The sequence below is a fragment of the Theobroma umbraticum genome, unplaced genomic scaffold (assembly GCF_002168275.2).
Source record: "Theobroma umbraticum cultivar Fairchild unplaced genomic scaffold, ASM216827v3 scaffold_95.0, whole genome shotgun sequence".
In the NCBI taxonomy this organism is placed as follows: Eukaryota; Viridiplantae; Streptophyta; class Magnoliopsida; order Malvales; family Malvaceae; genus Theobroma; species Theobroma umbraticum.
The window spans coordinates 7,209,643-7,281,422 of NW_018397257.1; the positions used below are offsets into that span (position 1 = coordinate 7,209,643).

General features: G+C 33.0%; 6 protein-coding genes and 1 pseudogene across 6 annotated transcripts in view; 2 read left to right on the forward strand and 5 right to left on the reverse strand.

Moving 5' to 3' along the window:
* The first annotated feature begins 21,226 nt into the window (after window positions 1–21,226).
* Window positions 21,227–24,965, forward strand: SSL3 (strictosidine synthase-like 3). Its single transcript, XM_021423577.2, has 4 exons — window positions 21,227–21,834; window positions 22,458–22,733; window positions 23,560–23,727; window positions 24,266–24,965. Exons 1-4 carry the CDS (start codon window positions 21,506–21,508, stop codon window positions 24,666–24,668), a joined length of 1,176 nt encoding a protein of 391 aa, XP_021279252.1. The 5' UTR covers window positions 21,227–21,505; the 3' UTR covers window positions 24,669–24,965.
* An 808-nt stretch (window positions 24,966–25,773) lies between these two features.
* On the forward strand, window positions 25,774–28,418 carry SDH6 (succinate dehydrogenase subunit). Its single transcript, XM_021422244.2, has 3 exons — window positions 25,774–26,057; window positions 26,825–26,927; window positions 28,023–28,418. The coding sequence occupies exons 1-3, from the start codon at window positions 25,872–25,874 to the stop codon at window positions 28,175–28,177; spliced, it is 444 nt and encodes a 147-aa protein (XP_021277919.1). The 5' UTR covers window positions 25,774–25,871; the 3' UTR covers window positions 28,178–28,418.
* Window positions 28,419–29,027: 609 nt separating this feature from the next.
* On the reverse strand, window positions 29,028–34,744 carry RHF2A (RING-H2 group F2A). The gene is made up of 9 exons (XM_021422243.2): window positions 34,517–34,744; window positions 33,930–34,061; window positions 33,800–33,846; window positions 31,124–31,186; window positions 30,905–31,013; window positions 30,406–30,797; window positions 30,157–30,264; window positions 29,685–30,041; window positions 29,028–29,334 (listed from the first exon to the last, which is right to left on the reverse strand). The coding sequence occupies exons 1-8, from the start codon at window positions 34,520–34,522 to the stop codon at window positions 29,732–29,734; spliced, it is 1,167 nt and encodes a 388-aa protein (XP_021277918.1). The 5' UTR covers window positions 34,523–34,744; the 3' UTR covers window positions 29,028–29,334; window positions 29,685–29,731.
* Window positions 34,745–35,846: 1,102 nt separating this feature from the next.
* LOC110412582 (uncharacterized) lies at window positions 35,847–37,467 on the reverse strand. Its single transcript, XM_021423148.1, has one exon. The coding sequence runs from the start codon at window positions 36,452–36,454 to the stop codon at window positions 36,002–36,004; it is 453 nt and encodes a 150-aa protein (XP_021278823.1). The 5' UTR covers window positions 36,455–37,467; the 3' UTR covers window positions 35,847–36,001.
* Window positions 37,468–39,869: 2,402 nt separating this feature from the next.
* TPR7 (Tetratricopeptide repeat (TPR)-like superfamily protein) lies at window positions 39,870–46,529 on the reverse strand. Its single transcript, XM_021422802.2, has 11 exons — window positions 46,184–46,529; window positions 45,289–45,519; window positions 44,504–44,560; window positions 44,220–44,348; window positions 43,914–43,991; window positions 43,719–43,789; window positions 43,374–43,423; window positions 43,089–43,263; window positions 41,994–42,561; window positions 41,491–41,634; window positions 39,870–40,546 (listed from the first exon to the last, which is right to left on the reverse strand). The coding sequence occupies exons 1-11, from the start codon at window positions 46,277–46,279 to the stop codon at window positions 40,400–40,402; spliced, it is 1,746 nt and encodes a 581-aa protein (XP_021278477.1). The 5' UTR covers window positions 46,280–46,529; the 3' UTR covers window positions 39,870–40,399.
* Window positions 46,530–48,823: 2,294 nt separating this feature from the next.
* Window positions 48,824–51,097, reverse strand: LOC110412537 (putative carotenoid cleavage dioxygenase 4, chloroplastic pseudogene; annotated as a pseudogene).
* Window positions 51,098–62,935: 11,838 nt separating this feature from the next.
* LOC110412706 (P-loop containing nucleoside triphosphate hydrolases superfamily protein) overlaps window positions 62,936–71,780 on the reverse strand; it is a 9,709-nt gene continuing 864 nt past the window's right edge. The window contains exons 2-22 of the mRNA XM_021423318.2: window positions 71,615–71,770; window positions 71,427–71,510; window positions 71,144–71,263; window positions 70,425–70,538; window positions 70,180–70,272; window positions 69,810–69,899; window positions 69,610–69,680; window positions 69,446–69,520; window positions 69,170–69,257; window positions 68,950–69,008; window positions 68,658–68,721; window positions 68,360–68,425; window positions 67,765–67,926; window positions 67,565–67,669; window positions 67,043–67,278; window positions 66,379–66,448; window positions 66,243–66,299; window positions 66,087–66,149; window positions 65,319–65,378; window positions 65,146–65,225; window positions 62,936–65,038 (exon numbers count right to left, since the gene is read on the reverse strand). Of these exons, the coding sequence (XP_021278993.1) occupies window positions 63,091–65,038; window positions 65,146–65,225; window positions 65,319–65,378; window positions 66,087–66,149; window positions 66,243–66,299; window positions 66,379–66,448; window positions 67,043–67,278; window positions 67,565–67,669; window positions 67,765–67,926; window positions 68,360–68,425; window positions 68,658–68,721; window positions 68,950–69,008; window positions 69,170–69,257; window positions 69,446–69,520; window positions 69,610–69,680; window positions 69,810–69,899; window positions 70,180–70,272; window positions 70,425–70,538; window positions 71,144–71,263; window positions 71,427–71,510; window positions 71,615–71,770 (3,861 nt within the window). The 3' untranslated portion in view covers window positions 62,936–63,090. The remainder of the gene's footprint in view (window positions 65,039–65,145; window positions 65,226–65,318; window positions 65,379–66,086; window positions 66,150–66,242; window positions 66,300–66,378; window positions 66,449–67,042; window positions 67,279–67,564; window positions 67,670–67,764; window positions 67,927–68,359; window positions 68,426–68,657; window positions 68,722–68,949; window positions 69,009–69,169; window positions 69,258–69,445; window positions 69,521–69,609; window positions 69,681–69,809; window positions 69,900–70,179; window positions 70,273–70,424; window positions 70,539–71,143; window positions 71,264–71,426; window positions 71,511–71,614; window positions 71,771–71,780) is intronic.

The window sequence follows — 71,780 nt, forward strand, 5'->3', positions numbered from 1 at the left end:
CTTTCTGCTATGTAGTTTGAGCATGCCATCCATAGCCAAATCCATTATAGGCTAGGTTGAAAAACCCTATAATAATGTTGCCAAGCCAAACTAATAAGCTCAAAAAACCTTCAACTCAAGGCCTAAAAAGCAAAGGTGACCTAGACCCAAATAGCCATGCCTTTAATACTCTACTCCTAAAGTCGACTGCAATGGAAGCAAGCTTCAAGCTTTTTGTGATATGCATGGATTTGTAGATAATAGCCAAAGACCTTTTTTGGGCCACACATAGCCCAACAGTAGTGCCTAACTTTTCTCAACCCATACCATGTTTTCCTTATCTAATCATGCTTGATGATTCATAGCCAAATCCATTATGGGCTAGGTTGAAAACCCTATAATAATGTTGCCAAGCCAAACTAATAAGCTCAAAAAACCTTCAACTCAAGGCCTAAAAAGCAAAGGTGACCTAGACCCAAATAGCCATGCCTTTATACTCTACTCCTAAAGTCGACTGCAATGGAAGCAAGCTTCAAGCTTTTTGTGATATACATGGATTGTAGATAATAGCCAAAGACCTTTTTTGGGCCACACATAGCCCAACAGTAATGCCTAACTTTTCTCAACCCATATCATGTTTTCCTTATCTAATCATGCTTGATGATTCACAATAAATCAAACATTCAAAAAACCATCATCACCATTGAGTCATTCAGGAATGATGAGCCGCCTTGACCCAAAAATTGGAGCATTGTTGAGGAGGTTGTGAAAAAAGCCAAATTAAAAGATAGAAAAAAAGGAAAAAGCAACCTAAGAGAAAAAAAAATGGTAGCAAACAGTTGGTGGAGGAATCTCCAGTTGCAAATATCTTTATTTCTAATAGGGATATCATGAATCGAAACACAATAATAATGTGTATAGTAGAGGATATAGAATTTTGGAATGAGGCTTGGTCTTTGTCCTTAAGGAGCGAAACATCATGTGCTTAAGAAAATTATGCAAATGGAGGTTGATGATGCTAAGTAAGTTAGGAGGTTATTTCATGTCCTACAATAATTTTTTGATTTGGTTAATTTGGGTGCAATAATAATCATGACCCACTTTTTAAGATTTCATTTGTTTAGGCAAAATTTATTTTTTTGATGCATTTATCTTTAACCTATATTTTAAGACCATTGTCGTTCTTTACTTGGCGATTTTGGCAATTTTTAGGTAATGCTATCTTTTTGTGTATTTGATATTTTAGCAATTTTGATATTTTGAGTATTATCTCATTGATTTATATGGGTGAATTCTTCTGGTTTTTTCTCCTTTAGAGGCTATTATTTTTATTTCTAGTATTCTGGCAACCATGGAATTTTGGTAGCTTCGAGTATTACTTTGTAGAATTTTTGAGAGAATTACTTTTGGTATCTTCTATTTGTTCAAGCACAGGTGGATTATTCTTTTTAGCTCCATTTTTTAATTTTATTCTTTAGTGGGTTTGGTTATCTTTTTGGCAACAATGCAAATATTTTCATGGTATACTCGTGGTCTTGGGAATTGCCTTAAGACTAAGATGATCTTCAATTCCACTGGTAGCTCTTGAAAGGCTATTGGTGAAGTAAATTCTTCTCACACATTAAAGCAAGGTAATTCTTTTACTGATTCCCTTGCTAAACATAGTGTTCATAGGACAGAAATGTTTTCAACATGGCGGTGACCCTTGTTTGCTCTATTTTTTTTATTGTGAGTGGTTTCTTTCTTATGCCTTATTTGCTTTCCTATTGATTAGGAAATGCTTAATGCGATGCAAGCTTTTTTTTTGGGGGAGGGGGTGTGGATAGTTATGGATTCATGTAATTATGTTTGGTGCTAAGTTGGATGCAATTGTTGTTCCATACTTTCTTGTCACTCCTTGACTATGCGGTTATGTTTTGATATATTTGCGCAATATGGTAGATTTCCCATGCTATTATTAGAGTCTTCAGTATAAGTTCTACTATATGTGATATTGTAATCTAGTGGTTTTCTATGCTATTAGGGGTTTTGTTTGCATATGATTTGCTAAGCTATTGGTGTCTCCTATTGTTGGGTTTTAGTTGCTCTTTATTGGACTGAATGGTGTAGCTATGTGTGGAAAGGCATTGGTTGATAAATGTACCTATCTAGATTAATTTTTTGATTAACATAATACAGTTGTGTCCTCATGCTTGTTAGGGATTAATATGTTTGTACTAAGATGCTTCTCATTTTCATGTTTCCTTGTTAATGGGTGTATGGTTTGCATTTTTAAATGTTTAGTTCATCTGTTGTAAAGTATGTTTAGGTGTTTATGTTGGAAGGATCAATGGTGGCTTTACTTTTTTTGCTATGATCCTTTGTAATGTGGTTATTTGGATTTATGTGGTGTGTTCATTAAGCATATTGTAAGAAGATAGACCCGTGTTGAGGTTTTGTCTTCCTTGTTACTTGGCTATGCAAGATATTGTATTAGTTTCATGATACACAATAAAACTATATCTTTGATTGACGAAAACAAATAGTCAAAACAGATGTTTAAGGCCATGAAACATGCTGATGGTGCTGCAATAGAACAAAACTGATGGTAATGATATTTCTAGGAATGGTTATGTACAGAATGAGTTAATAGGTTGGTGTGAAACCTTAACATTTATAAGAGGTTATTTAAATAAATCCTTTAGTAAGCATATAAATTTACACTTTCGAACTAATATTTTGAACTTTTTTTTTCAAAAAATCTTATATTTTAAGCTATTAAGTTTATTTAAAGTATTATAGAGAGAGATAGATCAAAATGAGTGTATTTTGAAGTAAAATTTACATTCTTGAGCTGAAGTATTGATACTCATGAATAAGGTATTAATACTTGTTGCCCAAAATACTTTAGAAAATGATTTTGAAGAATAAGTATTGGTACCTCATTCATAAGTGTTGACACTTGAAACCCAACATTGAAGTTATCGATACTTGAAACTGTTAGCTTTATTAGCTTTAAAATGATTATAGTTTCGAAATGACAAAAGTGATCAAAATTTCTTTAATGATCTTAGAACTTGTTTGAGCGATCTTTGAGCTTGTTTGAATGATTTTTAAAGTTGTTTGAATATGTTTTTGAACTCAATTTATTAATGTTAAAAACTTTCATGCACTTACTTTTGAAATGCATAAGTGTTTCCATGTGAAAAATGAACAAAATTACTTGAATGATCTTTGAACTTATTTGAATGATTTTTGAATTTTTTTGAATGAGTATTTGAACTTGTTTGAATGGTTTTTAAACTTGTTTATTAAATTTTGAAGATCCTAAATGTTTTCATGTGAAAAGTTTTAAAAATTACTTGAATGAGTTTTCAAATTACTTGAATGATTTTTGAACTTGTTTGAATAGTTTTCAAACTTGTTTAAATTAGTTTTAAACCTCCTTTACATTTGATTTTGAAATGTCTAAGTATTTAGCATCAAATTGGGTTCAAAAAGATGACTTTTCTATGTTTTAAACTACAAGTTTCGATACTTTGGTCAAAAGTATTGATACAGTTTAAATAGAATTGTTCTACCCAAAAGGTATAGATACATTTCCCAATGTATGGATACAGTGTATCGATACATTTGGTTATTGTATCCATACATTTGGTCTAGAACTAGCCATTACACAAGAAAATCAAACGAAAAACGACTATTTTCTTTACCAAATCTTCTCCAACGACTTCAAAGTTTCTCAAACTGTAAAAAGGACTTTTCCAACACATTTACAAGGTAAGAAGAGTTAAAAAAAATCATTTGAATAAGAATCAAACCTTATGAAGAAAAAGAAGAAAAAGAAAGAGAAACCAAGCTAAAGCAAGCAAATTCAATTCTTTCACTAAGCTTTTAAGCTTTCTTGTCCTATAATTCCTTTGTGTCTTCATTTTTATCTTTTGTAATCATTTTTATACTCATTATACTCTTCCTACATTGTATTTGCTTAGCAAAGTCCACCTTTCAGAGATATCCTGATATTTAAAATTATAAGAGAGAAAAGGTTGGGCCTTAGGTTGTGCTTGATCCATAAGAGGCATTGCATTGAGAGGTTATGCTTGATCCTTGAAAGACATTATAAAAGTTATGCTTGAACCTTAAAAAGTATTTTTCATAATGGATTTGAAATTTCTTGGTAAGCTAAAGGAGAAAACGTAGGCAAGGAGGCTGAACCTTTATAAAAATATTACGTCTTCTCTCTTTATTTTTCACTCCTTAAATTTATGCATTTAAATTAAAGAATTTATCAAATTTGTTTTTAACTTGTTTATTGTTTAATTTACTTTTCAAATTATTATTGACACACTATCAAAATTGTGATTTATGTAAAACCTCTTTCCCTATGTCTGCCCACTGAGTTTTATAACTCACATACGAAAGATGTAATTGTTTTATTTTAGATCAGTAGCTTGCTTGGCTTGCCACTTTGTGGAGGAGTTTCACAACTTGTATGTTGGTAGGTGTGGTAGAACCTTTTTTCAAGCCCCTCGTATTGTTACACTTCGTTGTGGTGTCAAGTCAAGTCTTTATTATTATGTTTATATGAAGTTAAACACTTTTATTTATGTAGCCATGAATTGACATTGTACTTGTTATGGTTTTTTTTTTTTGAAAGTTGAAGATAAATTTCATTAATGAAAGGCTTTACAATAAAACTTCATTAAAGAAAGGCTTTAAAAAAGCTACTTAATAGGGCCAGAAATCTACTTAACCCATAAAATGAAAAGAAGCAAATTTACACAAGCTCAAGAGCCAACCTTAGGTTGCTATGAGATCAACATAAACGACCAACATAAAACAAAGAACAACCAAAAACACTAAAAGGACAGAAACAATAAAAAATCATCCCACCAATCATCACATAACAACTCAAGAGGATCAAAAGGATCACCCTATACATAAAGCAAAAAGCAATCCCAACCAAGAAAAAAGTGATGAACTTGGTTCTACATAATAGCCTTAAACAAAAACACAAGACTAAAAAGAAGGACAACCTGCTTGTACAACCAAGCAATAAGCAAACAACACTAAATGAGTACAAGAAGAATTAGAAGGAATCCATCTTAACGATGAACCAAAAATTTCCAGTAAATCGTTGTCTTTTAAAACCCCTTTCGTAGCAAGCGAATCAACAATCTAATTTCTTTCATGCAATACGTGTTGAACCCTTCATTCACTCACCTAATTTTTCAAACTCTTTATTTTGCCAAGATGGCAATTTAGCTTTTACCAAAATAGCCACTCTAAGTGTTACAAGGTCGAAAAGCTACAAGGCATCCCAACACTTTCCTTGGAAAACTATCTCGTTCCTACATAGCCATAAAGACCACGCGATAATGAAAAAAGCCATTCTCTATATTTTAAAATCTCATTCTTTCATTGTAACAAAATTACATGACAAGAAGGATTGTACTTCATTAGGAGATGTCAAAGAATATCCCCAAAACTTGCACGGCAATGCCCAAAATTCTTCACATTCAACAAAAGAAGCAAGTGTTTAATGCTTTCTTGGTCTTTATTTTTTGTCTTTTTGGCTAAGTTAATATTTTATTACAATGTTAAAAAATGAGCACCTATCCAAGGGAATAAACGAAGCATCTCACACCAACTTGGTTACAAGAATACAATAAAGCAACAAATAAGGCATAAAGCCCTCTCACTCGATAACATGCCTATATTTATGGACATCCAATCTTGTTAACATAACAAGTAACCCATATCTGACTATAACCAACCAAATTAAGAAAAGTAAACAATCTTATTCTAAAAATAGCCATACAACCATATCAAAACATAAAGAATGATAGATCTAAAATTATCAAGCAGATTTCCTTCTCTGTTTCCTACCAAATATCAGCCATTTCATTAGAACACACCTTATTTAACCAACATCCATTGAATCACTACCTCCTTTATTAAGAAAATAAAATTACACGTAAATCGCTTCAACTCTCCAATTCACTTCATTGTCACACTTAAACAAAAACAAAGGTTAATCTTTGAGCAAACTTACATCAAGCCTTCATCAAACATCACAACAAGTCATTAAAAACAATAAACGGTAGAACATAACACCCAAAAACATTGCCATCAACTACCATTAATCTATCAATTCCAACCTAGACATAGCATACTCTTAGAGAAAGAAAAAGACAAAGACAAAACACCAACACAACTCTAAATAGGCACCACCTCACTTAGAATAGAGCAGACAAAAATAATCTCCAATGAAAGAAAAGTTTATAAAGTAGCTTATTTTTATGTACTTAATGAAAACCTACACTCCACATCTCTCATTTAATTCTCTCTATTGGTTGTTTCATGTGTTGAAATCCATTCCTGTTTGGTGAAGGATTAATGCTCTATATTTCCCACAATTCACCTTAGCTCCATTCGACTGGATCTGTAACCCTATCTACATCATCTTTAAAACCAAAGATTTGAAATATAAATTCCCCTCCTAAATTAATGTTTTTTGGATTAGTATCATGTCACCCTTAAATTTCATGACACTATCCTTTAAAACCTTGTCAATCACATTACTACACTTACCTTTAATTTACGGAGACATAATTTTCATACTTACAATTAACAACAAGCCTTCCTCATTCTATTAATCCCTTCACTTCAATAATTAGGTATTGATTGAAAACCCCCATATCAACAACACTTTTGAGCACACATATGATCAAAATAAATCCCAATAAAAAATAATAAAACCAAAATAATTATCATCAACACCTAATCAAAGAATAAATCTTAATCCCCTTAAAACAAGCATTAATTACAACATAAACAACATGCTCAAAGTCAGGCTTATCAACCTACCTTACTACTTCTTATTGGCTAAGGAGATCCCCTCCACCTTCATAAATCTTCACACAATCTCCTTTTCATTGGAGATTGTTTTTAGGCCAAATCTTTTTCCCAACTTCCATATTTCCTTTGCCTCGTCAATAATCAATTTATTTCTATTTCTAATGTCACTATCTAATACTGATTCATTCACCATTACTTTGGTTGCATGATTTTTCCCTATTTTCTTTTTCCATTTGCCTTTCTTGCTTTTACCTTTGAATTTCAACATTTTTCCTTCACTTAAATGATCCTTGACTTCTCTTAGCAGACATGATTTTTGATTTTTGTGTTTACTAGATAGAAGCTATTGAGAAGAGATGAGTAAACTAGAGCGAAGCTTATGCTCTTATTTACACAGCAAACACATAATCGAGCTACTTTTAAGTAACCCTCTTCTTACAAGTTCATCTTCTACTGCAATCTTGCCATGAAGGATTTACCAGCAAAAAGCTTCAACTTTATATGGGGTAAAGCCAACCCAAACCTATTTCCAAATATTGCCTTTATAGCTATCACTAGCTAGAACTCGCCCACACAAGGACTTTACAGTATATTCATCACTTGTTGACCCCTTTCCACATGATGGCATCTTGAAGTTCCTCACTAAATAAGTGTTCTTTAAGCAAACACATCAGCTAGTTCCATTGTTCTTATTTTAAACCGAAGGGTTGTCTTTTCAAGATAACATTCCAATTCCACATCTTACTTTCCCACCAACCATACTTTATTAATTTCCAACTTTTGTTGATGAAATATGTAAAAATTCTCAAAAAGGCAATCTTGAGCATACTTCCCTTGATCCACTTGTTGAACCAAAAGAACAATTTTTTTCATTTCGAATAACAAACCTAATGCTAAAAGATACCTGTATAAAAAGTATGTTAGTCGAGGAAAGGGGATTCATAATATTTCTTTATACGATGGAGCATCTCCAATTGCTAGTTGCATTCGAAAAGAGCTTGGTTAGGTCACCTATAATTTTATCCACAATAACTTTTCTCCATAGACTCATTTGCTCTTTACTATTTCTCTATATCCATTTGTTAAGAAAAGTTCTGTTTTTTAATTCAAAGTCAATAATATCACAATCTCTATAATTCCACACATTACCTCACTCTTTGTGAATTGTCTACTTTAAGGCAGCTTTGCACCATAGAACCATCTTTGTATCTTTTCTAACTCATATGGTTGAACCTGTTAATATAAGCCTTACAAGCCAATTTGCGTTGTGCTTGTAAAATACTACATTAATTGGTCATATTTCATGTTAAATGCATTATGGATGTTTTATATAATATATGAGGTATTTCTTTATCCTTGAGTTTATTTATAAAGAGTCGTGAGAGACTTATGTAGATAAAGTCTTTGGAACATAATGGCCTTACAAAAAAATTATAAAGGTTATAATTATGAGATTCTTATGCATCAAAACCTTATTCCTAAATATATTCTTGGTCATTGTATTGTCAAGAATAAGCGCATTAATACTGTTCAAAGACTAGTATATGCTAAGCCTCCTTACTTTGGAAGTAAGTAACAGATCTTATAGGCTCAAATATGTGAGATACTTGGAGATAGTATATGGGTGCTTGTCAAAAAATAAGTTCACTGAACATGAGTTGTTCCATTTGGTATTCCACTCAAGTATCTATGAAAATGCTTTTATGTGTTAGTAGTGTAAGTAGTCCTTAGACTTGTGACACCAGGTCATCTTGTATGTGAATTGTCATGTTTTGATTTCACCTTTATAAGTCTCGAGAAGCCCAGATGTCTAAATAGGGTGCTTTTAGGTATCACATGAAGCATGAAAAGATGAATGAGTAGTCTAAAGAAGATTCATCACCACAAGTGATTTGAAAAAGACATATCTCATTTGCTCTTGGCTTATATTAACTAAAAATCCTTGGCCAAGGCAATCTTGATGAAAGAATCGAGATTGAGAGGCTATAAGACTAATATGGATAAGTTAGAAAGTAGACATTGAGAGGCTTTTTATTTATCCAAGATATATGATGAAAGAATCGAATTATACTAAAATATTATATAAAACTAATATGGATAAGTTAGAAAGTAGACATTGAGAGGCTTTTTATTTATCCAAGATATATGATGAAAGAATCGAATTATACTAAAATATTATATACTGAAAGGTTAGTCAAACCATATTGACTTTTTTAGCATTTTGGTAGTCATGATGTATTGCTAGATGCTGTTCATAATCTATAAATATAAATATAAATTCTTCATTAAATTGATTGATATTTATTGTCAACATGTTGGAGACCTAATGGCACACAATAAGATGATAGTGTGAAACTAAAATGAGACTAGAATTTAGTTAGAAATTAAGAATTTTCAATATGGATTTAATGAAATTGTTTAATTAAGTGGAAACATTAAAATGTAATAAACCAAAAGTTGGAACAACATATTAACCTAACTATAAATATCTTTTATATGTGTGCCTCACTTTTCAAGAAAGAAGTGAGAAAGAACAACAAAAAAATAAAAGAGAAAAACCTAAGCCCTAGGAGTTATTTTCTTAAGAAAAATTTGCCTCATCTTCTTTTAAAACTAAAGCAAATAATCTTTGAGAGGTGAGATTTTTCAGAAAATCTTGGCTACTAGCATAGCATCACGGCACCACATAATCCCAACCTAGTGTAGGTTTTTCAATTGACATATTTATGGATCACCATTAGAAGTTAGATACATGGACAGCTTTGCTATGCGACAACCAGCCTTGGGTAAACAATCAAGTGGAGAGATTTTAACATGTGATTTTTGGAAATCACTTCTTGAGGTATATGGTTGAACTTATGTTTGTTTATATTTGATTTTAAATGATCAATAGGGCAACATAAGTGATCTAAGGATGGTTTTGATTTTGTATGTTTATATTCTGATGGGCTAGATGAATGTGATTTCTTATCTGAACATGCTCGAAACCCTTCAGAACACTTCAGAAATATGGACCAAACTACATTCTCATTCTTTTTGCAAAAAAACTCCTTAATTAATTCCTTTCAATGACCTGTTATGGGGAGTATAAAGGATGCTTTATGATATAAAGGGAGGTAGGGTTGCAACTTAATGAAGAACATGGAACAAAGAGAAGGCAAAATGGAGGTTGGTTAGACTCTCTAATATTAAATTAATACCTATACTAGATGAGGGAAGTATATATAATGACTTAGGAATGCACGGAAAGCGTGGGAATTGGAAGACATAGGGAAACAAATTAATGGTCAAACTGAATTAACATATGCCACATAATGTCCTCTAAGTTTAAAAGACAGCTGCATTACACCAAAATCATGCATCCTATTAAGCAATATGCATAAAGTCACAAATTCAAAGAAGAAGACAGTTTCTTGTTAGAACAACACTCTTATAATATATATATATATATATATATATATATATGGATATTTGAAAGCACTAAATTAAAGTTCACTAATAATCTACCAAGATTGGTACCTATAAGATAGTTTTTGATGAATATATATTGATATTATTCACTGAAACCATATATAATAGTTTCAAAGGACAGGATTTATGCTTACTCTTGAGATTAAAAATTTCTGGCTCTAAGCCTAACTTAACATGCATTGATTGTAATTGTTTACACTTTTAGAGCAATTTGATTATTCGATGACATGATATCGAACCTAATGGTCCAAAGATTCGAATAAAGAACCTTAACCTCAAGACTGAATGATTAATGAACAACCTCCTATCTTTCCCTCAAACTAACAATATGTTTGCACCAGCAAGTTCAAATGGAAAGATTTGCTTAAGATAACAATAAATTTTGCTTAAGGTACAAATAAAGAGATGTTAATCATTGCATAACGAAATGCAGACTATATCTGGTGGGGTTACCTTATATCTCTCCATTAATATTTAGATACCTACAAAATAATATAGCTTCAACCACAAGCTGACAATAATATGCTAATATTCTTAAAATGGGTACCATATATTGTGTTGTAAAAGCATATATAGATCCGAATTTTTGATCCAGCTGGCTCAGACTTACTTTGCGTTCTTTCTTTAAAGATATGTCTAAATTACGTGTATCAATTGCATATTTTAAAAAGAAAACAAGAAAAAAAATCATTTAATTCATTTTTCAATTGATTGTAATGTTGAAAAGTACTATTTAATCATAATTGTAACGATAAATATTTTTATTTTTACATATAATCGATCTTGTAAAAGAACCATGAATCGAAGGCACCTTTTCTTATCAATGACCCAAACTTTCACTCCGCTCTGGTGTAAAAGCTGAACACTTTTATTTTTTCCCTACATGTGAATGCTATCCTAGAATTTTAATGTACAAGTCTGAAAGTTGGTTTACGTTTTAAAATGAAGAAATGTGAAAATCTAACATGTGAAATGAATTATAATAGGCTGAAAGTCCAAGTTGAGGACCCGCTAACATGCAAAATAATCTCTACTAGTGACCCTACTAAACCAAGAACAAAAAATTCCTGTACAAAAGGGATTTAAAAAAGGGAAAAAGAAAGGCTACCACTTAAGGATCTTGTTCGAAATTTCCAATGTTTCAAATTAAATTCTTGCAATTTCAATTGTAATTGACGAGCTACATATATATTGTATATAACCTCCATAGAATCAGGAAAGAAAATTATAATGATTAAGACTTTTTCAAGATTTCAAAAGCCAAAAGTTAAAAAATAATAATAATTGTTATCTGATAACATTTTATTTTTAACTTTTTAGAGAGCAAATCAATCAAACTCACTTTAGCATTATTATTAGTAAATTTAGTTTTGGTGGGTGGATAGATTACCTACTCAAAGAGCCATATTCAAATCATTTTCTTTATTCCCAAATTGTAATTCTTTTATATTTTTTATTATGGAAATTAAAATAAGAATAGGCAAAATGAAAGTATGAGCTATTATTTTTACTTTAACTTTATAAATAAAAAAGTTAAGCATAAATTAAAGTGTTGGCATTTCTGTAAGGGAAAATATTTTGCTGGCTTAATTAGGTTAATTCTAAGGCAAGCATTCAATTTGATATATATGCAAAAATTGCTGGCTTGCTATAGCTTTCTAGCTACTTGCCTTAGAAAAAGTGTGGGCATTTTATTTAATGGTTTTTCCCTGCCTACAGGATAGAAGCAATTGGATTAACCTTTGAACATATGTTGGCATCTTGCTTAAAGTGAGAATATTAGTTCTTTTTTTTTTTTTTTGCTAAATACAAACCCTTAAATTATACAAGAAAAGTTAATTAAGCCCTTATATTCTTATTGAGTTTAATTAAGTTCTTTTATTTTTATTTTAAGTCAAATAAGTCTTTCTTATTAATTGTTGACTAACTTTTATTAGTCAAGGTAACAATTGTCAATTTAATACTATGTCATCTGTTATATGGCATGTTGATGTGTCATTTTTTAAAATGGCATTGCCATGTAACAAAAAATATGACAAGAAATTTTAAAATAACCTTATTGCTAATTGAATTTTTTAATTGTTGACTTGACTTCTAACCTTTGTTTTAACCATTTGTTTTAAAATCATTGGTTTAACATCCAATCGATTTCTAATATACATTTAGGGCTCTTGACAAAATTTTCTATATCAGACTAAAAATCAATTGAATGACCAACACTTTAAAGATTTGTGAGAACTTCAGAAGGCACAAAATAAGTGAAGAAACTCAGTCCCTCGCCCCACCCCTCCAAATTCTCTTTCCTTTTCTTTCTTTTTCCCTTATCCCCTTTTTTTTCCGTTCCCTCTTTTTTCCTCATTATCAACCGAACAACAATTTTTGGCGTTAAATTCCAACTCTCTTTTCCATCACTTTCCTTTGCAGCTCCTTATTTTAGCATAACCAACTCATCTTTCCTCCTTTCTCTATAACTCACATTCTCTTTCTCTATTTTCAATTGCAAACCATTTCCTTTTGTTTGGAAGCTTCACTTCACATGAATTACTTAAAGAAAACAACCGAAATTCCATGATTTTTCAATTAAACTAGAGACTTAAAGCTACCTGGTTAGGGTTTTAAAGCAATGCTTAGATCGAAAATGGAGACAAAAATGAAGAAATATAGGCAAGTGAGTCCAAAGAAAGCCAAAGTTTGGACTGAGAAATCGTCGAAGTATTATCAGCAAAATCAAAAATTGCTTGGGGTTAGAACAATTGAGAAACCTAACGAGGACAGTGCAAAATCAAATATTAAAGTACCAGTTTGAGGCAAAGGTGCTATTGAGGTTATTGATAAGTTATCATAACAGATGAAAAGGTCTTTCAAAATTGAGGCAATCGGATTGTTGAGTTTATGGTTTTGCTTTGGACTCTTTAGGTTGGTATCTGAAGTGTCTTAACCATGGGGAATCTCTAAACTTTGTCAAATCCAATTAGATTTGATGTTATTTATTGCAAAATGATAAATTTTGCATACTATTTCAATAGTCGTAATCTTTAAGTATAAAGGCTTGAAATATTGAACCTTGTAATATGCTTATTACTCATAGGTTTTTCCATCTACATTAAAGGGTCTTCCACACACATATGGTGCTTTTTTTTTGTTGGTTGTTATTTTTGTTGATTTATATTTCTTTATTTGGCTTGGACAATTATATTGTGGTGATTGCTGGCTTGAGTTCATTGTTTGACTACTGTGGGTTTTATGTTAATTATAACTTGAGACCCAAAATCTGGTATCAAAGTAGGTTACAACTTTAAATCAATTGAAGGTAATTTAGGTACCATGATAAAATTGTTAGCGTCAAACTACTCAATTTTGAAGTCAATGATGGAAGATTACCTATATTATAAGGATCTGTTTTATCCGGTATTGGATGATTTCACTTGACAATTGGCCTTAGTCGTAGGATGTTGACTCTTTCAGCAACAGTTTCTCTTCTTTGTCAGCCATCAATTGCTATGCTTCTTCTTCTAGTGGGATTGACACAACCACCCAACTAGGGTCTTTGCAGAACCATCTTGATGCTAGTCTTTCTTTAGCCCCTATGGGTGATGATCTATCTTTAAACCCAGTGTTGGAAAACTTGTGTGACATTTTTGTCTAAAATGATAATTCTCGTGAGTTGATTGTTTCAAATCCTTTACCAAGCCTTGAGAACAACCCATTGGCTTTGGTAGTTGTTGGCTCACACAACCCCCCAATTCCTAATATTTTTCTATCATCTAATGCAGTACAGGACCTCTCACCTAGTTATTCTCTCCCTAAGTTCTCTTCAAATCCCCATGTTCTTAATAAATCTCATGAATTCCCTAAAATTAAGCTTATTGATGACTTAAATGACAGGTGGTGTCCTCTTGCCCAAATTCAACAAGAACCAACTCATTGTATTTCACTTAAAAAGCAAGCCTCATCTCAAATTGATGTCTTTGCCACACTGTCAACAACCTAATCCCCTTTTACTCAAACAACCAACTATTTTCATAAAGACCCAGCTTTGGAAACTTCTGAAGATGTTTTGCCATCATCAAATGAAGAGTTTCCATTTCTCATTGATGATTTCTCTGTACATCCAAAAAATGGTAAATGTGGCTCTAAGAAGTTAAGTAAATTATGTAAAAAGGGGATTCAAAAATTATCTTGTAGGACTCATTCATCTAGTCCTAATGTTGAAGAGCATCATTCTTTTCCTAAGGCTATGGCTAATGAAGTTGAGGAAACATGGAATCTTGGAAAACAACTAGGTTTGTCTACACAATATTTGGAGCAATGTATGATTGATCATCTGTTGAAAATTGAGAGCTTTCCCTTACAAAAAAAGAGATTGAAAGAAGTGTTTTTTTGTCTTACCCAGTGTTTAGTATTTTGTTTATTCTTTCTATTTACTCTACTCCTTTCTTCCTTATTTTTTACTTTGGTTTTTAAGAACCTCTTTCCCCTTGACTATATGTTGTAGTCTTTTCTAATGTTTTCCATTGATTTTCCTCTCATAGTTTTCTAATTTTCTCAATTTGTAGCTCTTTTTCTAGAATATTTGAGGACCTGAAGGCTCTTTGAAAGCTCAAAAACTGAGTCAGTTTACTAATGCTAACAAAATTGACATGCTACTCTTTCAGGAAACAAAAGTCATTGATGTTAATGAAAGATCAGTTGAATGTCTCTAGAAAGAAAATATTTTGGAGTGGGTTGTTAGTCATGTTGATGGGAGATCAAGGGCTTCTCTAAAATGGTTGCTGAAAATTGGACATCTTTTGTTGTTCATGGTAGTGTTGGGTTTTTCTTTAAGACCAAGGTTTACTAGTTTAAATATGTGTTATGTTCATTGTCTGGTGAAAGTCTTCACAGTCTTCACAAGTTTAAATTGGACATCTTTTGTTGTTTATGGCCATTGTTCTACTTTTGCTACAACTATTCTTCTACTTTTTATTGTTGCTAGGTTGTTCTTCCTTCTTGTCCCTTACGATGTGGTGCTTTTTCCAACTATTACGTCTTTCTTTTTCTTTTTGGTTCAACCATGACAATTGGCTTTTTTGCTTCTAGGTCTTCTCTTGGGGGATTCATTTCCATTGTAATTTTTTTTTATTTTTTAATGAATACTTGATTTGACCAAGCAAAAAAAAAGGATATGTTTGTTGATGATTGGAAAAGGATAGGTAGAAAGACATTGGGCACCATTACAAAATGACTTCATATCAATGATCTTCACCATGTAGCAAAAGAGATAGTTTCCCATAGTGTTTTAAGTAAAGTTAGTTGCATTTTATAAGATGAAAACTACCCAAAAAAAGCTTTTGTGATTAAAAAAGCTTATTAATTTGAAATAAAAAGAAGACCATCAATGGCTAAGCACTTGATTGACTTTCAAGATTTGGTGAATTAGCTTACAAATATGGAAATTGACCTAAATCATGAATTGCAAGTGCCATTTTGTTTTAAGTTCTTTGCCAAATAGCTAGGAAACATTAGTATTTTGGCTCCATATAGCAAGTTGACCTTGGGCATGGTAAAGGATAGTATGTTTAATGAAGAACTAATGTGAAAAGGTATGGAATTTGGGGCTAGTTAATCTCGTCATGGAGAACAAGGGTAGAACTAAGAATAGAGGTCGCACTAGGTCAAAGAACAAGTGTAAGATTAGGGATAAAGTGAAGTGCATGTTGCCACTATGGCAAGCTTGATCACATTAAGAGGAATTGTAATGTCTTGAAGCAAGAGAGAAAACAAATGAAAAAAGCAAAAAGAATTTTCAAATGATAGCAATCTAGCAACAATGAATTCTGATAATGATGCAATTACTTTTGTCTATACATACGGTGATTGCAATCATGTTGGTGATCAAGGCATTGAATGGATTGTTGATATTGGCATGACATATCATTGTGTTTCAAGAAGGAATTGCTTAGGACCTATAGAACAAGAAACTTTGTGGACATATAAAGATGGGAAATAAAAGTGTCACACAAATTGTGGGAATTAGTGATATCATTATGAAATTAAGCACTGACTGCACATTAACTTTGAAGGATGTGAAACACATTCTAGATTTGAGGATCAACTTGTTTGCAATGAATGTCCTTAACAAGAAAGGATATAAAAGTCAATAGAAAAATGGATAGTGGAAACTTTTCAAGGGGCCTATGCTAATTGCAAAGGGAAAACTATGTTGTACCATATACAAGACTTGGTTGAAATTGTGCAATGGCCAAATAAATGTTGTTAAAGACAATGCTTCATCAAACTTGTGGCATAAAAGGTTGGCACACATGAGTTGAGAAAGGTTACAACTTTTGGCAAAACAATCTCTCATTCCTTCAACCAAAGGTATATCTCTAAACTCTTGTGATCATTGTTTATTTGGTAAGTATCATAAAGCTTCTTTATGTACATCTTCTAAAATGAGACAAATAAATTGGAATTAATTCATTCTTATGTATGTGGTCCCATTGTGTTTGAGTCTCTTAGTGGTAATAGATATTTTGTTACTTTTATTGATGATGCTTCATAAATTCTCAGATGTTTCTGTTGAAAAAGAAAAGTCATGTTATTTTTTTCTTTTTGAAAAGCTTTAAAGATTTTATTAATAGGTAAACAGAATACATATGATTACTAATTAAGTCCACTATAATACATATCAACACATGTCATCACTTTTAAACAACCATACAACCACTACTCAACCATAAGTGTGCAAGCAACAACTTGCTACGCTTGTAAGGATCATAACATCGACTAAGAGAAACGCTCTTTGCATATTCAGCAACTTGCAGAATTCATATATAGAACCTAGCAAAAACCAAACACCAAACCCTTTTCAAATTGCACATCAACAAAATAACAACACAATGAACCTTCTTATCTGTCACGACCCAATATTGAGTTCATGACCAGTGCAAAGGTATCGAAGCAATTACTCACAAAGGTATCAAAAGGAATTACCCTCGTAACCCATGCAAGCCTAAATGGTGATTAAATCAAGTACTCATAAATATACCAATCATAAACATGATTAATTATATATAAGAAACTATACTAATCATCGTGCACGTTCACATGCTCGACACTGCAGAAACAAATAAACATGACTCCAGGCATTGGCCATCTTGTGGCAGATACCACCCATAAGCTATCTCGTGGCAAAACATTCAAAGTTTATCCATTATATAGTGTTAATTATTACATTGCATGATCACAGTCAATAAACATAACAGTCTAAAAACATAAAGACAAACTCAACCAGTGATATATGATACCATAAAAGGGCTGATGCCTACTGGATGCCATGATGATCATCTACCAAATCAACTCTGGAAGACAACTCCCCCCAAATGGACAAAGAGCCAAATAATCTACTGATCTGAAAAAGTAATGGGTAATTATGTGTGAGTGACAAAGACTCTATGAACAGATATAGGGAAAGGGAACAAGCAAATAGGGAAGAGTATTTAGAAAATACAGTTTTAGAAACATGCAAATAGATAATAAATCAATATCTACGAAACCTACCTTTTCAGGCACTAATACAAACCAAGTCTCACTTGCCAAGTGTCCTCACCAAGCATCTTTATTTACTGAGCATGTCAATAATCACTGGTTGTTAACCCAACCAATTCCCTAACCTTTGAATTCGTTATTATTCAAACGTCCTCAAGAAGTATATATTTTTACTCACTTAAAAAACTGATATCTTTCAACCAATTCAAGGATGGATAGTTCCTTTTATAAAACATAGTTGTAAAATAATTTATAACCTTTTAAGAAAAATGTTTGCAAAATTTGGAAGTCAATCAAAAGTTCGATTAAAGCATTATTTCAAGAATGTTTGAAACATAATTTGGGTGTTCTCAAGGCTTAGTTTCAAAATAAAATCATTTCTTTTTTAGAAAAGCTTTTCAAAATGTTTAGCTTCAAAACTATGCCTGATTTATCGATACATGATACCTATGTATCGATAGATGATCACATTTATCGATAGATTCCTCAAATTTATCGTTAGATAGAAGACAAAATACAATTTTGAAGGTTATATGTTGAATTTATCAATACTTTAGGAACAAGTATCGATAGATTAGCTACAGAGGGAAAAAATTCAATCTATAACTCATAACTAAGACTTTAACTAAATTTATAAATCAACCATAGACAAGTATGCAACACATATAGAGCAAATTTACAATAGTTATAACACAATGAATGACTTCAATAAGGAATTTAACAATGTCTTAGTCTAAATTAGCATATTAGACAATCACAACTTAATACTTAGTCTAAATCACCACATTAGATATTCATATTGTAATACTTGATCTAATTCACCACATTAGACATTCAACCAAGCAAAATAGAGCTCTAACCAAGGACAATCAAATCACTTAGTGTTGTCACACTAGAACCGAATAGTCCATTATTCTATAGCCAACAACTATTCATAAAAAGGGCAATACTTCATTAACTACCAATCTAGCGAGTCCCTGAAAAATTCTCAACTAGCTCAAGCTAATCTTTTTGTCATATGGCTAGGCAAAAAGGGAAAAAAACCATTCCTATTCAACAACATTTAAAGTCATATTATTTGCCACGTGACAGTAATGTCATCAAAATGACATATCAACCTACTGCGTGGCAAATAACATGGTATAAAAGTATCAACTATATCGTTGATTAACAAAAGTTAGTCAACAGTTAATGAGAGAAACTTATTTATTTCAAACTAAAAATTTAAGAGCTTAATTGAACGTAATAAAAGGATAAAGACTTACTTGACTTTTCTTTATATAATTCAAGAGCTTATTTGAATATTTAGCTTTTTTTATGCAGTCTTAAATTAAAGATTCATGTTATATGTGATTGAGATTTTTATTTCAACCATAATATCTCATAACTCTAATAAATGTATAAATTCGAATGTCTTCAACAATTAAAAAAATATCTTATTCCTCAAAAAAAAACTAGCTAATCCAGTTAGCATATATGTATATAGTAAATTGTCACAACAATGAAAGCACATTAATTAAATATATATATGTTTATGTAAAAATAATTGAAAGGAAAATGTATTTCTACCTCCTAGGATCTACTTCTTTTGACGTCTTATCACATCAGTTTTACCTTTATAACATCTTTCTCGACATTGTGGTTAAAATCAAATATTCTGCCAGCATCTAACAATCTTGAAATTATATTTCGAGAATACTAATTGGAACACAGTCCAAAATCAATATTTATGTCCTACCATTTATGAACGACATGGAATTGACACAGACACGTGCATTTACGCGTTCCATGCCTCTTGCCTGCTTGTTTCCTCTTTTTCTTTATGTTTGTTCCCTCTCTCTCTCTTTATTGTATGAGAATAGAATCAACAGAGGAAGTATTCGAGGGCTGGAAGGAACAGTGAAAAGGTTCCCTAATAGAGCCAAAACATGCGTGCGAAGAGCCCCATCCCCCAAGAGAAAACCATATTACGTATCTAGCCAAAAAGCATTTATTTCTTTCCTTTTTTGAATTCCATCCCGTCATGCCAATGGCTATTGGCTCTTGGGCTCATCAATTCCATGTCATGGGCTTTGGGGCCGACGTTTATATATTCAATGAATATAAAAAAACAGGAAGTACTATATTTTTTCAGGTTCAACTTGATTTGATTTGATTGAAAAGCATAGATTTTAATGAAAAATAAATAAATACAAAGTTATGGAAACTACGACAAGGAAACTGATTAGAAAGGCTGATAAGCAACCAAAGATCACAAAAACTGGTCAACTGCCCATGCGCAAGATTACCCCACTTTGACATCAAATCCTATTATACGCGCAGTATATTGCTTATACCCCCAGTGCACATAACTCTCAATTGTAACTATTTCTCTCTACCCAAGTGCAATGTATATGAACTGCCAGCTAACTCAGTTCAAGAACAAGGCTCCAAAATTTATTTTCCTTTTCGATATATCATTTATGCACACATTTCCCAAACATGGATAAATACAGTTCCTATTTGACATTTTCTTGTATGTTGCTACACCTTATATGGCAAGGACCAGTGGTGATGGTTTCTCACCCATTGAATTATGCCGATTATGTTATATGGGTTATCTTAAGGGCTTAATTTCTTTGTTTTTTCTGCTAGTATCAACATCTATCTAAGAAAAATTTGAGCAACCCTTGATGGTGATCTTGAATAGTTTGAATTATACCCTACAAGATATATAGAAAAATGCTTTATACTCAAGGAATCCGTATAAAGAATCAATGGATGGCTTATATAGTTTTTCTCGATTTCTTTTTCAGGTTTTTCATCCGCTAGGAACAAATATGTTAAGAGCCCATTGGCCCAATTCCCCCAGCCAGCTTGTCCCCTAAAGTGGAAAGTTGGTCTAGAGACACAAGGTCCAAGTACATCGAAGATTATTGGACCCCATCTGTGTATGTAAGTATGTGGATTCTAGAAATAGGAGTATAGGCGGATAAACGGGGTATAGGGCGCCTGAACTCAAACTTAGACTGCGGTATTGAAGGTTAAGATCATGTTGTAAACATCTTGGAGTAGGAAGATTAGAGTTTATGGAATTGGATATGGCTATTTTCCTTGTGATTTTTGAGGATAGAAATTCAATTATATAAACAGAGGGAAGCATCTACCACTTTTATTTTGGTCCAACTAGTTTTATTTTGGATAGCTTAAGCCCAACCACTTCCATAAAAGTTTATTTTGCCCAAAACTTTGGTTCAAGAGTTCAAGCCAACTCATCGTCTAACCAACCTGTAAGTTGTGAATGCCTTTGATTATTTAACCAAAAAACAAGAGAGAGAAAGGATTGAGGAATAGCTTGACTAGTAGTTAACTATTTTTATATGTTTCAACATATTTATTTGATGTTATGAAACATTTATCATATTTGTTTCATGTTTCTGTTCACAACCCACCAAAAAAACAAGTTGTGGTACTCCATAGCGTTAAGTGCCCAACCTTCCCTACCAATAACCAGACAGGCAGCAAAAACGAGCTCTACCTAACCCTGTGTCCATCTTTCAACACAAACAAACAGAAGGGTTGTTTAAAAGCCCGGCTTTTTGGACAGCCGAGTTTTCTAAAGCCTTTTAACTTCAGCTGAAAAAAGTGATCGTTTTTTTGTTCCAAGCTTCGGGGTTTTTCCTTTGTTCCTTCGAAATTTCCGGCGATGACGCCATTGGGAATTCTTGGTATACTGTTTCTGCTGCTTGCTTTGTACTGTGGGATAGACCCTTTTAAGCACAGTGCAATCTCAGGATTTCCTGACTTTGAGGCTTACAAGGTGGATATGCCTTCATGGGAACTGTCTCCGACGGTGAGGGACAAGGATAATTTGCTTCAGAAATCAGAGATTAAGTTCTTGAACCAGATTCAGGGCCCGGAGAGCATCGCGTTTGACCCTCTTGGACGTGGTCCTTACACTGGTGTTGCTGATGGTCGGATTCTCTTCTGGGATGGAGAAAAATGGAAGGATTTTGCTTATACTTCAAGCAATAGGTGAGTTTTCAAGTTCTCGCTGATGGGTTTATGGGTTTTTTTGTCCCTTCTTTTTTTTTTTTCGGTTGCAGAATTAGCTTATGCTACATAGTCGTATTTTAGATACCTGGTAAGTAATCATTATTATGTTCTACTTGGTAGAAATTTCTATTAAAAATTCGAAATGCATCTTCATGAAAATGAAGTTATTTGATGATGAACATAATTTGAAATAACAGCTGGGAATAGTTTTCTTTAGTTAAGGAGTTTTTTGAAAGTGGTTGAACACTGAATTAAAATCCAATGAAATTATTTACACTGCTAAAAATGGTATTCATCAATTGAGATTAGAAAACTTTTCCTATTAATAAAATATTATAAAAAAAAGGCATGTCTTTCTACTTTTCGTCTTTCTCAATCTGTTAGTCAGTAAATTGTAGCTGTAATAAAGTTAAAAGTTGTTGAAGTATGGCAATTATTCTGTCAGATGGCAGTAGAAAGTTGGTCTGGTTTTCTTCTATGCTATGTGTTTTATCTTGTTGCTGATTTCTTGGAAAATCTCTCCAACTGCAAGCAGTGTTTTTGGGCATTTACCGTCAAAATATTACCCTCATAATCATTTAACTTACGTAATTTGGGATCAGGTCAGAACTATGTAACCCAAAGTCATCACCACTGAGTTACCTGCCAAATGAGCATATCTGTGGCAGGCCTTTGGGCCTTCGATTTGATAAGAACACTGGAGATTTGTACATTGCGGATGCATATTTGGGGCTGTTCAAGGTGGGTCCAGAAGGCGGATTAGCAACTTCACTTGTAACTGAGGCAGAAGGGGTGCCACTGAGGTTTACCAACGACCTTGACATTGATGAGGAAGGAAACATATATTTTACTGATAGCAGCAGCATATACCAGAGAAGGTAGGTTTCTGATGATATTTTTCTTTCTAAGATGTGGACAATAATTTTGTTGAAACTGTTACCGCTTTTAGAAAAATCATGAATTGCTGAAGCATTTTATTGAAACACAAGGGCATTGACGTGGCACCTAATCTCTAGGTCATGAACAGGATGCAGAGAGCACTATCATTTTGTTGCAAATTTAGTAATATTAACAAGCTGCTCCATAGAACCGTCTCTAGCTGTGGGGAGGAATGTGCCAAATCTTGTTGAGACTAGAGGATTTTCCATATACACAGTTTTTTTATTTAATTGATACTTCCTATTTGCACTGTGTCCTAATTTGGGTGAAAATCATTTAACTCACCGTGCTTATAAATTGCTTGATTATTTTGTCTGTGTATGCATTCCTGAGCACTTAAGGGTGTAAGGGTACTTCACATGCTATGAGATGCTCGAGAATCATGCATAGTTTTGTGTGTGACGCTTGGATGTGTGCCAGCTTTTAAACTGTTGGAAGTGTTTGTTAAAAAGAAGAAGAAGAACTCTTGGTAAAGGATAGCACTTTTAAATAACCAATTGATTTTCATAGATAAAAATTTATATATTCTAACCATTGATATATTGAAACTTTGCAAATCCCTACTGAAAAACATCTTTGTAAGTTTAGTTATACTTATTTTGATCGAAATGTGAACCTTCCAAGAGCACATTTGCAACTTCTGAGAGTCAAACTGAGCAAATTTTCTGTTTGCTCCAGTAATGTTGCATTGCATATATATGTTCCTCCCATTAAGACCCCGTCATGCAGATTATCAGTTCGTACTAATGCAGTAATAATGTTCAGGAACTTCATGCAGCTGGTTTTTTCTTCTGAGAGTAGTGGGAGGCTTCTGAAGTATAATCCACATACAAAGGAAACCACTGTCCTTGTGAGAAATATCCAATTTCCTAATGGTGTATCCTTAAGCAAGGATGGTTCTTTTCTTGTCTTTTGTGAAGGATGTCTCGGCAGGTGAGCTTGCTTCTGAATTTAGTTGCCTTTGATGTGCCATGGCCAATTCTAAATTTACTCAAAAGCTTTTCATTTAGATTTAAGTCCAATGGTGGCTTTTAACACTGCTAGAACCATTTTGATTCAACTGATGCATTGAAAGCACATAATGCTCAAAAAGAAGGGAAAATAAAAGGAGGTAGATTCTGCTTTGGGAATTTTGAAAAGATCACGTTAGACAATGGAAGTTGCAACAGGTGTTTAGAAGTTTTTTTTTTTTTTCACCGTGTTTTTTTTTTTTGCAAAAGAATTTATCATACTTGAGTGTGTTGCAATATGATTCTGATCAAATTTGGGCAAATAGGCTATGCTATTATGTGGACAAAAGTAAGAAAAGCGGCATTTTTGTTGTAGTTTGCTTTGATCATTCAGTGCTAGGATTTCGGAGGAGATGTAGATTTTAAGAAACTCTCATGAGCATTCAAAACTCAGTTCTTAATAGTTGAAGAAATAACTATTACCTGTTTCTATGTGATGGTTTGATATCTGTTAAATGCAGATTACACAAGTACTGGTTGAAAGGTGAGAAAGTAGGGACTTCAGAGGTCTTTGCCATCTTACCAGGATTTCCCGACAATGTCCGCACGAATAAAGATGGTGAATTTTGGGTAGCAATTCACTGTCGCAGGTCCATTTACGCTCATGTATTGGGATTATACCCAAAACTTAGGAAATTCCTTCTAAAGCTACCCATCTCTTCAAAGATTCAATACCTGCTTCATGTTGGGGGTAAGTTGCATGCAATAGTTGTCAAATACAGCCCAGAGGGAAAGCTGTTACAGATTTTAGAGGATAGTGAGGGAAAGGTTGTCAGAGCAGTTAGTGAAGTTGAAGAGAGGGACGGCAAACTATGGATAGGGAGTGTTCTCATGCCGTTTGTTGCAGTTTATGACTTGGCTTAAGTTGACTCACTTGGCATGCTGAATGTGTCCATCTTCATTTTTGGCTATGTTTCCCCTTGAAAAGTCAGAAATCTTTGAAGATCTGAAGTGTGCTACTGTAGTATACATCTTTTAATTTGATTTCTAGGTGTATACTTGTTATCGGTGTGGCTTTATCAGAGAGAAGTTAGACTTTATTACTGCAATTGCAAGATTTCTTGTTTAAACAACAGTCAAAAACACCCGCCTTCCCTGCCCCGGACATAGTTTATGTCTCCAACAATTTTTGTTATTTAGGCTATGTTAATTCTGCTTGAATTACCTCTTCTTTTTCTTTTTCTTTTTCATTTTTCTCTCTTTACTTGTCTAATGCCTGGGGAAACGCAATGAGAATAGTTCTTCCATGGCAGGACTTCATCCTAGATAATCAAATACAAGTACCAAAATCTAACATCTTACATTCATATTCCAAATAAATCTAAAATCTATGAATGCATTGAATATTTTTAATATCTTAAAGAACCAATCATAATATGAAATTGTTGTTAACAGTATGGGATATTAAATATCTCTTATTTATTTTATTGTTTTAATTAAAATCATAAATAATTTATCTAAAAATTTAATAATTAAAAAATTAGCCTAATATTCAAAAAAATACCTGAATTATTTAAAGAAAAGTCAATTAAACTCTCATTCTTTTATTAGGTGAAATAAATTCTTATGAGTTAATTGTTATTTATTAAAATATTCATTATCATTTAATATTAATGTAACGTTAATTTGATGTTGATATGGGATGTAAAAAATATTGTAAGATTACGTTATATCAACATACTATATTTTCATTCGAAATAACATATTAATATGTTATATTAGAATAACGTTAAGTCACGTAATATAAAATAATAAATAATATTTTAATTAAAAAAATCATTAGTTATTAAAATTCATTTGAATCAAATTAAAATTTAAAATTTATTTAAGTCAAAATAAAAATAAATGTAATAAATACATAAAATTTGTTTAATTTTTTTAAAATATTATGTCAAAAATTTGACACGTGAAAAAATGATTGGTGAGTGCCCTCATTGTACAAGATGCGAACCGCACCCCATCTAAAGGCGAGGGGGCTGAGGAATCCCACTAGGAGAAAGCGAGAGATCAATTAATTCGATAGAAAAGAGGAAAAAAAGGAAAGGAAAAGAAGAAGAGGAGAAAAAAATGGGCGAGTCATCATCAGAGTCATTCTTGAAGAAGTACTGGGAAGGCTACAAAGAATTCTGGGCAGAACGATTTCCATTCACTGAAATCTATTCAAGATTCATCAAGCGTGAAGAGTCTCTTCCTCCTTGGTCTGAATCCGATGTCCATGAGTTCATCGCTTCTGAGCCCGTTCATGGCCCCACCGTAATCATTTCCTTCGTTTCCACTTTTGGGATGTTTTTGCGTATTGCGTTCTTTGATTTAGTTCAAACTTTAGTAGATTTAATCATTTTGACTATACCCTTTTCTTTTGTTCTTGTTTTCTTATGATTTTTGTTCTCAAAAAAATTATCTTTACCTCAGCTTTTTGATATAGTTGGTATATGTTTACTGTTGGGAGATATTCAAGATTAGTCTCGTTTCTTTTTAGCTTCTTCAATAATTTTTTCCAGGTACCCTTTTCGTATTTCTTTTATTCTTCCTGATGTGAAAATAGTTTCTTTTCCTCTTCATGTACGAGCTTTTGTTTTGATTTATTATGGGGTGGAGTTTATGGGTTAGAATTATTGAGTTTTCCTGACTTGCTAAGCTACACTGTAGAGCTTCTGGGTATTTGAGTTAGTTTTAATTGGAGAGAAGTTCATATCAATGCAAATTTCATTATGTTTATATATATGAACATATGTTTATATATATGAACATATGTTTATATATATGAACATATGTCTATCTCCGTGCTCTCCTTGTGATTTTATCTTTAGTCTTTGCAAATGTTAAAGCTTGAAAGTACTAGCAAGAGTGGGATTTTTTTAATTGATTGAAAGTTTATTGGGTAAGTTATTGTTAAAGATTGAATAGTATTTCCATAAGGTAGATATACGCAGATAAAGTTATTGCCACTTCATTATGGTAGTAGCAATACTACAACATACTTTCCTGCAAATGCTTAATTTTGTTGTTTCGTTTTTCAGTTGAAGACTGCTAGGAAGGCAACAAACATTGCCTTAGCAGGAGGTGCTATTGGAGCAATATCAACTGCTGGTTTGGCCTGGAAATATTCAAGGAGTTTACATGGTAATCTACTTCATATTCTCTTTGATCAAACCTTTTATGCTGTAAAGTAGTTGGAAGAAAAGTCAAAATATAGATTGCTATGAATATGAAAATCCCAGTTTCTTTAAGAATTAGGAGAGCATGTGGGAGGATGCCCCTTTTGTGGATTGCATTGTTAAGCTGATATGAATATATAATACTATCAGGAATTCACGAATGATTTCCAATAGGTAGTGAAAGAAGGTTATGAGGCAATGGTAAGTACATAAACCATCTCTCTGTTCTGTATGAGTCGTAATCTCTTTTGTTTTATGTATTCTCCTTGTAAACTGATGTTCTTTAGTTTCTTAGAAGTTTTTTCTGTCTTCTTGGCCTGTCTAGGTCTTACTAGTAGCTTTCTTTACTGTTTTGGGAGCACTATGAGTACTAGGTGATGGTCTAGCTTGTTTCCTTGCTTGTGGTTTTCTTTTTCTTTCATGCTTTCATTCTTTATTTCTGTTTTGTCCAATGAGAAATAATAATCCAATTAAAGTAGATCAGCAGGAGAGACACCAAAAATTGAAGGAGAAAATACAATTTAGCTGAGTATTCCAGATACAAGAACACGAAAAACCTTGAGAAGGATGAAAGTTAGTAGAAATGATAAACCAAGAATATACTCATTTTAAAATGTCTACTTGAGTTAGATGCTGGCTTAAAATGCCTTCCTTTGTCCCGTACTTATTCCCTTACATAAAATCATCTCTGAACTGGAATTTAGTACTCTTCACAGGAATGGAAGGTATTCCAAGGGGCTTGCCCGCTATGCCCTTCCCTACCCACTATAGCATGCAATTACCTTGCGATTATAATTTTGCTTTGTAAGTCCTATATGATGCTCGCCCATATAGTTTCAGTTGGATTTAAATTGATGGACTGCTTAAAAGAGTTAGAACCTTGGCTGGATTGAGTGTGGTGGTCATAGGACTCTTTTCTGCATTAGTCATTCCAAAACTTTGCATTGACAAAAATATTCTTTGTTGCAATTTTTTTCCCATATTATAAATCACGGTTACAACTTGGTTTGTCTGATGTAATGAGACAAAGGGAAGCTTCTCACCCCTATTTTTCTGTTAGGTGCTGGACTGTCTTTCGCAGCAGGAGCTGTCTTTGGTTGGACATTTGGACAAGAAATTGCAAACCACTGGTATCAACTCTACAGGTTGGACACAATGGCTGCACAGGTCAAATTTATGGAGTGGTGGGAAAACAAGTGTCAGAGGCGGTCTTGAACTCAGCGCGATGTTGAAAGCAGCACCAAGACTTGGTTTCCATTTGCTTAATAATGACAACATGTTCAAAATACAATGTTTGGTTCGATGCATGGGCTTTTTGTTAGAAACTTTGCGTTCGAGTTTGACAGATTAGAAGCAAATTGATGGAAGTAGTTGTTTACAATACATGTCCTAATAAATTGCTTCACTTCCACAATGGTTGGTATTATTATAAAATTTTCTTATCCCTTTGGTCAAAGCTATTCGCAAACATGCAAAGCAATTTTCTCGGGCAAGGCATTGACTCTGGAAAGTTAGCTGCTTTTCTAACCGTAGTCGAGCAATATCAAGGTGTAGTTGTAACAAGCAAATTTGGTTGTAAATGGTTCAAACTTGCCCAAGTGGTTGTAGTAGGCCAGCTCATAAAAACTTACCAGTTCCAATACATGTTATGAGAGGCTTCACATCAACTATGGAGTAGGTTGGTTTATGGGTATGGCCATTTGGCATGTAGTGTCAGCGTTCTAGGCAGTTCATCATTGCTCATCACTTTCACCAGAAATTCAGTGTACTTCTTTTACAGGTCAGTTCTATAAAATATCACCGATGGGGTCTTGGTAAGTCTCTAACCGGTGATTTGTTAAACTTCACATGCATGAAAATATAATTGTCACTATCTTGCAATGTAAAACTTATTCTATGACACGGTTACATGTATCTCAAAAAATATCAGGTTAAGCTAAACGACACTATCACCACTCACTAGGGATATATATGTTGGAAATCTGAGCAACTATCTAACAGACTCGTTCCAGAACAAAGTTCCTGAGACGAGTAGAAATATATATAGTAGGGATAAAATGCTGTGTGGTCGTAGTAAAATTTATAATAATCCTCATGAAGCACCTCATCAAGCAAGAATTCGTCACAAGTTCAATACTTGGGCGCCTAGCATACAGGGCTTAGAATTATATTCATAAATTAAGTTTAAAATATAAACTAATTTACATAATCTGATAGTTCCTAGGTCCAAATATAAGAACCTTTCTATTTTGTTTTTCGGCGTCTTTTATTCTGAATCAGTTCTCAATCACCAACTGCTCTCTTCAAATGTCCGAGGATATATAGAATGGCTTGAAAAGGAGGACAAAGCACCCATCAAAAACATAACACATCTGGAAAAGAACATTTGACCCAGTATCAGAGAACACAATGTTTATTACGAATTAAAGATACATCACTAACGTAATGTCACAGCAATAGAACTAAAAGAATTGAAGAATAACTTATTAAAACAGCTGGTATGACTTATTAAAGATTATAAAAACTATATGTAGGAGAAGGAGAAGAAGAAGAAGAACTGAACTGAAGAACATATCATTTAAAAAAGGTGAACGATAACCACATGGGACAAATCATCATAGAAATAGAGTTTTCAATAGCTTTATAAAGGAAGGTATATCAAATAAAAGATCATCCATATGCTGCTACTGAAATCAAGAAATATTTCAACACCTCAGCTTACCTTTGAAGCTAAAAGACTTTCAGTTGATGCAGTTGCTGAAACAATACTTATTTGGAACCAGAACTTGCAGCACATGAAGCTTGTGCACTAGTGTCAGTCAAAGGAGTTTCTCCACTAGCATGTGATATCTGGTGGTTATCTGATTCCGTATTAGACCTATCTTCCAAACTGCTTGATACAGTAGAAGTGCTGGTTCTATTATCTCTGGTTTCCAGACGCTCCATCATGCGAGAGACTGTTGCAATGCCAGCATTAACCTCTCTCCTAACTTCAGAACCAATATCAGCCATGGACGCGTTGCGAGAGAAAAATCTCTCTTTCCACCCCCTTGTACTCTTTGAAATTGACTCTTTGTATCTAAATAAGATCCATAAGTCAAAATAAGAGTGCAAATTTTAAATAAATCATGTAAAAGAAAATATCAAAATATCACCCTACTTTAAAATGTCAAATGTCTCCATATAAGTAATACCTCATTGAAACAGCATTAAATCGTGATTTTAATGATTCTGAAAATGATTGGAATTCTGAAGGTCCTGCTCTATCTTGACTATTAGGAGAACACTGATTAGGAGACCTCCTGCAAGAGAACAATAAAAAATATTATTGTGATCGACATAAAGCAAGGCTGAAAGATGTGTTCTAAAGAAGTTTACCAGACACTTGACAGAACCACCTACTAAGAGAAAGATAAGCAAAATCAAGTTAGAGAACAGAGTACCTATTGTTCAAGGAATTTCCTTGATCATTGACTAAAATAACACTCGAGCCAGAAGCTGACGCAGACTGCTGATCAGCTTGGGCAGAAGGTAGTGGAGTAATTGAAGCTGAAGATTCTTCCCCCACTGTTCTTGCAGGAGAGGATGGAGTTCCAACAGTGATTGATGGGGCTGGTTCACCTTCTCTCTGAGTTGGAGATGAAGATATAGGACCGGTAGAGGGTGCATTAGGATGAGTGGAGAACACTAAGAACTGTGGACGACCTTGAGCTGATGACCTATTCCTCAGACCTTCCCTTCTTGCAATGTGACGTGCTCGGCCCATTGCAGCAGCAGCAGCCAAGTGCTGGATAATGCGCTCCTCAAGCTCCGCATCATTTGCCCCCACAGGCAGCTGCATTAAAAGCAACCCCATGAGTATGGCAGAATTGGGCTTTAGATTCAATTTAATGACAAATATGAGGATGCTAGGCGTCAAACTAGCAGATGAGAAGTACAAACATGTTGTAGTTCAAAATCCCCAAGAGTTGGATGATGAAATATGGTTGCATTTCTAGTGGGATTGAGCCGAAAACTCCTTTCACGTTCAACAGCCTCAAGCAACTCCTGACTGCAAAAGCAAGAAAATTATTAACATGTCATACATGTGGGCAAGAAGATTTTGGAACAGGTTAATAAAAAATAAAGCATGAAAAAAAAAAGCATAGATGCAATAACAACCTGGTTGGATCTTTCAGGCTTATTGGCTGCCAGCACATGGGGCACTGAGAACTCCTCTGACACCTGCAAGATTAAAATAGTAAAATGAAGAGTTAAGATAATTATTAATTGTTGTTTCTTTCCCATTTTGATAAGTAGAATGAACAAGATTCATATCCCATATAATGATATAAACTTCAATACAATATACAACCCATAAAGTTCAGATCAGATTCTTTTAGCAGGTAGAATGATTGAAGCTTAAGAGGGTCAAGGGGTTGAGTAAACTCATTGAACCAGTAGTTACAGACTTCTTGTAGTATGTAATTACTTTATCATCCATAATCTAATCATAATTGAAGTTGTCGATGATTTTCTTTGACAAATTCTTCTACAGCATCCAAGCTATTGAGCTCCAGAATTCAATCAAATGTGACTCCTCTCTTTTTTAAAATCTATGTTAGAATTATAGATCACTATTCTGGACTAGTTCTGAAATTGAATGGCAATAGATAGAAGAAAAGCTAGGGTTTTAAACTGGGGATTTCACTTGTTCATAACATGCAAAACTAATACTCTCTAATGCTCTCTTACATCCCAATAATCCATATTTTCCTTAGGTATTAGAATAACCAAAATTCAGAAGCTACAAGCCAAAACAACCTTAGATAGTGGTAGGGAGAGAGATGAGGGAAGCAGTTTTAACAAATAATGAAATTGACATCTAAAAATATTATACACACTCAATAACTAGCCACAGTTCATTCAAGTTATGTAATTCTCAAAAATGCCGTATATGCTATTTGTTTCTCATGTGTCATAAAATTTCCTAAAATTTATCATAGAAAATCCATGTCTATATCATGCATCACAAGATCATCACACACATATAGCAATTAGTCATGCATATTCTCAAATCGCAATTCACTTAAGTTTTGACAACAAAATTGTCATTATCTTGGTAAATATACAAAGAAAGTTCATAAGAATATATCAAAGTTTATATAGCCCATAAAATGAGATTAATGCAACAAAAGTTTAGTCAAGAAAGATAAGAGGGAAAAAAAGGGTAGAAAGACTGCATGGTAAGGACATTCGGAGCTGCTGCTTTTGGCCCAGCCACTCCTATCCCTCTTTATGTGGTTGAGCCCACAGGGCCAGGAGTTCCAATTGCAGGCTCCTGCTTAAAAAAAAGGGGTTATCCTGATTTCCGTAGGCGTAAAAAAGAAAAGAAAGGGTCATCCGAAAACACCAAAAGATAAGGAAAAAAAAAGAAAGTGACTTGAAGCTAGGTGAAACATAAAGCCATGTGCAATAACGCACAAAAGACAACAAGGCGATCCTATTGACATTTTTCCATTAAAGTCGCATTATAACAAAAATTTTGATTCACCAACAACTAACGAGAGATCCAACTGAAGTTATTAGAATGTTTTGAGGAAAAGTAAGGTCCTGCTAAGAGATCTACCAACATGCAGTAACCAATAAATGCATCTAAAAAAATTTTCAAAATGAAGAAAAGATGAAAAGAACCTGATAGCAGTAATTAGGATAAAGCATAAGAAGTTAATTCTTTTATCAATAAAAGAAAATATGCCTTAGTCTGAGTCTCTGAGATGCAGGGCCTTTTCCACCATCTGACACTCTAACCAAAATACTTACTGCAGTTTGGCCTCATTGGTCCCATGAAAATACGTGGTCAGGTTAAACTTGAATAAGCAATCTCCCATACAGGAAAAAGCTTTAAGCATTTAGGAATTTAGATATTTCACAACGAGTCCCTCAACTTCTAATAATTCCAAAGCTATTCCTAACTAGGATTGGTTTGCAAGGTACTCAAAGAAAAGGCATGTGAGGCTTTCACTAACTTTTCAACATGTTTTTGATATGGTCTTGAATTCTAGCAAAGAGGACCCTTTCTATATTGAGGCTCAGTAAAGGAGGGTATTTTGCGTTAAATCTTTCTGGAGGGAATTATTGAAACAAAACTCAAGATAAGGGAGGAAAAGCTTTCCATGGAAACCTATATCATAGAAAGCATCTTGTCTCTCAGAAACTTTCTTTTAGAATTTATTAGAATTGGGAATGATTGCCTAACATTTGACATGAGAAATTTTTGCTTCCATGGAGAAATCAAAATGCACATTAGGCGTGATTCACAATTTGCAATGCTTTCTTATCATGAACATGAAGTTCTGCCAACAACGTTGACAGAAGTTTGATCTCTTTTGTGGTGAACAGAAAGTGAAATAAACTTTAAACTCACACCCTAATACTGCTTTTGACCTGCCTGCACTCTAGACCTAGGCAACGAGGATGCCACTTGATTCTACTTAAGCATAACTAGATGATTTATTCTGCCATAATTTACAAAGCTTCCCACTTTTAAAATGCTAAGATGAACTTACAATGCATAACATATAACAATATAGAATCCAAAATTCTAACCCTGAGACAAGAGTGACAGCTGAATTAGTCCCCATTGGTAAACATTTTCCAAATTTTTACAAGTCAAATTAATTTGGGTATTTTACTAACCTAAATTATTTCCCTGACTGAATTATAAACCTAAATAGATAGCCACATTTGAGCTCAAAGCTAGACCATCAAGCCATCACTATTCACATATGCAGATATAACATGAACCATATAGAACATCTACAACAAATTTTATAACACGGATAAAGATTAGACTACCATTCAAGAATGCACTGAAGATGAAACTCATGCTTGCAACTGGTCACCTGTAAGGATGCAACAAACAAGGATCAAAGAAATGTCCATTCACATATCAAACAAATAATAATCAAATTTCAGGCATACATACCGTCGATGGGTCACTTTCACAGAATGCTTCAAGGCATATACTGCAGGTATCATCACAAGCATCCTGGATTCCCCCTTCCACAAAAGCTGCAGCCGAGGTTAAATTCGCCTCGGACTTGGTATCTTCCATCCCCTAAAAGGCCAAACACCAAAGCATCCATTTTTACTCTCAATTCCAAATTATAGAACAAATAGGAAATGAAATTAACATAAGTCCTAGGTACAAAATGAAACCAACAATCACCAGTAAAGATATTCGACACCTTGATAAAGACTAACCCATCAAAACAGTCCATATATAATCAACACCGAAGACACGGACACTACACTGATCAGATTCATAAAATCCGTTCACTTTAACAAAAGATCAACAAAATTAAGCCCTAAAAACTTCAAACAAAAAAAATTTAATAAAAAACAGAAACTCCAAAATTCACAATAAATACTGAAAACTACATATATATCACTAAAAATCCAAGCAAATTTTCCCACAAATTCCTAAACTTTACCTCCAATTTCTGAACAACCAAAGACTCCAAAGAAAAACCCAGAAAACAAAATAAAAAAAATACCCAGAATTTACTTTACCTCCATTTGAGAGTTTAACTAAGAAAGCCAGCAGATTGTCAAGCCAGTAGATCGATTAATGAAACAGGAGGGTTTAAAAAAGAAACTAGATTTTTTGAAGATTGAACGAAGGGGAAGACTTTGAAATTGGTTTTTATATTTTTTGTGAAGTTCTTAGGAAGAATCGATGAAAGTTGATGACTTTTTATTATTGTTAAGAGAGTGGGGAGAAGACTTTAGGCTAAGGGAAGTGAAAACTGGAAAAGAGGAAAAAAACAAAGAAGCTAAAGCTGGGTCCTGTGGCGTCTCTGATTTCGACACGTGTCAATTTCACTGTAATATCTTTGACGATTCTTTCTTTTATCAGTCTGTCACACTGCACTGACTTGGTTTAAGTACCAACACGTCAGCGTGAAAAATGGTTTAAAACTATAATATTATGTACATAATTTACATATTTAGTAATAATAAAAAATAAAAAAATTATAAATCGTGTTGGTGGTAATGAAAAATAATAATACATTAATCAATATCTTTCTATAAATATTACTAATAAGGTCATCAAATACCTTCACAACTTCTTTGGCAAAACTTTTGTTGTAATTATTAGTTTCATCTAGCATCTTTTATACATAAAGGAAGTAGAAATACCATCTAGCTTTATAGTATTTTATATTTTATTTTATCATTATTTATTTGGTAAAATATTCTTAAGAAAATTGTTAAATTTGCAAAGTTGACAAGTTGACGTGTGGATAGGACTATCCATCGATATCCCATATAGACAAAAACAAAAAGGTTTAAATAAGAGTCTCCTTTTTTTTTCTTTTTCTTTTTATAATAAATGCAAAATCTATTTTATGTTAAAAGATTTGAAATATTTTAACTGTAATTAACAGTTATTTTTTAATCATACAACGCCATTATTTACAACAACGGCATCGAACACACCTGTTTCCCAAAAAAATATTTTAATATTTTTGTATTGATTACTTACTGATGCACGCACATGTAATCGCACATACTTAAGAGTATGTTTAGCTTACTTTTTTTTTAATTTTAAAACTATTATAAAGTTATTATAAAAAATAAAATTTTATAAAATTAAATTACAACTGTTTGATAAAGTAAATTATATAAAATAATTTATTTTATCAAGATAAAATTAAGTATGCCATCTCATTAGTTTAGAAAAAAAATAATTTTCTACATTAATTTAGAATTGATGTTAAACAAAAAAATGGGGAAATCGAGCAACCAATTTACCTCTGATATTGAATTCTATTTAACCACATAGATTGTTGTATGGATGGGAAGTCGTGAGCCCTTTTCTAGTAATAGTTTGTCCAACTTTGAAAACACACCGAATAATATTCAATAAAAAGTGAGACAAAAATCTCAAATTTCCCCTTTTTTGTATCCACAAAAAAATAAAATTCCCATTCCAAAAGGTTCCCACATTTGATTTGATTTGTATCCATTTAGTTCCATCCTTCACGTGACATGTTACGTGTCTCTCTGTGATGGACTCCTCCAAAAACCAGTCCCATAAAACCGGTTCCACATCTCCTTCTCCAGATCAACGGCTCCTTTGGACTCATCGTTTCCGTCTTGCCCCACTTTCTCCACCATCCGATCCAGCTCAGCCTCCAACTCCTCCCTCGTGGGCCCAGCCTTAGACTGGCCCAACAGGCCCTGATTCTTCTTTGTCAAACGCTGCCGTTTCCGCCTTTTCCAGGCTTTCCTGCAAAGCCCAGTGGGAACCTTATAAAGGCCCAAAACAAGCAGCTCCATGACGGTACATGGGCAGCAGCAACATACCGCCGCACATTCCGCCGCGGTCCCACCGGCCACTTCCCCGAATTTCTTCCCTTTCCTCGCCGTCTTCTGATCCTCCGATAGCAAAAACGGTTGCCTACGTGTCAAAGGCGGTGATCTTATCAAAACCTGACGAGTCATTTTTCATCCAAAACGGAATTTATTTTCCGTATATTCTATATCTCTTCCTCTCGAAACCAAGAAAAAGGATTTAAAAAACGAAGGGGTAAAGAAGAAGAGAAGGTGTGAGTTTGAAAGAAGAAAAGATGGGAGAATGTGATTCTTGATTCATTTTGACCCTGGTTTTTTTCTTAATCAATCAAGAAAGCACAACCAAGTGAAGGAAAAATTGGGGTATATGACAGAATAAAAGGGAAATCCGCCAAGGAAATCAAAGATTTCTTAACAAAGCGGAGGATTAGCCAGGACCATCCAAAGGTAATTCAACGGTTTCTTTTGTTCGTTTCCTTAATTTGGTTTGTGATATTAATAGTACTACTAACGAAGAAACTGTTTAGTTTCTCTGTTTCTCTTTTTTTTTTCCTTTTTCCAGGAGAAGAAACTGTGTAGGTAAATGGAAATGGATGCACAGAGAGCCTAGTGGTTTAATAAGGTTTCGATTTTTTGGTTTTCCAAGGAACACTTTGATAACAGCACCCCGTGGTCAACGGAAAACTTAGATGAAGGATTAAGCAATTTTCATTTCGAATTACCGTTTTTTATTTTTCATTATAGATAAAGAAATTTCATTATTTTGATTGATTGCTATTTACTTATTTTTTCTTTTTTATTTATAATTTATAAAAATAAAAGAAAAAAATAAATCAAATATAATAAAATCTGGCCCAAGCGTTTGGCGGAGCGTCCGTATCATAAAAAATCAAATGTACAAATCCCGATTGCTACAAGGGAAAAGGGCGATGGCGTCCACGTGTGAGCTGACTGGGATGTCTTGAAGATGGACGGCCTAGATTGGACAATGGGAAATGATTTTGACCGCCGCCGTCAGCTTGCAGAAGCGTTACCGAATATTATTAAATAGCTTTAATTATAAGCCGGCACAAAGGACTGCAGGCGAGTCAGTGGTTGGTGTGCTAACAGTCAAATTGTTTGTGGAATTGACTTTCTATGTACTTCCATTAATGTTTTTGTTAAAAGATATAATAAATACTGATTCATTGTTAGGCACGCGCGCCGTATCTTACATGCTTCTTTAAAACATAATTCTTCTCTTCCAACAGCACTTAATGAGACGAATTGAATGAATGAGAAATATGTCAAAAAAATTTAATGCTCAATTAATAATTTTAATTGATATAAAAAAGAACTTAACCATAAATTGCAATTACCCCCCAAAAAAAAACATACTCTCAAATCCAATTAAAAACATACACATTTAACAAAATATTTATTATAAGTCAAATAAATTAAAATTTTAGATATGGACAATGAAAGAGAAATTAAAAATAAAAAATAAAAAAAAAACTTGATTAATTTTTAAGGAAGCACAATTACGCAGCCATATGGAACGGTCCACAATGGTCAGATCTTATGAGATCTCAACCATGAGGGTTAGGTTAGATTTTAATAAAAGATGATTGGAATTTAACTAACAATTGAAAAGTCATAAGACTAAAAATTTATGACAATGCAACATTTAAGTTTTAGGTACGTCAGTTAAGTTCATATAATATAAGCTACTCCATTGTCTACATAGACTATTCAAGTACATTTAACAAGATTAATTTTTGTCAAGTACAACCAACCCACCTCAAAGTTTCACACATGTATTATGCACTATAATAGCCGCGTTAGTTCGTTAGAAAAGTTAATGGGTATCTTATCATTAAATATCTTGCATTACTTTAACCCGATTAGATAAAATTAAAGTACTTTACAATTAGGCCTAAGCAATTCTCGAGTTTGGTAAAATTTAAATAATGGTCTTAAAATGCCCACTATTTAAATCTAATTAGAATTTATCATTGTTAAAATTAAATTTTAATTTTATATATTTTTTGTTAATCAATTCCTTATAATTAATATAATCTTGACTAAAATTCATTAATTGTTATAAATATAATTTTGAACTTTAATTTTTTTAATGAATTAATTTTAATTTATTAATTAAATTTTTGTTAATAATATATATAAATTAATTTAGATCTTGTAATTAGATATTTAATGGGTATATATAATTAATGAATAATTCTAAAATATTAGGGTACATGATTGGATAATAATTCAAAATATAATACAATATTTATAAAGTTCGAATAACTTATAAAAATAATAAAAATCATGTAAAGATATTTGAAAACTAACAGATTTACTGACATTTACATTCTTAACGTTAATTTCACTGCAAAGCCTTAGGAATAAGCATCTTCTACATCAAACATATTTAATGAATCCATACATATCTCATGCACTCCAACTTTTAATCAATCATATACTTATGAAATAAATAAAAATAGAGATGGTAATGGGTATTCTATTATAAGATACTTACGAGTATCTGACTCAGTTATATAGGATCAGAATACCTTATAATCGGGTTTAAGACGGATTTAGATAATGATTTCATTACCCGTATCGAGTTCAAGTAGGGTTCATATATTACCCTTTGGATACCCACTACCTGGACCCCATTATGTTAATATTCAAATTATGCATATACTTGTTCTAAATCCGATTTTAATACCTGTTTATATATTTTTTATTATTATTTAAATGATTAAATTAAAAATAATCAACATTAGTACATCTATAAAGAGCTGACACATATATTAAAAAGTATGATTATTCAAATTATTAATGTGATGACATTAATATATTTAAATTAAAAAGTTATTATACTATTAATTATGTTTAAATAATATGAATATCACATATCATATTATAAAAGAATATCATTATTATTATCTCTATACTTTAAATTTAAATATATTTAGTTTTTATTTTGTGTTAACATTATAAAAATTATAACTTATAAAATTATTAATTAATATATATATATATATACACACATACTTTATAATATATAACATATAATGTCTTTTAATAAATACACTTTATATTATATATTATATTTATTTATAAACAAATATAATTACTATTATATAAGTTAATAATTACTAAATAATAAAATAATATTAATTTATATTATATATTATGTTCATTTATAAACACACTTTATAGTTTTTGATTATTTAAATTTAAATTTTATTATTTATGTTTTTATTAATTTAATTAGTAATTAATTATATAAAATATGTAAAAAAAAATATTTACGTTTGGGGAGTAATTAAGTACTCATGAAAAACATTTTAATAATTTTTTTATCTACTTGAGTTTTTAAACAAATTAAGATAATTATAGAATACCGAAAATGTATTAAGATTAAGATAAAGATAATAATTTTTAAAATTATTCAAGTAATTAATAAAGTTCGAGTATTTGAGTTTTTATAAAATTATAGTTCACGTACTTTGCAATTAACAGATATCCTACCAGTGACGACCAAAGTAAATAACAGAATAACATGTTCCAAGGATTTTACGCCAGAGGGGCAAGATGCAAATTTCCATTAAAATATTGTAGTCCACAAAATGTAAATTTGATAGAAACAAATATACTATATGTAAAGAGGGAAAACAAGATATCTAACACACCTCTCTTTATGAAATTGAAATAAAATAAATTCTGATCAGTAGGTCACGTGTGGCCTAAATGCTGTATGCAGTATGCGCATAATATTACAAAAAATGGAAGTCAGTTTGATATCATACCAGGATCATCCCTTTGGATTTCCTTTTCAGTAACCCGGGCATATTCTAATCACCTACGATACAAAGGAAGCATCAAGGCTGAACTCCATCAACCAGTGACATACAAAAGAAATCCTGACCACCAGTCCATCCATTGAGACACACCACCTTTTCTTAAGTGAAGTGTACATATGGTGCTTAAAATTCCTCTCTTCCCATCTTGCAAACCCGGAGGCATGTTAGTTTTCAACACCACCTCAATTAGAAGTAGAAATTCCATGGTATGTTTCATTCAAAACCAGAGATCACAACCATTCTAATTACCAATGAAGCCCAACCGGTGAAGAATCACTGCTATGATGAGCATGCATATTGCCAGAATCATACCAGGCTTCCCAAGTAACCAGTTCTTTGCCTTCTTTGCAACTTCTGCTCCTCTCTGAATCCTATCTACCCAGCGCATCTGCAACAATATAGCGAGGGAGAAAACATTATTGTTTGAAGGCAAAGGTGTAAACATTAGGGTAGAGAAAAGTCCAACACAATCAGCCAAATAAGAGACCTTCTTAACACAAAACGATTATGATGGATGGTCAATAGTCATGAACATCTTACACCAGTTTATAAGGGGCTTGTACCTCATTTCACAACTTAACATAGCCCAACTTTTTATATCTAATTAAATTTAAAGTGGGTACATGAGCCCTGTGGAAGTGATTACACATGTATAATCAGGCAGGTCACTCCTGCTTTTCTTATTTTTCACAGGTAACAACAATCTGCACAATGGCAGTCACTTCAAAATCAGGTTCTTAAGTATAGGTTACAAACACTAATAGAGAATTCAGCAGAACATCATCAACAGTTCAACAAAAAGAAGATTCTCAGATCCATTAAACTTCTGATCTAAGCATTTTGTCAACGACAAATACAATGCAACAAACTTCCATGAAAACAAGGTAACACAGAGAACACCATTTGCACTAATGCAAAAGAGCAAACAGAAATGAAATTGAACATCGTTATCCAATTACATAGAAGTTGGGACCTCTAGAAACAATTCAGCATGGAAATGACACACATCTATCCTTTTCTTTCTTTCATTCCACCTCTAAACTCCTCACAAGATACATAAGATACTTTTGCAGAAGGAAATTAAAAGATCAAAAACAAAGAAAAAGAACAATGAAATTGACGATCCCAATCTTTTGCCCTTTTCTCCCATTAATTAACTTAACAACCACAGACTTAACAGCGATAGATTAAAAAAAAACTCAGACAAAACCACAATATTAAACTAAGAATTTGAGAAATCTATTAGAGTATTTATTATGACAAGTGCTTCATCATTTATATGTACCAAGTCCTGAATTGCAAGAAAATATAAAAACAGTGTATCAAACATACCATTCTATCCAAGCCTTCAGGTGATAAAGATGACATAGCTTGTTGAGCTTTTGCAGCATCTTCCCGAGACAGCTTCAATCCAAATTGTTCACTCATGTTTGCCATCATGTCTGGGCTCATATTTTTCATCATTGATGCAAACATCTGCCCAGTTCACATGTAACAAGATATTAATCAACAAGAACTTGGGGTAATGCACGCTTAATATCATGAAGATACTGAGGCAGTTGAGAAGGACAACATTCTATCAGCAATTGCATATATCAGCATTAAAATGTAAAAACTGATTCAACACTCTTGTCCCTTGCATCAGAAACTTATTTTCTGCATTTATGGTCTTTCTTTCTTTTTCTGTTTCATTTTTTTTTTAAAGCCTGCACATTTGCAATAATCTGAGCAATTTCAAAAGCCAGGAAGTTAGAAAGACTAATTTAACATGCTGCTAAGAAAAATAATAACAACAGCACCAAAGATCCAATAATGTAAAAAATATATCCTCACACCTGCCGCATAGCTGGGTCTTTCATTTGGTTTCTCATCTGTTCTTGTAAATCAGCAGTTGATGCTGGAAAACTTGACTGGGCGTTCATTGAGTTTGGAAAATGACTTGAAGAACTGGTTTCACCAAAACCAATGTTCTCATTGGTGAGAGATGCTGTCTGAGATTCTGGATATTTTACCTGGGCATCTGAACCTAGTCTGTTACTGTTTACATCTGTTGATGCGGGAATAGAGTCTGTCCCTTTCAAAGAAGCTGCCATTTCAAACATTTTTTGAAGCTCTTCTGGGGGCATCTTGGTCATCATATCAGTTGCAGTTTTAAGCGTCTCAGGTGTCACATTTGGAGGAACTGATCCAGGTCCAAATCCATTTTTCAAAGGACCTGTATATGGGTTTTCTCCCTGAAATGAAGAAGCCAATTGAGCCATTTTTTGTAGCTCTTCAAGTGACATCTTGCTGATCATATTTGAAGCAGTCTTAAACATGTCTGGTGACACCTCTCCAACTTTACCGCCACTCATAGCAGCAAGGGTGTCAGGATCAGCATTAGAAATGAAATTCTGAAATGATCTGCAAATTGCAAGGGGAAATGAGAAAATAAATAATAATAGAGCACAAAAAATAGCAATAGCACAGGACATGAACTATCAGCATTAATGGGCTAAAAAGGTTGGAAAAGAATTGGAAAACAATAAAAATACTGAATAAGTGAGTTTGGTTCTGTGGAAGGACTTGCCACAATTTGTGCCCTATTGTTTCATTTAAATCCTCCAACTTTTCCTTCAATCAGCAGTAACCTTTTAAGGTCATAATTTCCTTTATCCATCCATGTACATACACCAAAGTGGATTGTATTTATGTGCATAATATCATGTGACTAGTTACTGCAAAGATTTCAGAGCTAAAACAAGGAGAAATTAAGAGATCGGAAACCCCACTGATATTATCCTCAAGTTTCATATGTTCAGATCATTAATAGATTTTAGAAGTCAATTTTTATATTGACATAATCCAATCGGAAATGACAGAATTTGGTATTACCAGACTAGGCTACTGAAGATAGCCTAACAGACAGTTTCGTGATCATGAAAACAAACCTAAGTGCTTCTGGATCATCCTTTAGAGCCTGCAGACACTCAGAATTGGTTGTCAAGTCAGAGACCTTTTTCCCGATCTCACTCTTAGAGAATCCAGTACTTTCTCGAGGTTGTTTCAATGAACATTCAGAAGAGGTGCTTGCAGCTTCTTCAGTTATTTCTTCAATTACTACTCCTGTAAAATAAGGAGCAAATAGAAGTGTAAACATCTGAACATGGAAAAACATATATGAGAGAGACAGAGAGTAGCTCTAAGAAAATGCAAAACAAGCGATAATAACTTACCTCGAGGTGCCTGAGAACTGCCTTCTCTAGCCAATCTTTCCTCAGCATCCCTACATAAATATTTGACATCAATAACCACCATGGAACATTGAACAAAAAACACCTTTTCATCAATTTTATGAATATTATTTAATAACTAGTTGTTTAATAACTAGACCACATCTCATGAGTCTAAATAGCAACTGCATTTCTTTAAAGAAAAACAATTAGAAAAAATGCACTTTTATCCCACCCAATAATAGTCAAATGGGCTGATGTTGGTGCATAAATTAACTTTAGAAGTGAATGCAGTGCTGACTACAACTTATCCCGTAATTCCGCAATCTGAGTCAAATAAATTCATACCTCAAGACATCTGCAATTGTTTCATCATCAGGGGAAACTTCATGTGCCTTGCTCAAGTCCGAGACAGCATCCTAATAAATTTGAAAAAGGTTGTTACCAAAAGCAACCTAATGAGCAAGTTATTCCAAAAGTTGAAAAGTATAAAAATGCAATTCAGCAACTGTTGATAAAAACCCATATGCATATAACACTTACTTCTAATTGGCCAAGTTCTTTATAAGCTTGACCTCTTCGGTAAAGAGCTTTCACATTCTTTGCATCATATGACAAAACCTGAAAGTAGAAATACATAATTTTAGCTAGAAAGAAGATAGAAGGTCACAAGGTAGGAAACTGTACAGAGGACTATCAATCTATCTGTTTATTGAATTAGTAGTCTAGTCTACTGATAACAAATAGTTTCATGTCATATCTTCGGAATGGGGATAACTTTAGGATATAACTTATGAAAAAATCTATCATACTACCATGACAATAAAGGAGAAAATGGCATCTTCATACCTCAGAGCCTTCTTTTATACACTCATCATATTGCCTTGTTTTCAAGTAACAGGACATCAGATTAAGAGAGCATGCTAGTAAAACTGTTCTTCCTTTGGAGGATGGAATTCCTTTCAGGTTTTTCTTTGCCTAAGATTGTCAAAGAGACAATGAGGATTCTAATTAAAATGAAAAGAAAATAAATACAAACTGCAATAATTTTGAAAAAAAATAAAAAATAAAAATAAACTGCAAGAATTTATCTCATATAGGAAAAAAGACCAAAGATAAAATTGCTGGCTTACAAGCAAATATTTCTCAGAGGCATCATTGAACTTCCCCTGCTTATGAAGCTCATTCCCCTGGCAAATTTATATATACATATATATATATATATATATATCCATGTCAGATGCCAGTTAATAAGGAATAACAAGGAAAACAAAAAACAGTAACAGGGCAGACCGTAATTAAAGTTAAAGTTAAAGAATATACATATAAGACATTGATTTATGTTCTTACCCTCTCCTTTGAAAATGAATTCCTTATCAAAAAGGCCTTCTGGAGATTCAATGTGTAAAATTAACAATGATTGTACCTTAGTTTTTGGAAACTGATTAACAGACACTTATTTAGATACATACAAAAAAAAAAAGTCATGCACTTAAATAGAATAGAGGTAGTCTTATTGTATTCCACAACAACATGCACATGATGCATCACTAGCAAGGAATTGCCTCTACAAATGAGTCATAGTGTATGTTGTCACACACAACTGATCTCTGGTATTTTTTACTTACAACTCATGTTTTTGACTAATATGTTTTAAGTTCTGCAGCTTAATGATTTAAGACAACCCAATAAAATGATAGTATCTCATCACAGCTTTTACAACGTGTTTAGTTCTTTACAACTTTTAAAAGAAAGAGCACTGCAGCTTTTTTATTAGCTTCAGGGTTCCTATGGTGTTCCCTTTCTTTAAGATTATGGAGTAACAAGTCTTCTATCCAGTTGGGCATATATTTTCATCTATACGAGAGATTGAAAAATATCAACAGCAATGATGTGATTTTGGATGGCAATAATGCACCTGATTCTTCAACATCTGAGCTGCACTTAATTCATAAGTGATCTGAGCATCAGCACGGGCACGTATGGCAGCTATCTCTTCAGGTGATGCATTAGCCATTTTCTCACCAATCTCTGCCATCTCCTCAGGACGTGTATGCTTTAACTGTTCTGCAGCATGTCTCAAGTCTTCCGGCCTCATGTTCTTCATGCTTTCTGAGGCCATTCTCATCAAATCGGGATTAGACATCATCTGCAATTCCATTCAAACCACGATAAAAGCAAGCATTAATGTTAATTCCAGAAAAAGAAATGCACATACTCAAGTACGAACTGATTACTTCTTCGATTTCAGTTCTTTCCATGTGTGAAATATTCAGGTCTATAGGTGGAACTGGTTTATGTTTACTTCATAACCAAGTTCAGCTGAAACCCACAACTCATTACTAAACCTAACAAAATGTGGGCTAAATTAATTTTATTCCAAAATCTCAATTCTTGAAGAAATTCAAGCAATAAAGATATATCAGCAGACTAATTAATTTTGCAAAAATAAGAAATTCAATTCCCTGAAAAAAGGGTAACTAACTTAAAATTTGTGCTCGAAAACAAAATATCATATAAAACTGCTAAATTGAAAATCAGAGATTATTTATAAAAAAGCATTAAAAACGTAATTTACACAGGTTTTCTTCTTCAATTCAACTACAGACACTCAATAAGAAAGCAATCCCACTAAGAACTTTTATGCGAATAGAAATAAAATCAATATTGAAATCCAACATAAATTCCAAAAAAAAACTAAAATACCCAGATTGAAATATATATCAAATTTACCAAATCCTACATGGGTTTAACAATTCTGATCAAAACAAAATAAAAAAATGCTATAAAAAAAGAAAAATAGAAAACTGAACCTGTTGCTGGATCTTGGCTAACTCAGCGGGTGACATACGACTCATCTGTTCCTGAGCGATTCTAAACAACTCAGGATCCATCATTCCGTTGAACATTCTGGTCAATTTTATTTTTAACAAAACTTCCTCAGATCAAATTTATAAATTGAATTACAAACAAGTATAAGAATCTAAAGAATTGGGTAAAAACTCAAAGAAAAGTTAATGGGGAAGGTTTCCCTTATTCTGGATTTTGTAGCTTTATTTCAAAGAGAGACAAGTGGTCGCCCACCAAACGCGAATTTGGAAATTCAAGGGCCAAAGAAGAGTCGAATATGCTATGCTTCGATGAAATAACATGGATGCCTAGTCGGCTTGTTGGCTTTATAAAAAGTTGGGAACCCAACCAGATTAATTAAGGGTGGGCAAATGAATATCTGAGTGATTTGGTTTAAAGATCAAATAGGTTAACTATTTTTAAAAATTTAATTAAAATCGTTCAAGTATAAAATAGGATTAAATCCATGAAATATAGAATTAATTTAGTTGATCTAGTTATGGATTAATAGATTAAAATTTTATTATTATTTTTAAAAAATTATAATATTAAAATTCATAAACTTTATTCATAATTATATGTATATGAAATTAATGATATAATTTATATATTAAAATTTATATAAATAATAATTAATTATAAATATGAAGTATTTTAAAAAATAACTATTAAAAATAAGATATTTTTAAAAATAACTTCTTTTATAATTTTAATTATTTTTAACCAAATTGGATAAAATTACCTTTAATAAAATTTCACGTCATGATGTTATACATCGTATACAGAAACATGTTACACACTGTATACAAAAATATGTTACATACCATGGTTAGATTGTTACACGCCATCTACAAAAACGTGTGACATGCTATGTACAAATATGTTACACGTCATGTTAAGAAAAATACTGTTGTTGCACGTCATGTACAAAAACATGTTACACGCCATGGTTAAAAAAAAGTTGTTACACGTTATGTTAAAAAAAAATATTGTTATTACACGTCATGTTGAAAAAATATTATTATTACACGTCATATTCAAAAACATTTTGTTACACTTTACTGCCTAAATTGTTATAGTTACTTACAAACCAAAACTTCAAATCTTCTCAACTCTTTTTTTTTTGTTTTTTATTTTTTTGATAATTTGACACCTATTAAAGTATTTCTAACATATTTTTATAAATCAAAACACAAATTTCCTTATCTAAAACACCTATTTTGAGTAAAAATCGAAAAAAAAATTTCATTGAAAACCTAGATTTATAAATTATAAATTTTTGAGTTTATTAGTATCTAGATCGTGAATTCTATTGTTTAGTTTTATACGAAATACTTAAAAATCAAATTCTTCAAATAGTCATCTACTCAAGCGCATCAAAACCATCGTTTGGTGTCTTCAAAGTGCTGGAAAGAAAAATTTGAAAGCATGAGAAAGAGAAATTGATAGCATAGAAAACGAATGCAGAAGAGAGAAATCGTTAAATTAGAGAGAGTGGGATGTTGAGAGAGAGAAATCGGAAGCACAAATGAGAAAAAATTGTGATGAATGATTTAATTTATTTAAAATAGTTTCAAAGGTATTTTCGTCAAGTTATGGTTAAATATGGCTAAAAACAGTTAAATTTATTTTGATGTTATTTGTGAAATGCTCTCATCAAGAAAGGTTATTCCTTACAATTTCCTCTATAAACAATATGTTATAAAATCTAAAGTGATAGCTAATAAACTTATTAACTAGAATCATATAAATAAAGTTTATTATAAGTTATAGTAATACTAATATATAAATTAAATATATGTATATATAATATATTACTTTATTAAGTATATAATTAATGATATAAATTATATATTAAAATATTTTATATCAAAGTTTGTATAAATAATAACTAATTGTAAATAATATGTTATAAAATCTAATGTGATAACTAATAAAGTTATTAAGCGTAATTATATAAATAAAGTCTGTTTTAAGTTATAGTTATGCTTATGCATAAATTAAATATATGTATATAATATATGATTTATTTTAAAATCTCAAGCGAGGTATGCCTGACAAATCTTTTATAAGACACAAACATAATTATTTCAGAGGATTTGTCAGATGAGTCATTCCCAAGAGCAATTTTGCACCAAATTTGCTAAAATAAATTAACACATCTATTACCTTCTCTAAAAATATGTCGAATTTCCATCACCTACCAGTCCTCTATTAAAACGAGACAGTCTACAACCATTCTTGTAAATTCAAGCTATAAAATTCTATTTGGTCAAACCCCACTCATCTCCACAGCCTGTTATGGATTTGTCAGATGAATTGCTGTTTCATTTGCTTGTAAACATCTCTTACAATTTCCATCTCCCACCAAATGTTTCTTTCTCCTAATTTCATTTGTGTTAAGCCTGTTATGGTATAACGTTCATAAAAAGAAATCAGCTCGTTCTATCCAACATGGTGCTACTTTTATTTTTACATAATATGAAAAGTGATCTTATCCCCAAAAGTTTTTAAGAAATTATAAAATTATCATATATTTATTGTATAATTAAGAGAATTTAATAAATTGCGATATTTAAATGTACACATACACATTACACCAATTTGCTTGTAAAGTTTCTGTATCAATGTACAAGGTATCTAAACTATAATGATTTTAATATAGAGGCTAGTATACATGCCAAATGTCCTTTGAAATTACATCAAAATTTAAAGGGTATTTTAGGCATTTTATAATTTTAGGAAAATGGGATAGCAACGTTTTTCACTTTCTCTGGTTTCTTCCTCCCCTTCCTCTGTCCAATACTCATCGCTACTTCGCTTTAACGTGACGTTTGGTAATTTACAATGCTTGAAACCCTTCATTTATATCATAAATTTTGAAGACTCATATATAATTACATAAAAGTGCTAAGTTATATGTGTAAACATATTGAAATTGATAACAGTAACCCATGCATTGCACGGGTCATCTATTTATCCTAATTCCTAAGCTAAAGATGCAAGAGGTCCTGCCTGCTCAAAAACAGACCATGAAACCCATACGGCACTCGCCTAGGGAGCCTAACCGCTGCGACAATGTTGAGTTCTTGTGATTTGGCGTCCATTACCAAGAACTTTGACTCGCCAGTCTCCTCATTGTGCACATAACTCATTACATATCCTTCATCTTCTTCATCTTCAGAGTCAACATTATTTTCTGTATCTTTCGTCACAAATAATGGCTCCCCTCCAAAGCAACCATGCCCATAAAATCTTTTGCCTACTTCACACCCGGTTTCCAAGTCAATTTTCACCACACCTAACATTTTCGGGATTTCTTCGAAGACTCCCACATAAGCAAATCGGCTCTTCTTTCCTACATAAGAAGGATTTATGGATCCAAATTCTAAATTCCTTGGGGAAAGAATATTTCGTGAGACTTGGCCGGTTCTCATGTTGATTTTCACTTTCTCCAATTTGATGACGCAAGTTCTATCATAGATGTTTTCTATAGATATAACGTTGGATGCTACGAGAACTATTTCGTCTTCTCCACTCTCCCATGCGTTAAAGATATGGATTGCATTGAAGTTTGGGACTTGAAACCATTCCATGTCTGAGTCATCCGTTGAATACCTTGGAATAATCCCAATTCTTGTAAGTTTGTCCTGTTTATAATCTACTAGAGCTCCCCTTCCCATTACAACTTTTGCTGGTGCAAGTTCTAATTGCGTCTCACAAAAAATTGCAAACGTCTTGGTTATGGCAAGGTCATGAAGGAAAGTTGGTGTACACACAGAAGAAACGGGTACTTCTTTTTGTTTTACACCATTGGAATCAAAACGAAAGAAGGAAAGGTGAGGGAAAGTAAGGCTTGTTGTAAAAGCAAATGTTTCCTTGGTTTCTATGTCAACTTTGGGATGTGCACTCATGTTTGCGAGCAGCTTTTTGGTGAGTTCCCAACGCCCTAAGGTCTCAATATCACCCGTTTGAGTGACATTAATAAGGTAAGGTAAATCAGAATCAGTCAAAGCAAGGAGTTTATTTGAAATAAAGGCAATACTAGTATTGGCGACTCCAAACCCTTTCATGAGATCTATATGCCCTGTGAGGACCTTTCCTATATCCATAAGGAATCGGATAACATCCACGAGACCATAGAAACCAGAGAAAAAATTAGGAATAATTGGGAAGCCAGCATCTTGCTCCAGCATATATTTGTAAGTCTTGACATAGCGGCTACAGTAAGTTGCATTGCCATTGGACAATCGTAAAGAGTGAAGCATGCCATCCCCATCAAATAAATGAAGAGCACGACGAGGTTGAAGCTGTGGATTTGGGCCATTTCGGATGTAAACACCGTTTAGAGTGAGTGGAAGCTCGCCTTCGATAACTTGACAATCCGTGGGATCAAGCTCGTTTACTGGAGCAAAGTTTCCAGCAAAGACAAGATTTGGATCAATTGAAGGGTGAAGGGGTGGATCAATGATGTTTAAGGTGTTAAGGAAGAGGTTTTTGGACATGGTTGAGAGATGGGAGAATATTGATTGTGGTAACAAAGGTAGACTCAGTGTCTTGGTTTTGTTACGTGTTTCTTCAAATGCTTTCTCCTTTGAGGTTTTCGTTGGGAATGAAGTTTTGTTGATTGAACAGAAAATAGGCTTCCCATGTTTGAGATTCGGCGAAGGCCAAAGGGTAATTTTGCTAGAATGATGTGGAAGTTGGAAAGATGAAGGCATAGTGTAAGACATGGAGACTATAAAAATTCTAGTGAAATGTAAGTGCCAAGCCAAGTTGTTAAACATTTTTGTTGTACTCCCAAGGTATTTATAGCTTAGATTGATGCGAATCAAATGAATTTAAGATGATTGGAAATGTACAATGCCTAACCATCTCTCTCTGATAATTTTCTTTTGGCATCTTTATAGCCCACTAGCAAGGGATAGCTGCTGCATGGCTAGTTGGTTACAGCAAAAGTCATTGACCAAGACTCGAGAAAGTTGATTGCCCGCTAGTATCTTACTCTAGTATAAATAAGATAATTGCCCGCTTGAGTCGCTCTAGAAATGGTTTGGTAGGAAATTTATTGCCAACTATCTTATCTGTTTGGTATTTGCCAGTCTATATGAGCACATCTAAGAGGCCATGGAATCCAACTATCAGATCTAAATGATAGGAGAACCAACATTTGGTTTGATAATTCAATCATTCGAGACAAAAATAATTATTATTAATATTCTTTATTTAAATATGATTGATTATTCAATTAAATCTATTTTTCTAATGAAGTTTTAAATTTAACTTAGTTTATTAAAAGAGATAAAATCTGATTTGCGAAACAAAATTCAATTTGGAAGTACAGGTACTTGATTTGTTGTAGAAATGATTTGGCAAGAAATTTATTGCCAACTATCTTATGTGTTTGGTATTAGCCAGTGGTGAGTTGCCCGGGAATACAACATAAAGCAAAGGTTGACATAATTTATTTTTCTTAGCCCTTATGAAGGGAAGAGGTGCAAGGATATACATGCATGAATCTTTGAAAAATCATTATCCGAAATTTCAACCAAAAAGAAGTATACTTTATTTTATATGTATAAATTTTTTAACATTGAAAGGATATTGTGATTATGGACTTTTGGTTGATTGATTAATTCTAGCTAAATTGCTATTTTTACTTTTAGTTCTAGCTTTAGTTTTAGTTTATTTAATTTTTAGTAGTTTTAAATACAATTGTCTGGATAAGATTGAATTATGTTAAATTTAATACTTGGTAAAAAGATTTGGACAATTCTTCGTTTAGAATAAATTTTACTTTTTATTATATTATTTATTAACGATATGTGCACTTGCATGGTAAATCCGATAACGTAACGCTCTTTGAGTTTTCTAAACTGGCAATCAATTTTTAGTAGTTTGATTATCTCCTTTCAATTGTGTAATTCCTCAAAGTGTTTAGTGACCTCTTTTTCATGCTATTGGGGTCTTAAAGGCACCTATTTTCCATTGTAACACTCTTTATAAAATTACTTCATCTTCTTGCAGAAGTCACTATGGGAAAATATTTAATGTTAAGATCTCTTTCAATCAACCATTTCACTCAAGACCTTTGCAGCCATTCCCTTTCTCCTATTAATGTAAAATCCATGTTCCAATCCTCATTTTAGTTGTTCTCTACCTCATGTTATCACCCCACCCCGACCCAGTTTTGTAACCCTTCCTCTAAACGACAAATCTTCCCATGTTTGTCACCAAAAACCTTTCTCTTCCAATACTTTACACTTGGTTTTGGGGCCTTGAGTTTCCTTCAAACCTCTAAGCTCCATTAAATTCCTCCACCATTCTCTTCCTAATTTTCATAACAAGTTCTTGAAATTTCTTTGCTCCAACCAATGGTTGAAGAATTTGAAAAGTTAAGGGCCTCAATTTGTTGCTGATTGCACCAAATGGATCTAATTGTGATCCGAAATAGAGTTGGGTAGGCACTTTCCACCTAAATATTGTAACACTTAACAAATCCCACATCAACAAGAAATCGATCTAGAAATTTTTTAATGCAATTTCCTCTATTCTTTGGGAAAATTGACCTTCCGTTACTCTTATACTTGCTTCCCCTTAAGTTTTCACTACAATGCGACAGTTTATTTTTTCAACTTCATCTAAACCATGCATCCCTGCTGCCCAATTGCAATTGGCCTAACGTTTTCGGATGATACCTTTTAGTGTTGGTTTTTTACCTCTCGGGTTTACTTTTGAACCTTTTTTTTGCCATTTTCACAAACAGTTGGTCTGCATAACCACAATCTCAGCTGAACCACTCATGTTGTTATCTCTCAATGCATGCGCACCCTCTTTCTCATCGTTTGGAGTTTTAATTCCCACTAGCTATAATTTCGTCTCTGATTTCTTGAACTTCATATCAGCACCTCCCAAATCAATTGCTTTGTTCTCTTCACTATCCCCATCTATTGTAGAAATCACTTGCAAATCGCCTTCACCTATACTCTGTCGACGACTAAAAAATTCCTTAAAAAATCTCAAAAATGCCTCTTGATCCCTTCCTTCATGCAACATGTTCGGTATTTTCAAATTTTGTCCCCATTGTCAAAGATCTACAAAACAAATCGATCCCCTGAAAGCTCAACAAGTTTAAAAAGAAAAAAACGCCTTTCATGTTTTGCTTCCTCCTTTAAAACGGTTTATGTTCATTTGGGTTATTGTGTCTTTTGGCTGCTTTATGATTATTTTTTTCTCTTTCTCTTTCTCTTTTCTCTTTCTTTTGCAAGTTGTGTGTAGTAATGTTGTGGTAGTTTTCACGTTAGTGAATTTGCTTTTGAAACCTTTTTTATAAAAAAAATTATGAGAAATAACTTTCTTAATAAGCTCATTTCAAAAATGAAGTTCATTATAATTTTAATTATTTTCAGATGATTTTTAATTTGACTTAACAACAATACCTTTCAAATCATTTACTCCAAATTAAGCTGTCCCCGTTTCTTTCTCCTCTCACACCATTCAGATAAAAATTTTAAAATTAAATATCGATTTAGCTATCTCGTCATCTAGCTCTCCAATGCCATCGTGGTCCACATCTCGCCGTCTAGCTATCTAACGCCATCAAAGTCTATATCGCCATCCAACTTTCTCACCATCCCAAAGTTCAAAGTTGACATCAGGATATTTGTTATAGGTTCTTGAGTTTTTTTTTTATATTCATAGAACGTAAAAGTTGATGAGTAAATTATAAGATTTTGAAAACTTAAATCTAGCTGGGAGTAGCGAAATCAATTAGTTTATAGGTGATGCATTAATATTTGTTAGGCATTGCGTCACTAGATATTAAGGTGTGTGACTGGATAGTAAGCATTGCATGACTGATTGTTAATAATCGCAACTTGTTTATTTGGCATTATGTGACTGAATATTAGACCATATGGAACTAGATAAGAGGCATTGTGAGACTAGATTTTAGGAGGTTTTAAGAATTACTTGACTAGTTTGTAAGCATTGAGTAGCTAGTGTTTAGTAATTATGTTGCTTTATCTACCGAATGTTGAAGTTGATTATCTACTAATTCGCCCCCTTAATAACAAATTTTGTAAAATTAGAAAAGAATTAGGAATGCTTAATAACCAATCTAGCCCACTTAATTCCACTTATATCGATGTAGAAAACCATCCAGATTCAGCTAACACAAAACTTAAAAATTCTCTTTAAAGCACTTAATGTATCAATTTATGAACTAACCATATTCATCAGAAAATAAGACTAAAACCATTGAACACCTTTCCAAGAGTCAATATTCATGTCTATAAATAGAGGGACCATTATCCATTTTAATTAAAATCATCTAAAAGAAAATCTTAAAATTCTCATGGCCTACAAATGTTTCAAAAGCGAAACTAGGAACGGGGTTGCTGCTAAAGAGGGAGATATTCCTGACAATGTGGTAGCATATTTGGTCAAGTTGATGGACCAAATTGAGAACATGGAAAAAGATTAGCATGAGTTGATAAATAAGATGCTGCTTAGGACAAAAGTCCTAGAGACAAAAATTCTAGGCAATAACAAGATTTTAGCTGAAATTTATGAAATAGTAGATGAGATTAGAAAAAAATGAACCATGGTTCAAAGGTTGTATGATTTGCTTTTTCTCAGCTAATGAATAAAAATATTAATTTATCACATATATTCCATAAAATGAGTTACTGCCTTTAATTTCTATTATGCTGAATAACTTGTTTGCTTACCCTAATTTCTTGATTTTCTATTTATATAAAAGAAGCAAAGGTATGATGACAAAAATAGGAATATTATTTTATTTATAGGCATTAAGTGAATGGATATTATACATTGTATGAGTGGATATTAGGCATTGCGTGTCCAGTTGTTATGTATTCCGTGATTGGTTTTTATGTATTATGTGGCATATGGCTAATGTGTGACTGCTATTTTGGCATAACATAAGTGGATATTAGGCATTGCATGACTTATTATTAAGTATTGTGAGACTGGCATATAGGTATTATGTGAATTGTGCAATGCATATCTTGTTTTAAGACATTTCTTGATTACTTCTTTAACATTACGTGACTGGTTGTTATGTATTTCGTGACTTGTTATGTATTGTGTGACATTGGGTCAATGCCTGACTGGTTATTTTGGCATAACGTGAGTAGATATTAGGCATTGAGTGACTTATTGTTAGGTATTCTAAGACTAGCTTATAGGAGCTACGTGAATTGTGCAATGCACATCTTGTTTTGAGACATTTCTTGACTACTTTTTAGGCCTTGAGTGACTAGTTGTTAGTATTGCGTGACATTGTGTCAATACCTGACTGGTTATTTTGGCATAGTGTGAGTGGATATTAGGCATTAAGTGACTTATTATTAGGTATTGCGAGACTGAAAAAGCATGACTTGTGCAACGCATCTCTTGTTTTAAGGTATTTTTTCACTAGTTTTTAAGCATTACGTGAATGTATATTAAATACTGCAAGACTAACCTTATGTTATTTCGTGACTTAGGCATTGCGTAAGTGATTTTCTTCATTGAAAGGTAATTTTTGATAAATTGACTAATTGTAACATTTATTTTCTATTAAATTTCAGCAACCTACCAAATGTGAAGCTTATGATTACATACGATGGTCATTGGGTTAATAACACTTAAAAGGGTAGTGGGACATGAGTGAGAGGTGTTGGGAATGATTTGTCATTTTCAGGCCTAGTGAAGCTAGTTGAAGAGGTTGTTAGAGTCAACTTACATAATAATGAAATCGAGCTACATGCATTGCTTAATCATGTCGCAAAGGTTTCACATATACTTATCGAGGACGATGAAAATGTAGCAAGTATTCTATGAGATGAAAGGGCAGTTATTGTGTTTGTGATAGTTAAGGTATGAAATACAAATGATATTCCACATGAACATGGTGTCCAACATCGTAATCACCTACAACAAAATATTAATTATTCTAACATGCCATACCATGAATTTTCTAATAAAGAACAATGGCAATCACCATTGACGTATGCACATGAGTTTAAGCAATCAGGTACACACATGAGGGGTGTGCAAATGATGTTTGCACAATTTTGATTGGAACGTGCATCAAATGAAATACTTGGTACTAGGCAACAAACGCAACCATGGTACAAAAATGTAGTGGGTCCATTGTCATTTACAAACGACACCGTGATGGTTGTGAGTGATGACGATGCATCTGATCGGATTGAAGATGATGTTGAAGAAGACGACATTGTAGATTGGAACGATGAGTTGAAAGATGACTGTGAAGATGATTACACTGGCAAACAGGATGACTATTTAGAGGATGACAAGGGTGAGCACAACGATATTCTGAATTGCAATCATGCAAATGGTAGTATAGAACATGCCACAACTATGTTGTTAGAAAAGGTTCAGTGTGATGACCATGCCACAACTGTTGAATTAAAAGATGTTGAAGGTGCTTATTTATGATAACCTCATCGCACTTGAGAATGGGATTCGTTCACCTGATAATAATGATCAAAAGCGGGTAAATACAAAGGTGTCTTGTCAATAGATTATTTTAGGGGTAGATATGATATCCTTTCAAATAATTGCGACTGAGGAGTCCAGATCAATGGACAACTACTTATATCGCAGACAAGTGATTCCATTGAAGGTCGAATTATAACGAGCTTTGAGCATGTTGGTACTAAAAGAGCATTTTGAGATTATAGTTAAAAAGTTATGTCACACTCGTTTGGAGGTTGCTTTTAATGAAAAGGCATACAAGTTTGCTTTGCATGTAACAAAGTTGCCTGAAGGTGAATATTGGCAAGTTTGGAAGTTCCAGAATGTACACACATGTATCGTTGATGGTTTGCAAGGAGGGTATCGAACTGCGAACACGAAGTTAATTTGTGAGCTTATCTCCCTCAGGTTGCAAGGAAATAATGTAACCCTGCTGAGACTTAAGGAAATAATGGAAGAGATAAATCGTAAGTGGTGATTACAAAACCTATATGGTAAGGCCTGGCAAGTGAAGGAGTATGCAGAGAGTATTGTTGTTGGCTCCCCGGAAGAGTCATTTCTACTCCTACCTTCGTGTTTCCATATGTTGGAACATGAAAATCCCGATACTATCACAATTGTCACTACGAATTGAGAATAACGATTCAAATATTATTTTTGGGCATTCAAGGCATGTATCTAGGGGTTTACTGCTATAATGCGGCTTGTTGTTGCTATCGATGCCACACATTTGAAAGGCAAATTCAAGGGTATTTTGTTTGTTGCGATACACAAAAATGCAAATGAGCAGATATATCTAATTGCATTTTGCATTGGCCACATGGAGGATGAAAAGGCTCAATCCTGGTTCCTTACCTAAATGTGTCATGTGATTAGTTGTCCTGTTGCATTTTGCATTGGCCACATGGAGGATGAAAAGGCTCAATCATGGTTCCTTACCTAAATGTGTCATGTGATTAGTTGTCCTGAAAATGCAATGTTCATTTTTAATCAGCATCTCCGCATTAAGAATGCAATTTAGAAAGTGTACCACGACAAGCACCATGGTCTACGCAATTACCACTTAGGGAAAAATATTAAAAATAAGTTCAAGCGAAAGATGTTGCCGCTATTTTCACCTTAGCCGTCAATTGCTACAAGCTCGCTGATTTTAACTGACTTATGAATCAGGTGAAACAACTTTGCAAACTTGCTTAGGATCACCTTATGATATTACATCCTGAGAGATGGGCACGTGCACGATCACCGGTAAGGCACTGCAAGCTCATGACATCTAACATTGTAGAGTGTATTAACTCATGTCTGAGGTAGGCAAAAAAATACCGATAACCATCTTGATCGAGTGCATCGAAGCATGTTCCAATGTTGGTTCCATGACTAGCACAAAGAGGCATTGAATTTAACCATGCCCCTCCCCTCAACCCTTGGGCTATCGATATGCTAAACACATGATTCAATGAGGCATGTCTTTAAGCTTAGTCTAAAAATGACCTTCACGATAATTTTAACTGTTTTTAGACAATCCTGAAACAAAATAATTAATGCACATGTCGAGCATGGATTATTAAGTAAATCGACATATACATATTAAAGCATTATAGTTGACCCAAAATAATATAGAATGAACACAATGTCAATCATGTAACACATAGAGATAAATTTCATGTAGTTATAATACTCACGTACTTCCATACAGATAACAGTCACACAGTGCCTTATCAAGAAGTCACGCAATTACTTACATTAAATCATGCATTGATCTATCAACAAGTCATGCAATGCTAAGAACAACTAAACCAATTACGCACGCACTAAGTGACGCCATGCCTGAACCATATTCACACAATGACCTATCAACCACCAACGCAATGACCTATCAACCACTCACGCAATGACATATTAACCAGTTACACAATACTAAACCCTCAACGTAGTGCCTACTGCAATCACGCACACCCTAAGTGACGCCATACCAAAATCCAATTATACATAAGGTGTCAACCATGTACGCAAGCCCTTAGTCATGTAATACTTAAACCCTAAACCCAATTCCTATCAAAGGGTAATAACGCATACAAATCAACCAATCATGCATACCCTGTCACCTGTCGAATTCAAAAACACCAACAATACCAACTACATGTTTATATTCAACAATTTCAAACAACAAGAATATCAATATGAACAAGTAATATGCCTACGTTTATGCTCAAAAATTATAAATGAAAAACATGAACAATAGCAATAGCCCTAAAAACATTTCTCCATATGGTTAAAAATAAAATAAAAATATATTATACCTTTCTCCGCGTAATGTGAACTTCCACTCACTACTCAATCTCTGAGTTACCTTTATGCGAATAATAACCACTTCAAAATGCTTCTACCACTACAAAAAATGCTCAAAAGTTGAATGGGTGAGGAATGCTTTTCAAAGAATTTTTTGTATGGAGATATATGGTCTGTCATTGAGAACTGAAGAGTTACATACTTTCTAAACATATTTAACTCGTTAATAAGTTTCGGGTTGATATACGAAACCAAACAAATGAGTCAATTTCATTAAAGATAATTTTATCCTAATTTTAATTCTTTTGACTAAAAATAATTAAAATTATGAAAAAAATTTATTTTTTAAAACACCTTATGCATGACCCCCATTTATTATAAAAAAACTCTTTTTATAATGCAATTGGGGGTCAAATCCCAAGGCAATCAATGGTGACTTCTCTGTCACCAAATCCGACTACGTCAAAAGGCATTTAATGCCTTTGCACGGTTTTCTTCTTTGCCAAAGAAATAGAGAGAAAAAATTGTTAGCTAGTCCCGAAGGGGGAGAAGAAAGGAAAATTTGGCAATTGTTAATTGCCTATTTGACTTCGAGAGGTTTGGGAGGAAAGGAGGGGGGTTGGCTACCATGGTAGTCTAGCTCCCATTTCGTTTTTTTTTTTCTTAATTTTCCTTTTTTACCCTTTTTAATTTTATTTTTTATTACTTTTTAGTTTAAATAAAATTAATATTTTTCAGTTTTAACTTCTTTGTTATAGACTTGTTATGTCTTTATGCAATGTTCAAACCATACGATAGATTCATTATCTTTACTTGTGAAATTCATGTCACATGATAAGTTCGTTGTCTTTACATATAAAAAAGAGTATCAAAGTGATGATATAAAAAATTCTTCATCAATTAAGTGTAAAGTATCTTAGATATATGAATAAAATAATAATTACTTGATCTATTTTCAATTAGTTTTATATTGCATGTTCAAGAAATTGTTAATCATAAACAATGATGTGCATTCACAAAACTCCTATTTAAAAAGATAAAGCGTCAACATGCCACAATGATGGCCATTCTCGGAACTCCTATTTAAGAAAAGAAAATTAGCAAGATGATTGTCATCATGCCCATAAGGAATGACAAATCTGCCATGCACATCATGAAACCTTAGTTGCTCAAAGAGACAAGTAGGGTGACTTGGGCAAAGTATACTATAGAGTGATCATCGTTCCATAAAATTCCACCCCTCATGCTTGCACGTAATTAATAATTCAAGCTGTCTAAATTAACCCTTTCCATCTCTAAAATGTGCTGGTTCAGTAATACAGGGTTTTACCCTTTCTTGCTCACATATTACAAGCAACTTTTGACTTTCGTTGGTAAGCTGGCCAAGAGTTGGCATTTTCGCAGCGAGTGATTTGTGGAATCATTTCAATTAAAAATTGTTTCCAAAAATGAATTTTGGGATTCATGTTGTTTCTAAATACAACCTTTAAAATTGACTAATTTGCTCTAAATAAAATCTCATTAAGAGATTCAATCACCAATATGGGAAATGAACAAAATCTCTCTTTTCAAGACAGAAGGAGATTTCTTACCAGACTTGGTTCATTCAAGCACTTATAAATCCGTGCCCACTCATGCTTATGAGCAAACACAGCAGTAAAGCAAAGTATACACAAGTGAGGATAGCAAAAGAAGAAATCATGGCGAAGTCAATTGCCCTCCCCGTGCTTTGCCTTGTTCTTTTAGTAGCTCTACCCTCCCCTTCTTATTCTCAAGGTATTTCCGTTTACTCTTTAAGAGAAAGCCCTTTGAATAAAATTTGTTTGATGGTTGAAATTCATTTTCAAATTTTTTGAGTGTAATTTGGGTGCACCAAATCAGATAAAGAGAGTGGAGTACTTACTCCGTAATAAGAGAAAATTAAGGCTTTAATCACTCATTTTGTACAAAACATTTGGTTAATGTTTGCAGGGGGTATCCAATTTTGCCCAACTGAACTGACAGTACCTGGGACATGCGGCAATAATGGAGGTTTCGAATGTTTTGAAGCCATAAATGCGAAATTTGGAGCTTCAGCAATGGCAATGAAATGTACTTGCGACGATTTGCAATCTAACCAGCGTCTCTGCAAATGCTTAATTGTTTGTCGAGAATAAAATAGAGCTTAACCTTGTAATAATCTCAAACCAAATGGCCACCTTGAGCTACTTTGGTAATTTGCAATAATCAATTACAATTTAAATGCATTTTTCTTCGTAATAATTCTGTGGAGCACTTTCATGGATCATGACAAAAAAGGGAATTAGTTCCTATCTTATGACTTCAAATTTTTATTTTTTTTTACAAAGCCTAACTAGAAATAAATAATAATAAATCTCTTTATATTCCAAAAATAAGAATAAAAATAAATATAATTTCAAACCCTTTACTCTTATATATGCAGAAGAATAAGTAATTAAGCAAAATTAGATTTGTAGAGTAAGGATGTTGCAGATTCTTTTGGTACAGGAATTGAATCAGTTGAGGATAGAAATAAGGCAATACAAGGTGGAGAAGACAGTAGAACATGTCTAGGGCAAGTGGATGGTAAAATTCCTCATTGACTTGAAACAAGTGTAAGGGAGATTCCATCGTGGGTCAGATGATTGAAGAAGACAGAAATGGAGACTCGTGGATTTGGCTTCTTTGGTGGTTTGATAAAGTTGGGGTGTACTTCGAAAATGTTATTCTACTTAGTAGGAAATGTTGGGTTTCTTGTAATTATCTCTCCACTTTGTGATGAACAAATTATAGTTAATAATTTGGTGCGGATGGAAAAAGCTAATGTTCAGCATTTTTGGGTCTATTTTTTCCTTTTTTCTTTTTTTAAAGTTGTTTTGTTTTATATTTTTATTTTATTATATTTAAATTTATAATATTAAATATTAAGCTATGATGTATAAAATATAAATAGTTAAACATGATATACAGAATTAATAATTTCTTCTTATACTCAAGATAATTTTCTTTCAATTAAATATAAAATGTAAAGCATATTAAAAAGATATACTGAAAATAATTTTTTTATATAATTAAGATTAATAAAAAATAATATATTAGTAAAATTTTAAACAACAACTAATAATGCAACACTAGAATTTATATTTGAGAATTACATATATAATAATTTTTTAATTTTTAAAAATTAAAATTATTTAAAAATAAAATCCACATAATAAAAAAAACCGTAGCAAGTGGGAGATATAACTTATATAATCAAAAAAAAATATGATTGATGATTTATAAAAATTAAAAAAAAATCTATAACAACTTAAAATATATGAGTAAATAGAATATAATTGAAAAAATAATAATAATATAAATAAAAAAATTAAATAAAAACTTTACTTTTTATAATTTCACAATACAAAAACAGAAAAGAAAAAAAATAGATGAAAAAATTTTAAAAATAAAAAATTAAGAATTTGAATAAAATTTGTAAAATCATTTTATTATTTTTAATTATATTAATTATTTAATAAAAAATTATTAAAAATATATAATATATAAAAAATTTCAAAAATTTTGGAAGAGTCATGACCCCCCGTACAAGGGGACGCTCTTGCTCATTGGAATGCAAAGGAGGGAAAGAGTTGTAATATGGTGAGTGTTTTTTCTAAGTAGAAAGTATATTAATTTCAAAAATTTACATGTCATAATAAATTTTGAATTTTATAAATAAAAAACTTTTAATGATATAAGAAATCAAACTATCGAGAAAAAAGAATAATGCACATGCAGAAGGACTAAACTACTCTAATCCACCAAAGTAATATCAAGTGGAAATTGAGCCCTTGAGAAAACACAGACCTATCCCATACATCGAATTACCAACAAAACCTAGTTTTTTAAAGTTAAATTCAATTCCACTTGCTATATCCAAATAAAAATAAAATTCTATTATGGGATTCCTTCTCATGCCTGTATAGAGTTAAGGAAGCGAAGCAATAGAACAATTATTAATGAGAAGAAATTGTTAATTACAAGGTCAGTGCATATGTGTGTGGGAAACATCAAGGCAGTTAAATAACGACTAACTGTCACTTGAATGATCCATTCCTAACAATATCTTTGCCTCCTCAAAATATGCACAAACACTTTGTATATCAGCTTCCAGCTTCTCAGACAAGAAGCCTGAAGCCAATTGCTTTACTTTCTTGGCAGCTGTAGCTCTGAGTGTTTGCAACAGTTCAACTCTTCCTAAGTCAAGCTGCAATTCTTCATCCATTACCTTCATCTCTTCCTCGGTCAGATCTATATCAAAGACATGCTGCTGATATTCGAGGATCAAGCTCTCGATCTCAGTCTTCCCATTCTCCCCAATCTCAACAAGAGTACCTTTCTCTAAAACTACACCTTGCAGCGCAAGCTCCAACTCCTGCACTGACTTCGATCCTTTCTGTACTTCCACTAGGACAGCTTCCGTATCAGTTTCTACCTTTACAAGCTTCTTATTCAAATCCTGCAGTCTCATTTTTATGGCTCCCAAACTTTCTCGTGAAAACTTTATCTCACTTTGCAACTTGCTTTTCTCTTCCTCGGTCTTCAATAACTCAGTAGCTTTACCAGCCAAGCACAAATTTCTCTGTGAGGAGTCTAGTTTGTCCAAGTTATCAATGGCAAATAAAACCTTATCAGTCTCTTGTCTTTTACTTTCTTCCTCGAGTTTTGATTTCAAGAGAACAAGGTTGCTCCTTGCTTCAGCTTCAGATTCCCGCATCTTAATCAAGGAAGCCTCAATTTCACCCTTGGACTTATTAAGATGGGCCAATTCATCTTTCTTTTTGTCCAAATAAGACAAAGAAGCACTTAACCTTGCCCTCGCCCGAGCTTCACGCTGCTCAAAGTAAGCAACTGAAGAAGAAAAGCTTGATAGAGAATATTTGACTGCTGATAACTTGTTATCAGTTAGAACTTTTCTTTCTTTCGTTTTTGAAGAAAGGAGTGCAACGGATTTAAGGTGTTGCTGCTTCTCCTTTATTCCACATTCCATTACTTCAATCTCTTTGGAAAGCTTATCAATCTCACAGAACGCTTTTTCAAGGTAACCAAATTCAGTAACTGTCTTGGCAGAATCTGAAAGTTTTTCCTGTGCCCGGCCAAGTATTGCTGTGGCAGAATTTAAATCTTCCAACATCTTTGCAGCAGTTGTATCTACTGGCTCTATTTCCATGTAAGAAGCTGTAGCATCATCAATCTGATTCCCTGTCTCTGGTGCAAGATCTGCATGCACCTCCACATTGGATATCACTTCAAAATGATCAAGTCTATTCAACTTTAGACTTTCTCCAGCATAGTGCATTTGTGATCCAAGAAGATCAGATTCCTGCTCTAAATCCTTTGCCTCAAACTGATTGTCAGGTTTATCCAAACCGTGTTCCCCTCCATCAACTTCAACTAGCTTCTCTGGGCATTCAAGTTCTCTAGCCTCCCTTCTGTTCTGACTTCCAGAAGAAAACATTCTTTTGAATTCATCTCTCTCCTGCATAGCTCTTTCATACAAACCCATTAATTTTTCATTTTCTTCATGCATTTCCATAAGCTGTTGCTCAAGGTTCTCAACATTCTTCTTCAAGTCCACCTCTTTTTCTTCACTATGTTCATCTAAGCCAGCATCACTGCAATCCTTAGTGTCATTTTCATGAATACTGTCTGCTTCATTCAAACTTTTAAAATTGCTTTCAGCAGCTTTCTGTTCATATAAATCAAGGAGTTGCTTGTTGTCCTCAACATAGCCCTTAAGCTTTAATCGTAGTTCATCATTCTCTTGAGACAACTTAAATGCTCTCTCAAGTGCTTCTGCTTCTCTCTGACTTGCAGCTGCAATGGCATCAACCATTGTTTTAAGCTCCATTTGGTCATTAAGGTTGATCATTGGCACATCCACTGACAATGAGCGAAGCTCTGATTGCTGTATTTCTTCTTTCACTGGTCTTGTAGATCTTTCTTCTTCAAGTTTTTTAAGCAGATCACTCACATACCTGCCAAATTAATAAATTAGTTTAAAGGCAGCACAAATCAATATATGATGCTACATGACTACAAGTTCCCTTGGATTTTACTTATATCTATATATATAGGAACATACCTTTCCAACTCTTCTTTCTCTTCAAGACAAAATTCAAGTTTTTTCTGGAGTGCATTCATTTCTGCCTTGTTGTGAATGGCCTGTCAAAAGAAAACATTGATGGATGAACCACATTAAATTCAGTTTACTAGATAAACAGGTTCAAAGCAACAGATTCATCCAAGCATAGCTACCTGCATTCTAAGGAATTCATTTTCCTCCTTCAGTGAAGAGCACCAAGCTGAATCTGGCTCCTGTTTTTAATATATCAGCTTTTTTCAGGCAAGAACTATGTAGTAGTATATTTTTGTGCAAGAAGAAGACATATTGCAAAAGACAACAGTTTTCTTTTTTTCAATTGTGACAACAGATTGTTCAAATTACTGAAAATCCTATATGATGTCATAACCAAATGCATTCTAAAGGAAAAGCAATTAGCAAAAAGTAATAGCAAACCATGCTAAAATGTCGAAAAAGAATATAAAGGCATAATAATAACTACAGCTAATGATTAGCTTCACACAAGAATCATGCTGAGACTGAGATGTTAAAGTCCACTTCTGTAATCATGGATGAAAAATAACAAAGAATCATGATGTAGATCTATAAGATTTGGCATTTACATCCTTTTTCTTCTCTTTTCTACGGAATCTATTTAAAAATAAGCAAAAATCAAGGACCTTTAAGTGGATAACTAACTTTTACTTATCATTCTATTGACAAGAAAAATATCATTTTCAAAAGATTTAGGAATGTATAAAAGTTCTATTTACATCATAAGAATGAAGTTACAGAACCTACACAAGAAAGGGCAGTTTATTCTTTATGATATTGCAATAATAGAATATAACCAACTGATGCATTGAAAAAGTAATCTAGCTGTTAATTCAGGTTAAATTGACTGTTTCAGTTTCCAAAGATATAGATGCATAAACTTGGAAGACAATGGATAATATGCTCACCAGACTAGAGATCAGTTGATTGCCATCATCAGTAATGCCTGACACCACTTTAGAATTTGTTTTCTGCATTGCATGAATATTCAAAAACCAAAATTTAGAAAAATTCTTCACAAAAATAACTCGCCTTAAATATTTATGACAAAGCTTAGGAAGAACCTCAATTATTAAGGAATCTGCTTCATGCATAAGTTTCCAATCAAGTGCCTCTAGCAACTGCACATTAGTCAATGATGTAAGCAAGACCACCACGAATTCAAAAATTAGAAAAGAATTTGAAGATCTTATTTTTCACCTTATTATGTAACACCTTAATTTGTTCATTCAACATCTCTTGTTGACCTTCATCACAAAGGGACTTTAATCTGTGAGTAGCAACAAACATTAGAGGCACTATATTAGTGTTCATTTATTCCTATTCATACGGAGAATAATAATAACTTGTAATATTTGAAGCCAAAAGAAACAAAAATTAAAACTTTTATGCAATTATAGAAGCAAGACAAATATCTGACATTAAAATCAGTATGGATAAGGATTGGTTAATCCCAACAGTACATGTAAGACATTTAACACTATTATGGAAGCACATGAGACAGATGTCTGACATTAAAACAAATAAGGATAAGGTTAAACAAATAAGGACAAGGATTGGATTCATCCTGACAGCACATGTAAGAACTAGGATACCTTTCAATTGTCATTTGGAAAATTATGACATCACACAAGAAAGATCTTGAAGGGTTTTTCTTTTGGATTCAAAGCCTCACACACTTTACTAATTAGTTTTTCTTTCAGGATATAAGAATTCATCATATCTGGCCCTCAAGAACCGGTTAGAACAATGTTTAGAATTTATAACAGAATCTTATGTTCCAAGTTGTAGACGATGTAAAAAAAAATTGGATAATTATTGAAGAATTAAATGGAGAATCTAGAGTTGCATCAGTAAAACATGCCTTCTAATCTCTTCCTTTAGTCGCAAATTCTCCATGGCAAATCTAGTGACTTCTTGGTTTCGATCAACTTGTGCTCGTAAAACCTCAATTTCCTTCAAATATTCTTCCTTCTCTTTCAATAAGTGTGTCTCACCAGAAATCTTTCCAGAAGCAACAGCCTCCAGCCTCTTAATTCCTGCTTCTCGAAACCGTAACCTCATTTTCAAGCTTTGAATTTCATCTTCTCTTTGTTTTGCCTATCAACAGAAAGTACCAAATTTTACTTTTAGTAAGTTATCAAGTTATGTAAACTGTAGAGATGAATACATAAGTAAACAACAAAAGCTCCCTGCATTACTGAATATATTAAACTTTAGTCATATCATATTCCTCAAGATGGACTACCAAACTTTAATTTTCAAATTTTACCAACTTTCCTCATTTTGGCAACTCTTTTCCTACTCATTTATTTAAAAAAATATTGTTAACTTTTACAGCCCTAAAACCCATAAAACAAAGAAAAGATACTTTTCTCACACATACCAGCTGCATAGCTGCCTGATTTTCAGCAGTCAGTGCCTGTAAAGCGGCTTCTTTCTCCCTTTCCCTCTTGAAGGCCCCAACAAGAGCAACTTCATAATCTTTCTTCTGGAATACAAAATTGTAATAGGAAGAGAAAAACTTAGTTTATCAACAACTTGAGAACAGGTATTTCCTCAATTATAAGCATGATTTCTGCCGACCTGAGACATCCTTTTATCAGATGTAAGTGGACTGAATGATCCATGAAGACCTCCTTCCCACTTAAAAGACCCTGGTGATGCTGGAAAGCTTGATGCCAATATATCGTTATCTAGATTTTCAACCCTGCCATTAACAAAACCTCGTAGACGGGATACTTCTTTCTGGAAAACAAAATTTTGAACAATGTAAGGATAACTAGAAACCTGAAATAATACGGTAGTATGCAACAGAAATTTAATAAAATAAATCATTCAAAGTTAGCAATTATTTGGATTCATTAAAACAGAAGATTCTGCTTGCTGCTTGAAATTTCCTAAACATACATATGCTAATTTTACCTTATTTTTCAGAGTAGAAAAAGAAAAACATAAGACTAAAGTATAGTACTATTCAAACATTCCCAGTGTGGTTCCTCAATATAAAAGGGAGCGAATTCAGGGGAGAAAACAAAATTAGAATGAAACTCAGGCAGATAAATAGAATTCAAGTAACCAAAAATGAGCAAATTGCTTACTTTTGCAGTTACATTATTGATTGGGGGAGTATTTAGGAGATACTGAAAGATAAAAGAGCATAAAGTAAACATGATGATACCTTCAGCTGTTGAATTTGCAGCCTCATAGCAACAACATCTCCAGATGCATCTTCATTTACAACTGCCTGAAAGACATTCAATATCTTACCATAAAATTGGCATTTAAAGTTAGAAGTTTTAAACATACAGTCTCAAAGACCTGAATCAATTCCTATCGAGAATTGAAACCTTGATACACTGCGTGTATTTGATTAGCTAAGAAGACAAAACAGAGGAAGCTAGAAATTCAGGATAGTCACACAAATGATGTGTATATGCATGTGTTGTACTTAAAGTAGCCAAGTAAAGATCTCATACATTGTTCTTAATAAATTTAGCCCGCTGTGCAAACTTCAATGTGCTTAGCGTCTCAAGTGAACAACTGCAGAGGATACCCAGAAGAAAAAAAGAAAAAGAAAAGCTGTAATTTACAAATATGAGCATTAGCAAAACAAGATAAGCTCATTGAAAGACAGGGTAATAGTACATAAAAGGCCACTGTGCAAACTATAGTCAAAAACCAGATTCATTCATGTAAATAAAAATTAAACGTGAATGTTTAAATCAACCAACTAGTGCAGAAACACAGACATATAAACTTTCCACTAACCAATTAGATGGACTGATATTTGCAATTATAGTTGTTTTGGAATTCCCTCCTAGAGAATCCTGGAAAGATATAGCAAAACATGATTAACTTTCTCTTGCATAGCAGACCCTTGAATTATACAGGAAATTAAACATTCTCAATAGAAAAGAAGAAAATAAGGATTCATTTAATAACAGAATTTACTTTAAAAAGTAATATTTACTGAAATATAGCACTTTACCTGAAGCAAAAAAGTGAGTTTCGAATCTCGATAAGGAACATGGAGTGACTTCCCATTGGAAATATTTACAAGGTTCATGATCACGAGTCTGCCAATGTAAAATCGTGTATCAGATAGTGGTACCATGAAAATATTTACTTTAAAGACTCTTAACTTTTAAATTTACTTATTAATGTGGTGGCAGTTTACGATTCATTGATAGTGTATTAGATTTATACACTCATAAAACATCAAATATAAATCTATTATTAAAAATTTAGTATAGAAATAACTCACCCCAATGTTGAAAGAGACTTGTTAATATTAGTAGCCTCCTTGAGGCGTTCACCTTCAGCCCCAGAACTCTTCTGTCTGTCATGAGTAAATCATAAATGATATATTGTAGAGAAACTACAAGAAAAAAGTGTTAATGGTTTTAATACTTCAACATGCCTCTGTACCTTTCAGAGCCTGCTAAATCAACAAGATTAAGCCGAGCAAAACGGTGGTGAGTGACGCCTTGAGATTCCCACTGATAATAAACACTTGGTTAGAATTTTCTTTTCCCAAGATAAAGACAGAATATCCATGAAAGAGAATGAACTACTAATTATTTACTAATGATGTCAAAGAAATTCTTCAATTAAAAGGTCACACGCACCTTACTTTCAATTATGCATGTAAATACACTGTGAGAACGACTGCTTGCACGATTCATGTTAGTGGCAGCCACCTTTCTGTTTGCTGCACCCTGAATATTCTAGAGCTTTAGACTACTAATAAGTTGGGTAAAGAGGTCAGAAGTAAAAATTAAAAGACACAATAAAACAATGGCAACAGTGAAAAAGAACTAGTTGCTTATTCATTCAAAACAAACTCTAGAAAAACCTTTTTAACTGTTTTTAAATTAAGAACTTTGAACTTGGAAGTTTTAAGTACGAAAATCTAAAACTTGGATGTTCTTAAGGAGATGAAGGAGAGCTGCCCATAGCCAAAGCTAAATATATTAATTAATAATTAACAGACAGTACTTGAATGAGCTGTTGAATCACATCACGTGCACTTGTAACTTCTATCTCCTTGAGATTGTCAACATAAACCCCTTTCTTCATGTCTTCTCTTATCTGCATATGACCACCAAAAGAGTAGTAAATTTCTTGAGCTCAGAAAAGTTAAAAACTTGTCTTTTACACTATGTATGAGGTAATATAAAAAGATTGTAAAAATAAAAAAAAAAGGTCGAGATAATTGTTCCCCATATGAAGGTAACCTTTACCTGTAAATTGGTTGATGATGGATCCAAAAGATCAAGAATCTGTTCATTATATATTTCCAAAAACGAGCATTTACAAGAAAATCTTAATTTCTCATCTTTACGAGCCTCTTTTTCCTGACATATCAAGGAAGAGTAGTCTGAGATTAAAGTGATAACAAAAAGAGAGAGATAGTATAAGAAAGAAACATGGTATTGAAAACCATTAACTCCTAACAGAGAGAAGCAATAAGTATTTTTTAATTTCTGGTACAAACTTTGGTCGTTATGTAGCTTATACAAATTTACTCCATCCAAACAAAGGGTATATAATTAAATGGCCATTTCCCATGAATTAGCAAACGAATGCACTCAAGATGTTAAGGTATTCAAACAATTAAATAAAAAATTTAAAATATTCAGCACCTAAAAGTATTAGTTCTATAATAAGAACAAAATTTCTCAGGTTTTCTTCACATATATCATGTCTCTCTATGAAAATATGTTGTGACTAAATAATGAAGTTCTGCACAAAATTTGAGCAACAAAGCTTTTCAACTCATTCAATTTGCAGAACTAACCCTAAGAACCACCCATCATTTGGGTTTGTTTAGATAATCTAATTGTCTAAATGATCATAGAGAGAATTGATTTTCACTGGATGGAAGTGCATTGCACTCAAGAAAGATGTGAAGCAATTTTAAATCAATGTACGCCCAAATCGTAGGGCACATATACCACACCTTTTGTATTCTTGTAAATAAATATTCAAAGACCCTAGGAGTCATCCCGCAATTGACACTGTGTCTCCGAGTGCCTCCCTCGATGTCTCCAAGCATTGTGTGAGTCTTCCCACTTCCAGTCTATACATAAAAAGTTTTACTTATTTCATTACCAAAACAAGTACCAGCACAAAATCAAATCAAATCAAATAAAGTTGGACGCTTATAAATTGGAGAATTAATCAACCATTCATGGAAAAAATAGAAAAACTTTTAGTCATCACGATTAAAACTTGAAGCTCACTTGGCCATATGCAAACATGCAGCTGTTGTAGCCTCCCATGCAATTATCCACCATGGGCAATCCAGCCACTTTGAAGAGATTTTCCTGTAAAATCACTTACAATTGTCATAAACAGAGACAGAAACATAAAAGATTAAACAACAATAAAAAACTAAAAAAAAATAAAACCAGATTAAAAGGAGGTATACCTGGCTAACATATTCATCAGCAACAACATCAAATGTAAAACGAGATTCCGGATGCCCCGTCCAAGAAATTGCCTGACAACTCTCTTGCCTAATGCACTTCCTGTAACCTTGTAGCGATATTTCGGAACTACTAAGGGGACGAATTCTGATGATAACCTAATTTAAT

Coding starts and splice junctions, on each gene's coding strand:
- RHF2A (XM_021422243.2), bottom strand. Junction 31,187..33,799: donor CTTCAGTGCATTCTTGAATG/GTAGTCTAATCT, acceptor TTAATCTTGCAG/GTGTCAGAGGAGTTCTCAGT. Junction 30,798..30,904: donor GGGATTTTGAACTACAACAT/GTTTGTACTTCT, acceptor CTTTTAATGCAG/CTGCCTGTGGGGGCAAATGA.
- SSL3 (XM_021423577.2), top strand. CDS start 21,506: ATGACGCCATTGGGAATTCTTGGTATACTGTTTCTGCTGCTTGCTTTG. Junction 21,835..22,457: donor GCTTATACTTCAAGCAATAG/GTGAGTTTTCAA, acceptor ATTTGGGATCAG/GTCAGAACTATGTAACCCAA. Junction 22,734..23,559: donor AGCAGCATATACCAGAGAAG/GTAGGTTTCTGA, acceptor AATAATGTTCAG/GAACTTCATGCAGCTGGTTT.
- TPR7 (XM_021422802.2), bottom strand. CDS start 46,279: ATGTTCAACGGAATGATGGATCCTGAGTTGTTTAGAATCGCTCAGGAA. Junction 44,561..45,288: donor CTCAGATGTTGAAGAATCAG/GTGCATTATTGC, acceptor TAAATTTGCCAG/GGGAATGAGCTTCATAAGCA. Junction 40,547..41,490: donor CTGAAGGCTTGGATAGAATG/GTATGTTTGATA, acceptor ATATTGTTGCAG/ATGCGCTGGGTAGATAGGAT.
- LOC110412582 (XM_021423148.1), bottom strand. CDS start 36,454: ATGACTCGTCAGGTTTTGATAAGATCACCGCCTTTGACACGTAGGCAA.
- SDH6 (XM_021422244.2), top strand. CDS start 25,872: ATGGGCGAGTCATCATCAGAGTCATTCTTGAAGAAGTACTGGGAAGGC. Junction 26,058..26,824: donor AGCCCGTTCATGGCCCCACC/GTAATCATTTCC, acceptor TTCGTTTTTCAG/TTGAAGACTGCTAGGAAGGC. Junction 26,928..28,022: donor ATATTCAAGGAGTTTACATG/GTAATCTACTTC, acceptor TTTTTCTGTTAG/GTGCTGGACTGTCTTTCGCA.